The sequence below is a fragment of the Glycine max genome, chromosome 17, assembly GCF_000004515.6.
Source record: "Glycine max cultivar Williams 82 chromosome 17, Glycine_max_v4.0, whole genome shotgun sequence".
Taxonomy (NCBI): Eukaryota; Viridiplantae; Streptophyta; class Magnoliopsida; order Fabales; family Fabaceae; genus Glycine; species Glycine max.
Window position 1 is genome coordinate 13,827,985 of NC_038253.2, and position 61,282 is coordinate 13,889,266.

At 32.1% G+C, this 61,282-nt stretch overlaps 4 protein-coding genes and 1 non-coding gene across 5 annotated transcripts; 3 read left to right on the forward strand and 2 right to left on the reverse strand.

Moving 5' to 3' along the window:
- Positions 1-20,673: 20,673 nt before the first annotated feature.
- Positions 20,674-22,201, forward strand: LOC100306143 (uncharacterized). Its single transcript, NM_001364473.1, has 3 exons — positions 20,674-20,952; positions 21,213-21,354; positions 21,837-22,201. The coding sequence occupies exons 1-3, from the start codon at positions 20,898-20,900 to the stop codon at positions 21,880-21,882; spliced, it is 243 nt and encodes an 80-aa protein (NP_001351402.1). The 5' UTR covers positions 20,674-20,897; the 3' UTR covers positions 21,883-22,201.
- Positions 22,202-28,532: 6,331 nt separating this feature from the next.
- On the forward strand, positions 28,533-36,062 carry LOC100800925 (probable amino-acid acetyltransferase NAGS1, chloroplastic). The gene is made up of 10 exons (XM_003550925.5): positions 28,533-28,987; positions 29,590-29,677; positions 29,860-30,068; positions 30,236-30,387; positions 31,621-32,035; positions 32,408-32,505; positions 33,178-33,289; positions 33,404-33,563; positions 35,250-35,322; positions 35,505-36,062. The coding sequence occupies exons 1-10, from the start codon at positions 28,646-28,648 to the stop codon at positions 35,659-35,661; spliced, it is 1,806 nt and encodes a 601-aa protein (XP_003550973.2). The 5' UTR covers positions 28,533-28,645; the 3' UTR covers positions 35,662-36,062.
- Positions 36,063-37,941: 1,879 nt separating this feature from the next.
- Positions 37,942-42,550, reverse strand: LOC100306371 (uncharacterized). The gene is given in 5 exon segments (NM_001250847.2): positions 37,942-38,146; positions 38,300-38,329; positions 41,240-41,369; positions 41,791-41,879; positions 42,362-42,550. Coding segments are annotated over 5 exon segments (441 nt in total). The 5' UTR covers positions 42,494-42,550; the 3' UTR covers positions 37,942-38,086.
- On the reverse strand, positions 42,002-42,121 carry MIR9749 (microRNA MIR9749). The gene has a single exon (NR_126793.1). It is a non-coding gene; the product is annotated as a microRNA MIR9749 (primary transcript).
- A 7,179-nt stretch (positions 42,551-49,729) lies between the features above and the next one.
- LOC121173863 (uncharacterized) lies at positions 49,730-50,820 on the forward strand. Its single transcript, XM_041011392.1, has 2 exons — positions 49,730-50,684; positions 50,816-50,820. The coding sequence occupies exons 1-2, from the start codon at positions 49,730-49,732 to the stop codon at positions 50,818-50,820; spliced, it is 960 nt and encodes a 319-aa protein (XP_040867326.1).
- Positions 50,821-61,282: the final 10,462 nt, after the last annotated feature.

A 61,282-nucleotide genomic window follows, 5' to 3' on the forward strand; every position in this document is an offset into this window, starting at 1 on the left:
TCCCCAAAACCATCAAACATGGAGAAACCACCTTTGACTTTCCTAGTAAAAATAAATGATAGTTATATACATATAGACTGTATTAGACTCTTAGGCGAAAATAAAATCATTTTCACTCTAGATTTTTCGTACCAAAAAATAAAATAATTTTCATCTCTTTGTCCTTCCAATTTCTTAATTATCAAACATTTAAGTGTTACCTAACAATCTTAATTAATATATTATATGAAATGCATTATTCATGATAGATATATTTCATTCATTCTCAAGTATGGACAAGCGAAAGTTAGTTGCTTCTCAAATCTTTAATTTCTTGGTATTAAATTCAAATATTTAATTTGTTGGTATTAATAAAAAACACTAGACATTGCTTAGCATTCAAATCTTTAATTTGTAGGAACTTTTCATTTTCTTGTTTGTATCGTGATCACGACATTCCATGTTGGACATTATAGTGACCATCGTACAGGTATAAATGTTTTTCATAAATTTTTTATGCCTTTTTTTGTTAGCAATGCTTTTATAACTTATTGAATGTGATTAATGACTATTGTTTTATATACAAGTTATGTTCATCATGAGTAAATCTTAGATTTCCGTTTGAGATTCAATATAATGATTGTTGCGGACAGTTTGCATTAATCGTTGTTTTGAATCTTGAATTGTTCGTTTGGACAATTTGGGAAGAGTCATTTATTTATAGTAGATTTATATGTAAATGTTAACTTTCTTTTCTTAAATTTGATGAAATTTTGGTTAGTGAATTTCACTTTGTTCTCTGGGTGCATACTTGATTGTGGTGAAATTCATGTCACCACTTTCATGTCGTGTACTTGAAAATCAATGTGTAATATTGTCAAAATTTCATCAAATCTAAGAAAAAAAAGTTAACCTTTACGCATGAATCTATTATAAATAAATGTCTTCCTGAATGGGATAGGCTCACACCTTCAATGAAAAAAGTGAGATTTTCATGCATGGAATCACTAGCTTTGTGAGTATCATAGAGTTATTAATTTGATAGATCAAAGCTAGATGAATGCAAGTCGCATCAGCCTTGCATATGAGATAGGCGTTGAATAGTTCTTGCGATTTTCTTCCAAAAGAAGTCGACCGGATGAGGATAGAAAATATTTTTGTCCTTGTCTAAACTGTTTGAATAAGAGACAACAAGTACTAGATGACATATGGAAACATCTGTTGTGTGATGGGATTAAGAAGAATTATACGACATGGATATGGCATAGTGAATTGGCAGACATGCAGAAGGGGTCTCAAACTGAACTGGTTGATGTAGAAATGGGAGATCGCCTAGAGGAAATGATTTGTGATTTTGGATAAAAGTCTTTTAAGCAAGCACATGCCCCTATGTATGATACACTGGAGAGTAATTCTAAGAAGCCTTTGTATCCAGGGTGCAAGAAATCTTTGACCCTGTTGCTAGTGGTGTAAAGTCTGATTAATGCCAAGGTCAGATATGGGTGGAGTGACAAAAGCTTTATTTCACTCCTTCAAGTAGTGCAGGAAATGCTTCCATAGGAAAACATGTTGCCAAAAAGTTATTATCAGGCGAAGAAGATACTGTGTCCGATGGATATGAAATATCAAAAAATACATCCATGCCTTAATGATTATATATTGTATAGACATGAGTAAGAAGAAATGTCTAAATGCCCTAGGTGTGGGGTATCATGGTACAAAGCGAAGGATGATGATGAGTGTAGCAGTGATGAAAGCACAACAAAAGGCTCCCTAGCGAAGGTGTTATGGTATCTTCTGATCATTCCAAGGTTCAAGCGTTTGTTTACCAATGCAAATGACGCGAAAGACCTTACATGACATTCAGATGGGAGAAATTGCAATTGAATGTTTCCCCATTCGGCTGATTAATCGTCTTCCTCCCAGTGGAAGAAGATTAATCGTTTGTATCCAGATTTCGGGAAAGAAGCAAGAAATCTGAGGCTTGGACTTGCCACTAATGGAATTAATCTCTATGGCAGTTTAATCACTTAGCATAGTTCATGGTCTATTTTGCTAGTAATTTACAACTTGCCTCATTGGTTGTGCATGAAGCAAAAATACATGATGTTGTCTATGATGATATCAGGCCCAAGACAACCAAGAAATGACATTGATGTTTATCTTAGTCCTTTGATTGAAGACTTGACAAAGTTGTGGGACGAAGGGGTTGTCGTGGTTGATGGGTATCGAAATGAGACATTCAAGTTACTTGTAATGCTATTTTGTACCATTAATGACTTTCCAACATACGAGAATTTGAGTGGATATAATGTTAAGGGCTATCATGCATGCCCTTATCTATGAAGAAGACACAAGCTACGTACAACTGAAACATGGAAGAAAAACATAATATTCTCGGCATTGACGTTTTCTAAAAGCTTATCACCTTTACCAGCGATTGAAAAAAACTTTTAGCGAAAGTCAAGAACATGAAAGTGCACCGATACTATTAATTGGTCAGCAGATTCTTAAGCGGGTTGAGGACATTAATACGATATTTCGAAAGACCCAAAAGAAAAAAGTAAAACTTGCATATGGAATAAGAGGTCGATATTCTTTGATCTTCCATATTGGTCTAATCTAGATGTCACACATTGTATTGATGTTATGCATGTGGAGAAAAATGTGTGTGATAGTGTCATCGACACATTTCTTAACATTCAAGGCAAGACAAAGGATGATTTGAATACTCATCAAGATCTAGTTGAGATGGGTATATGAGACCAGTTACATCCTAGGTTTGATGGTAAGAAAATATACTAGCCTCCAACTTGTCATACTTTGTCCAAAAAAGAAAAGATAAGTTTTTGTTAGTGTCTACACCGTGTCAAAGTGCCACAAAGATATTCTTCAAATATTAAAAGCCTTGTGCAATTCAAAGATCTAAAGTTAGTTGGCTTAAAGTCTCATAATTTCCGCGTTTTGATGCAACAACTATTAGTCGTGGCGATACGAGACATTTTGCCTAACAAAGTAGGGCATGTCATAACTCGCCTGTGCTTTTCTTTAATGCCATATGTAGCAAAGTCATTGATCCTCTTAAGTTAGATAAGCTAGAAAAGGAGGTTGTTATTATCTTGTGTCAGTTGGAGATGTATTTTCCGCCTTCATTTTTTGACATCATGGTTCACTTAATTGTTCATCTAGTGAAGGAAATTAAATGTTGTGGTCTGTTTATTTGCGGTGGATGTACCTGATTGAGCGATACGTGAAGATCTTAAAAGGATATACAAAGAATCTACATCATCTTGTAGCATTTATTATTGAAAGGTACATTGTAGAAGAAGTTATTAAGTTTTGTTCAAAGTACATTGAAAAGGCATAACCCGTTGGGCTTCCCGAGTCTCGGCATGACAAAAGAGTGGGAGGTAAGGGTTCAAGAGGACTGCAATGTTATCACTCCATGTTTAGAAGAATTGCAACAAGCTCATTTGTATATATTAAATAACAGTAATGAAGTTCTGTCATACATAGTTCATCACGAAGCTTTAGTCAAGGAAAGTAACCAAAAAATGACTAAGAATAGGGTGTTGAAAGAGCATAACAAGACTTTCCTAAATTGGTTTAAGGATATAATCTTTGGTGGCGATAATACTTCTAAAACACTAAGGAAGTTAGCAGATGGGCCTAAAAGAAATGTTATAACTTGGCAAGGATACAATATCAACAAGTTTTCATTCTACATGAAATCACAAGACAAGAAGAGTACAATGCAAAACAATGTGGTTAGTCTAAGGGCTGAATCTCAACACTTTACTGTTATCCATGATAACAATCCTCGTGTAGCTTCCATGCTTTACTTTGGAGTCATTGAAGAAATTTAGAAGCTTAATTATGTAAAATTCATTGTCTGTGTTTTTAAGTGTAGGTGGGTTGATAGCAATATCAGTGTGAGAATCGATGATTTTCGATTTACGTTGGTAGATCTAAAGAAGCTCGCTTATCAGAATGAGCCTTTCATCATGGCAGAACAAGCTAAACAGTTGTTTTATGTTCAAGATCCTTGTGATGAAAGGTTGTCAGTGGTTTTACACAAAAAAACAATTGGTGTTAATGTTGAAGATAATGATTCAATTGTTGATACATGGTCTTAGTTCTTTCTCCCCACAAATGCTGCCTAACGTCAACGGAGAAGAAGAAGTTGATGACGTCCATGCAAATCATAATGATAATGACGAAGGAGAATTAATTAACATCGTATAATGTAATTTTTTTAAAATTTACTTGCTTTCATAAGTTCAATTACACAACCTACTATAGTTTTCAGACATTGTTTAATTAATGTTGTTTTTTAACAGGCACATGGCTACACCACCATCTCCCATCCTCCTCCTTATGAGTCAGCAGTACCTTCGCCATCTACATCGAAGAAGACAAGAAAAGCAACATGGCTTAGATCATTAGCTACTAGATCAGTTAGGGCAGAGATACCAGTGGTTCATGTGGATCTTGCCATTGGGAAAACAGATGGTTCCTAGAGAAAGAAATTAAGAACGTATTTAAGGATTGTCGCTCGTGATAAGGTGGATGTTACATATGATAATTGGAAACAAGTCCCTGCAACTCAAAAGGATTTGATCTAGTAGGATATTTAGGTATTTCAATTAAATGTTGAATGATGTTGTAATTGGTTGTACTAAAAATCTTAAATTGTAATTGACTAAATATAAAATGTATTTATTGTATCATAGGCTAAATTTGATATTCCTAAAGCATCCAATTTGAGAATGAAGAAAAAATACTTCAGACCGTAGGAGAGCGGTGGAGGAAGTTTAAGTCAGATTTGACCTTCAAATAAGCTCTGGCAGATAGCAAGGAGGGCGAGGATGATAAAGTATGTCAAAAGTACGACATAAGCAAGGAGAAGTGGAACCAGTTTTGTCATAACTGTAAAACCCTTCATGGGAGGTTAGTTTATTTTCATTGTTTTAAACTTTATATTTACATATTATTGTCAAGCGTATTAAGTTAGGCTAATGTGCAATTGTTACAGGATGTTCGAAAAAAGGCGCAGGCCATTCAGAAGCAAAACATTGCCCCTTATGTGTTGCCTCGTAGGGATTATGATTATTTAGAAGAAAAGTCGATGGAGGACAAGAAAAAGAAACGATTGGAGGAAGCAGCCCAATCCGAGAGCACTAACACAATCGTTGATCCTCTATCTCTCATTAGACGACACATGAAGTGGAAGATGACCCACACAAAAAAATCTGGTCAAATGATGTCTGAGGCAACAAAGGAAATTACAGATAGGATTGTAAGTGACTCTCATTTGTCAGTGGTCATTTTTTATAATAATTGTTGGATAAGTAAACCAAATTTGTTTCATCTGTTGACTATGGGATTCCCTGGAAGAACAGGCCTCACAAGAAAGCTTTGTCACCCATGGATGTCAGGATGTATTGACTGTTGTCATTAGGCGACCAGAATACCCTGGTCGTGTCTGTGCTACTGAAGCCAGTGTCACGATCAAACAATACTTTAGACCGACTTCAAGGAACTCCCTTATGTTTACATCCATGGCTCCCGAAGACCTGGAGTAGCTAACACAAAAGATCAGGGACTAGCTGGAGGATTTAATCGCACAAAAAGTGACTCGACAACTAATGTTGTCCTTCAGCCAGATGAAGTCTTAGTTGCAATCACAAATGCAATCGCATATACAATCACAGGGACTTGCATTGCCTCTTGAGCCTGAAGTTGGTCATTTTGTTGCTCGTGTCAGCACAAACGAAAGTTGTGTCGATCTCTAGGGATAAGACCTAGACATGGGTGACTTCGAGAAATGTGGGTTGCATGTCAATGAAAATCCTCCCCGCTTAGTTGCCCTTGGAAGAGTTTATGAAGGGTCGAACCCCGTCCATAACATCCCTTTGGGAAATGATCAAGTCAAGGTCAGTATTGAGGAAGTTCGAGATGCCAATGCTCGCGTTTCTATACCCACTCAAAAGGTTCAATTTGTGGGATAAGCACATAACACCTTCCTTGCTTGGTCGACACATCTTGTGAAGCGTTTTTCAGAACAAATATTTCATATTGTTGTTTTTAAGAATTATTAAAAGAAAATTTGTTACAAATAAAGTGTTGACTATCATTCAATTATGTTTATTAACTGTGTAGGATAAACAGAGAACTGAGGGATCGATGAAACCTGCAGATAGACTGTATCCTAATGTTGATCCCCTATACCTGATGACATTGACCATCATGTAACTTTTCCTCAAGCCTTTGCAGGTGTCGTGGGATGTTATCGTGTTTGGGGTGTATAATGATAATTTTTCCTTGTACATAAAGCATGAAGATCTTTCTAAAATAGCACACGATGATCAATATCTCAACATTTCTGTTATACAATTGTGGATTTTGTAAGTCACTTTACATTAATGTATATTAGCTAATTGATTGTTTTAAATTCATATAATATATTCTATTTTAACAACAATAAGCATATGACTGAGACAAGTATGCGAGTTGGGAATGCCTTTGTGTATGGATTCCTGAAGCCACAGTCCATACAAAGATTTGAGCGATCGCAATTTGAATCAGAAGATTATATTAAGAAATGGATGTAGAATTCATAGAGAGATGTCTACCTAGGAACCTACTTAAATGGGTAAGTTAAACTGAACAAATCAATTTAAATAATGTATGCACTATAATAACTTAATATTCTCCAATGGAGTGCACATTGACAAATGGTCATTATATGTCATAAGGACAATGTTGTCATCTAATTTTGTTCCTTGCACAATAGGCCCGACAATTACTTGAAAAGAATTCTTAACAGATTAGTTGTATTTCGTTATACATTTACTTTATGATTAATATTTAACATCAATATTTTAATTATACAATACGCATGCATGTTTCTCTTAATCAATGCTATGAAGGGATTCAACGAAAATCAAGGAAGTAAATCCAAGGCTAAAGGAAGTGATTCAAACAATGTTTGTTACCTTAAAAATTAAATTTTATTACTCTATACACTAATTTTCGATTAACTTTGAATATATAAATATCCTATTCAATTTAGTGTAATAAGCAAAAAAGAAGCACTAAGTGTGGGTACTACGTAATGCATTGGATGTCAACGATAGTCCTAGTAGGTTTCGAGGATAATTGGAAAACGATAATGGTTTACTTCAAAACTAATTCAATTTGTCATAATTATTATTATTTATACTTATTAACTTATGTTTTATTACATCATGCAGTATTTTACTGATCCAAGACCATTCGAACCAAAGACCATGAAGGTAATTTGCATTTAGTGGGCAAGATATAATCTAAAAGTTAAGAATGAAACACTAGGTGTTTAAGTCATTTGAGAATTGTAGAGTTATGTTAATTTAGATTAGGTTACAATTGATTTTATGTATTGACTTTCATTACTTTAAATATTTCTTTTAATGGATAGTAAATATTCAATTATTATGAACAAAATTTGAACTTCTTGGATTGGTTCTGTTTTGCAATTTGCAGGTTAATGTGTGATAATTAAAAAAAAACATACAAGATATTAAAAAATTCCAAAAAAACAACATTGGTTTTTAGAAAAAATCAATGTTGTATACCAAAAAACAACATTAATTTTTAGAAAAAATGGATGTTGTGATTAATTGGTAATATCAGTTTTCCTAAAAATGAATGTTGGTGAGTAGAACACAACATTAGTTTTTGAAAAAATCAATGTTGTTTTATACATATTTTATATTTTTTGTTACTTTTTACCAATGTTAAAACTATCAATATTAAAAGTATTAACGTTAACATCAATTTTAAAAAATTGATGTTAAATTAAACTATATGACATTAATTTTATAAAAAAATCAATGTTGTGGAGATTAATTTAATATTAATTTTCTAAAATCGATGTTAACATTAATACATTTATAATTTTAATATTAATTAATAACTTATGTTAAAAGTTCTTCATGATGAATATTAAAAATTTATTTTTTAGTGAAGTTAAATTAAACCATATATGACTATTCCTTTTGAAAACTCACGTCAGATATAACAGCACTGCATTTGATGCACGCAGATCAATTAACACCCGTTGGGAATCCAATTCCCCGTGATTATGAAGTTTTGATATAAAAAAGAAATGATACTTTGAAAGAGAATTATAATAATAGCTATATAACATGTACTTGTCGTCGTTTAATAACGCGTCAAGAAGTAACGAGATAGAGACTGAGAAAGAAGAAGTTTAAAAAATTGAAATTATTAATCGGAATGTTGTTCTTAAAGCAAAACACCTTGAAAATATTATATTTATCCGAATCGTATAATTGCTGGTTTTGGAAGCAAAGCATCCCTTTAAAACGTGTATCATGTTAATCAAAGGAAATAGTCATCTAATCTCCCTCGTAGTCGTCGTAGGCTATCACCTCTTTCTCTCAAACTCTCACACTACTACGATTTTATGAACCTCTCTCTATATATACAATACAACCCTATTCCTCTCGGCAAAAACACCAAAAAGGGTCATTTTTACATTTTATTTATCAAATAGGGGCTGTTTTGCAATTATTTACCTGGGGGGTCTGTTTTTTTATTACAAAGCGCCCCCAGACAGGCGCTTCCATGGAGCAGGGTAGCGCCCCTGACGCGGGCGCGTCTGGTAGCACCCTGCCGCTGGGCGTGATTGGTAGTGCCCAGTGCGTGGGCGCGACTGGTGGCGCCCCAGACGCGGACACGACCAGGCGCCTATGTATTTTTTAAATATATTTTAATAAATTAAGCTGATTAACGATTAAATAATTTAAAAAAATATTTAACATGTACATAATAAATAAATAGTTATCACTTAAGGTTTATAGAATACTTATGTCAACATTTAAAACTGATCACAAAAATTAAAATTGTTGATTTTTTAAAAGTAAAAAATAAAATATCTCCATTAAAAAATAATGGGACTAAAAGTACAAATATAAGAGAATAGAGGAACAAAAATTGTATTTTAACAAAATTAAACATTTAAATTAAAAAAAAAATACACGCCCCCTTCCCAGTTCCGTTGAGTCTGGGAGAAAATGTATTTTTTTAGTGGGTCTAAATCTAATTTTTTTTTTTAATGTTAAGAGACGTTTAAACTCAATCAACGTACTGAATCAATGTTTTACTTATCAATTCAATGAGTCATCTGTTATATGCTATAAAGTTTCAAAAGATCATAACTTTTTTTTTTTTTTTGAAGAAACAAAAGATCATAACCTGGAAATTTCATATTTTATAAAGTTATAAAATTCATATTATACCACAGAAAACTTAATTAAATGACAATTTAATTGAGTTTCGTCGTAAATTAGAAAACTTAATTAAATGACAAATAATTTTTTAAATTATTTAATCGTTAATCAGCTTAATTTATTAAAATATATTTAAAAAATACATAGGTGTCTGGGTCGTGCCCGCGTCAGGGCGCCCCAGTCGCGCCCACGCGCTGGGCACTACCAGTCGCGCCCAGCGGCAGGGCGCTACCAGACGCGCCCGCGTCAGGGGCGCTACCATGCTGCCTCGTGCGCCGCGCTGTGCCACGTGTCGCGTGTTCCATGGAAGCGCCTGTCTGGGGGATGCTTTGTAATAAAAAAACAGACCCCCAGATAAATAATTGCAAAACAGCCCCTATTTGATAAATAAAATGTAAAAGTGACCCTTTTTGGTGTTTTTATCATTCCTCTCATCATCACAAATTAATTCCATAAAAGGTTGTTGTCAAATCAAAACACCATCCCAATTTAATGTCCTTCAATCCCTGCTCCTGCCCTGCTAGGTATAGTACTAAAATTTAATGGTCATATCTCACTATAAAATATTTTTATTCAGTTATCTAATTATAATTTATTATTATATTATGATTTTTAAAATAATTATTATACATAATTGTTGGTTGTAATTAAATGATTACACTTTCAACATATTATCTCTTTCTCATACTATCTATGTAATACTTTTTATATTAAAGGATTTGTATTATTTTTACATATTTTCTAGATTATTTAATTTGGGTATTAAATTATGCTAAGGGCTAATCAATGTACTCAATACCTCGATTAAAAAATTAAAATATTTTTTATTGAAATATATAAAATTAAATAATTTTATTTTTTTTCTCCTATTTTCCTTTAAAGACACTAGTCAACCATATCTTTGAATTATTAACGAATGGTTGTTTGTTATGTCGTGAACACTAAACGTAACTCAATAGAGTCTCCAGCAAAGGACAAGGACTGCACAGTACGTTCAACAACCTCTTGCTCCCAACGCAGAAATCGATTGTTTTGAACAATGCCATGCCATTCTTCTTTTTTTTATTAACTCCAAGTATCTAAAAAAATTTATATGTTTTCCAATGGCATAAATTTATTAATAATTTTAAATAATATTTAAAAATATTATAGAATATTTTATTAGAATCAACTAAAAAATAAATTTCTTAATGATATTATTAATAAATATACTAGTATTTCACTTTTATAATGCTCACGATAAATTTTATTTTTATATCATTAAAATTTGTAATGAATAATTATTTTTAATATATAAATTATATAATAATTAAAATTCATAATATATTAATATTTTAATATAAGTTATATTTTGGATTTATAATATATATTATAATTAGAAAAATTCTTTTTTTAACTATTAACATTTTATTTTAAAATATAAAATTTAATTTAAAAATAGGTGCCTTCTACGGTAAAGAAGTTGTCAAATGGCCTATGCTGAGGGAGTTTAAAAATGTGAAATAATCTGATACTGTAGGTTAAAATACTTATAACAGGTTGTTTATATCTTAGAATGTAAAAAACAAAATGATTACTTTGACCCCTCTTTGCAAAAAAAAAAAAAAGTAAATGACAACTATGTCCCTTTTAAAAAAATATGTTATCCTATTGTCCATATTATTATAAAAATTGGTTAACTTCATCATCATATAATATTTTTTTTGCTTTCGTTCTGTTTTTTTTTTCGAAAACAACACCTTTACTGTTTTTTATTTATTTGTCCTATTAGGTTTATTCCTTTTTATTTTTGTACCTTTTTCTTCGGTTTTTTCTTTCTTTTATTTTTTTAATTTCTTTTCTTTTCTTTTTTTCTTTTTTGTACGTAATTACAATTCATGTTAATACAATTTATATTATTATTATTATACTATGATTATAAATTTAACATCAATATATCTATATGCAATAATTATATAGTTTTTTATTTTCAAAATTATATTTATAAATTATTTAATAAATGCATTTTATTATTCATAAATAAATTTATATAGAATCAGTTTTTATTATACAACCAAAAGAGACATTTTAAAATATGTATTTTAATACCAATAAATATTTTTTTTCTTATACAACCAAAAGTATTACACGACTTCATTTCTATATTCCCATGTCCTTTTTGCAAGTCGTTTCGAAATGAAATTTTACATTATGGAAAAGCCTTTCCAAAATATAATTTACTAGAAATGCTTTTTTTAAATATAAATTTTTACATTTCAAAGAGACATTTTAGGAATATCATTTTGCATTCCAAATTAGGTATTCCTAAAGCTTAAAATAATAATAATAATAATAATAATAATAATAATAATAATAATAATAATAATAATAATAATAATAATAATAATAATAATAATAATAATAATAATAATAATAATAATAATAATAAATAATAATAATAATAATAATAATAATAATAATAATAATAATAATAATAATAATAATAATAATAATAATAATAATAATAAAATAATAATAATAATAATAATAATAATAATAATAATAATAATAATAATAATAATAATAATAATAATAATAATAATAATAATAATAATAATAATAATAATAATAATAATGAACTTAAAAGTTCATATGTATATCATGTCTCATATTAATACGAAATCCATTGGTGATCGTTTTAACTAATATTTTTAATTATATTTCTCATTAGTAATAATTTTAATATTTTATAAAATTAAGATCTTTAAATCAATAAATGAATAATATTTTGAACTTGAGAATATATATTAGAGAATTTAATAATTAGTGAATTATTCAAAATATTTCTTATGAATTATAATGTTATAAATTTAATAATTTTTTTAGAATATAATTGTAAAATAATTGAGTAAGAGGTGAAGAAAGAAATATTGGAGGTGCAATTAGCATTTGACATTTCAGGGGTCAATGACAACTTTGACCACTTTTAAAAACGTTAAATACAACTTTTAAGCACAAGGTTATTCCGATAAATTATATCTTTTAATTCGATCCATAAATTATGTTTAAAAAACACATTTTTAACCGTTTGAATTATTTATTATATATTCAAAGGCTATTAAACATCATAATCACACTTAAATCACTTGCTACAAAGTTTAAAACACTACTTTTTGTTTTTTCCACAAATGAACCATGGTTCACCCTAAAATATACCTTGAAAATAAAGAATAAAATGATAGTTTGAAAGAGACAAGTGATTAAGAAAATTAAATGTCCAAATATAGACGAAAAGATAATAGTTTGAAACAAACAAGAAAAATACTTTTTGAGTTAATTATTAAATTAATTAATTTTAAGTTAAAATTAAGAAGTACGTTTGTGAGGAATAAGAAATAAAAATAAATAATAAATGATCAATATATGAGAACAGGATAAGACAATTGGCTTAACGAAAGTGTTCATATAAGAAAAATCCTAAAAATGTTCTAATTAAAGAATAGCTTCTAAAATCATTCTCATTTAAAATAAAGATTCAAATTATATATATATATATATATATATATATATATATATATATATATATATATATATATATATATATATATATATATCTCGCAAATTAACAATATTGTGATCATAATAGAGTTAAATAATTTTTTAATTTGGTCCATTTAAAATAGAGAACTTTTATTTTAGTCATTTAAATATTTTTTGTTTTATTTTAGCTCTTTAAAATTTGTATTTTTTTGTTTTAATCTTCGATAACAACATTACATTATGACATAATGATGATGACAATTCATTAAGATACATTTATATAAATTACAATGATACATGTAACATTTGTAAATATACATCTGCCCACACACACATTCAAATACATATATCTAACATATAATTTTGCATAATATTAAAAAAACAATCCCACTATCGAAGTCCAGATTAAACTTCAGGCTTTTCAATATTACTCTTTTTTTTACTTTAAAATCCAATAAAAACTAGTGAAATCATGCTATTTTTTCATTTAAATCATTCAAAACATGAATCACAAGAAAATATATGCATATATTCGGTTGTTTAGACAAAACATATTGACTTCAAATTCGAGTCCAATTTTATCAATCAAGGCTCTATAAATTTTCTTACCCTTGATTTTTTTTTTATTTACAAAATTTTGAATGCGATGTTTTTCTTTTTCTTTTCTAAGTATATGACCACGATATGTGATCACTTTGTATCAATTTGTTAAATTAGGATATAAAAGTTAACAGATTTGCTAGATCAATTATTATAAGTTTATTTGTTTTGATAATTCATTAATTTTTTTTTTTTGTTGAATATTGATACTCGTGACTAGAGGGAAAATGACACAAGTTGATATTGTCTTATTTTGCAGTTTAATTTTATCTTTGTTGCTGTTGCAAGTTGACTTTTGCTGTTAAGTTTCGAAGAGACGTATTTGGTTGCTGAATCAAAACATTCTAGTTGGCATCAACAGAGTCCTTGTCTATATGTTTTGTCAATTCAAAACTAGAAAATTAACATTTGTTTACATTTTTATTCAAATGTGCGCTCTTTGAGGATTTGAAAATTTTTCCCAGTAAAAATTATGACAATAGTTGTGAATTATGTATCTTAAATGGTTAATTCACATACTGGCCTTTTTAACTTTGAATTTGAAGTAATTGGAGTTCAAGCTTCTTTATGTTTGATCTTTAATCACGTGGTATTAACTAACAACTAGCATTTTAGTACAAAGTTATATATATACATATAAAGGATGTATAGTAGAGAATGATATTTTATAAGAGAATAAATAATGATCATTAGATTAAAATAAAAGATCTAAATTAAAAGTATTTTAAATTAAATTAAAATATCATTTAACCATAAAATTTTCAAAATATTTATCATATTGAAAATCAAATATCCCAAAAATTTAATTAATTTATCACGTCTTAAAACATTTGAAATTTATCACCATCATTATCAAAATCATCACTATTACTATTTTCATGACCACTATTACAATCATCATCATGATCATCTATCATCATCATCATTGTTGCCACTATCAAGCTCCAAATACCTGCAAAAGTAATAATATTGACCTAGAGATGTGGGAATACTAAGTACAGACCTGTAAAGGTAAGAATACTAATTTAAGAAGCAGCTTGAAAATGTTAGGAAATAATACTTTGAAAGCCTGAAGTGTCTTAAGAGAAAAACATACCAGGTGTAAATTGTGTTTGTCTTAGACTCTTAGTGAAAAAATCGATCTAGAAGTATAGGATTCAGATGTAATCCAAGGTTTGTGGGTGAACTCGTAAATTTTGTGTTGTGTATCCATTCATTTTTTTTCATATTTATTTGCTAGATGATTGGTTTATAATTGTTAAAAAAAAATTCCTTAATTATTGATATAATTTATATCTAATTCTTAAAAGAAGTTTCCAAATTATATTAGACTTAAGCAAAAAATTTAAATCTGAGGATAAAACTAAATTTTGTAACAAAATAGGATCTGAGAATTTACATATGTACCATATTTGACAAGTAACTTCTCATAGAAAAACGTGGTTTACATCTTATTACTATTTTCATTTCCAAGTTTAAGAAATAATTTCCTTGCCTCTAACATACTTTTGATATCCAAGCTAGTTTGAGGGAAAAGTATCAGCAGCTTTATTTTTACGTAGAAAAAGACATAGTGTTAAATGTCATTGTTCAATCTTCTTCTAGTGATCTTTTGACCCACTTCATTTTCAGGCTTCAACTGATTTGTAATTACAATAATGTCAATAAAAGCATTATGGTTTTATTTTTTTATTTGATATCACCATAATTTGAGTCCTAGGCTCCTCATAGTGGTATCCTAAGGTATTTTTACAATTTTTGATTTTTTGGATCGGCTATGAGATCAATCCTCAATTATAACTTAATCATACTTGAAAATCATCATCCTTCCTCAAAAGTTTATTACCTAGGAATCGAATTTAATTCGTCTGGTATTTTTACGTGTGTTGTCAACCGAATCACACCTATTGGGTTTAGTTCCCTCGCTTTTAGTGATTTCAATTTGCAGTTACAATAATGTCAATAGATTAGTTTGTTGGTCTCTTTTTGGTGAAGACTTCATCAAACTTAATTGCAACGTAGCTTTTTTCAAGTCATCTAGATGTGCGTTATGCGATGGTGTGATTCATGATATCTTAGGTGCTTTCATTAATGTTTTTTCTTGCTCGACTGGAACCTGTACAATAGTTCAAGTTGAGCATTCAGGGCCTAATTCATGGTTTACGAACAAAATTAATGTGAAGATCGAAACTAGCATTGTCGTGTCTCTTTTGAATTTGAGTGTTGCTCTTCTCGCCACCCGAGCTTCCCTCTTGTTCATACCATTAAGCGCCTTTGCATTGATGGAGTACCTGTTATAATCAATCATGTCTACTAGGAGATGGTGAATAGTGCGATATTGATAGACTATCTCACCAAGCATGCTTTAGGCATAGATCTTCAGATGATATTTCTTTGAGTTTCCACCAATTTTGTTTCATTAAGCTTGTTAGGTAGTTCTCTTGATTGACCTATTTGATATTTCATAAACTTGTTATTTCACATTTTGTTAGTTTTAGATATTAATAATGTGACAGTGTGTCCGTCAAATTTAGGAATGAAATTGTTTATTCAATATAGAAAAAAAAAGCATGTGATAATGAGGTAAATGTGACATGAAATTTTTCATAACTCATTTCATTTTATCCATTTTCATACAAGATTAAATTTGAACTATTAAATTAAGTTAGCAATATAAACTTATCTTATTAAGTCATAAAATATATATATCAAAATAAGAAAAAAGATAAGACTTTACTTACTTTTCAGTTAAATTAAAATTTGAATTAATAAGAATTTTTTTCTTCTAATGAATTGAAGGATTAAAATAAATAAAAATAATAATTATCTATATTGTTATCTTGAACACGCGTACCCTTATATAATGTGTCTATTTATTTAAATTTATTTGCTAAAAAAATTAATAAATAAATCATTTTTTTTGTTTTTTTTTTGTGTTTTAGTGTTTATTTAAATTATTTTGCTTAAAAAAGTATTTTAAAAGACACATTTTATCTACTTTTTAAAAAAATATTTTTTAAAAAACATTTTTCAGAAGTACTTTTTCTTTAAAAAAATTGATGTGGAAAGAAAATAAAGGCAAGCAACTACAATCTAATTAAACAACCCCAACAACATCTGCTAATAGTAAGGAGTGAAGTTGTTGAGGAGGAGTATCCCATTGAACAAAGTTGTCTTCATGAGATGATCTTATCCTAGCTAATGCATTGGCCCACTTGTTACCTTCCCGCAAGATGTGGCAAAAGTGAAGTATCCATGGTTTAGACTTGTAGTCCTTGATCTTGTTAATAATAGCAGCATGAGGAAGATACCCGGTATTTGCATCATAAATCAGATGATGGGTGGCCTTGGAATTTGATTCGCAAACAACATCACGGTGTCCCAATCTCCTTATCAACTATAATCCTTGATGAATGGTCATGAGCTCAGTGAAGAGGTTCGTAGCATATCCACAGTGACCAACAAAACCTGTGATCCAATCTCCAACGTTGTTCCTAATAATCCCTCCAAAGCTAAAAGGTCCTGAGTTCCCTATTGAGCTGCCACCCACAGTCCGCTTCAAAGTTGCATTAGTGGGTGGCTTCCAAACAACTTCTCTAGGTGGCCCAAGGGTTGTTAAGGTAGTTGTTGTAGAGATAATCTTCTTGAGCACTTGAATCTGGTTGGTCGTGTACCACGTTGTCCAAACATCTCCTTGAATAGCTTGCGCATTCCTAGCCCGCTAGACGTACCAGCATATGCACATGGACAACACGACATGGTTGCTTCTTAGCAGATAAAGAATCTAGCTCTTGACATCATTGCACCAAAAGTTGACATCGAAGTCTAGGTGGAAATGTTTCCAGATAACCAAAGCCCGAGGGCAATCTCGGATTAAGTGAAGGAAGTCTTCTTCTGCGTAGCCACGCTTGCAACAAGAACAAACAACAGATAAATTCCCCTTAAAGCGGAAAAGGTTAGTAGGAAGGTTGCCATGCATGGCAAGCCAAAGGAAAAATTTTATGTTTTATGGTTTGTTGGACTTCCAGATGCACCACCACTCTCCTAGAGAGGCACTATGAACGTTAGGCTCATGGATTAACCACTGAAAGGAAGATTTGGCGGAATATTCTTTAGAATTTGATGTTAAACAAGTAGCCTCAATAACTTAAGAGGGGTAAATTAAGTTTCAAAATTTTTCCCTAACAAATTTTAATTCTCTCTTTAAATGATATATGTAGACTTAATATGCAGAAGAAAAAGCAATGAACAATTTAATCGATGCTCTTCAAATGCGTAAGACAAAATTAAATTACAATAATGTAAATGAGATAAAGGAAGAGAGAATTACAAATTCAGTTTATACTGGTTCGGTCACTTCTTGTGCCTACGTCCAGTCCTCAAGCAACCCACTTGAGATTTCCACTATCCTTGTAAATTCCTTTACAACTTCTAAACCACCTAGGGATACATTTCCCTTGTGTTCAAAAAAACTCATAAATCAAGAGACTCGTTGCCTCTTGATCACAACAACAATTTTCTTTTTGAAGTATAAAAGTTTTTCTCTCTTTTAGAGAAGTATAATACAAATTGAAGAACTTAGAAGAATCCTTAATTAATTTGCAAGTGTTTGACCAAAGGTTTTTTTTTCAGAGAATAAGACAATGAGGTTATGAAAAACTCTGAAAATTTTCGTAGACAAGTCACATATTTATAGGTCTTTGGTGACTTTTCAAAAACTCATGAAAGGATGTGACTTTTTAGAGTTATTTTTGAAATTTTCTCACTGGTAATCGATTACAGATCTTTGGTAATCGATTACAGATCTTTGGTAATCGATTACAAAGTTATTTAATGAGAAGTCATGTCTTTTCAATTTGAATTTCAAAAATTCCTTTACTGGTAATCGATTACACAAAGGTAGTAATCGATTACAACTTTTAAAATTTAAATTCAAACTTTCTGAAACAGCTTGTAAAATCAATTTTGGATTCTGGTATTCGATTACAGCCTCTGGTAATTGATTACCAGAGAAATATATTATTTTCAAAAGTGTAAAACACTTAAAAACTTTTTATAAAAGATTTTGAGAATTAAGCTTTTAAGGCCATACCTTTTCAACCATTAAGAGATTCTTTTAACAAATAATGGACTAACGTGAATCTTTTCTCTTGATCTCTTAATCTTGACTTGAACTTGTAGTAAACTTTGAATTGCTTCAATCTTTGACATCATCAAAACCTTTATACAGCATATGCAATCACATTTGAGTGACCCCAGATCATTTTATCCTCCGTATGGTTGTCTAGAATGATGCTTGAAAGTTTCTATTTTATAGCAGCGGGCAACGATGTTCGAAGAAGCTCTCAATGCCATGTGTTATCCCACTGCACATCATTGATGCTAAGATGGATGTCCATTTCATTCACCTCCTCTAGATGTTGACAAAGTAGGTCCCCATTAAACCACTTCTCATAGAACAAAGACGCATTTCCTCGTCGTAGTCTAAACTTGAATCCATCTTTTAACCTGCATAAGCTTTCATCAGTGAACGCCATATGTAAGAAGAACTTGGCGTAACATGGCCATTCATAATCATCAACCCATTCATATATTTATCCGTAAGCATTTTGACCTATAACTTCTCTGGATGGTGCATCAAAGACTAAACATGTTTCCCAAGTAAAGAGATATTGGCCTCTCAAGATTTGCATATGCCAAGTCCTTATTAGATTTCGGGTCAAGTGATTTGTCCCACCCTAACTAATGCGTAGAAGGTTTATCACAAATAAAGTTCCTAACAGCTGCATCAATGCGATTACATATGCCCTCAAGACTCCACAAGTTCTGCATGGTATAGGTAGGAATAGTAGATAAGACAAATTTGGCTAAAGTCACCTTGCTCGCCCTATTTAGTAATTTACTCTTCCACCCAGCTAGCTTGTTATTCACTCTGTCTATAATATGAGAAAAATTCTTATTTCGAACTCTTCCTTTCAATGGAGTAAACCCCAGGTATTTACCCAAATTGGTAATGTGACGGAGCTAAAGAATAGAGACAAACCTAGTAATCTTTTATCTCTTAACATTGAAAGAGGCATAGAAGATGGATTTTTGGGCATTAACCTTTAAGCATGAGGCCTTGCAAAACAATCCCAAAACCTCCTTGACAAGTCTCACTTGAGCACAGGTTGTTTTGACAAAAAGTAGGCAATCATTTGCAAGGAACAAGTGGGAAACCTCTGCCCCCCTCATTGATGTTTTTCACTGGCTGCCAAGTACCCTTGCTAACCTTTGCCTGGATAAGCAATGCTAATTTCTCCAGACATAACAGAAACATGTATGGTGAAAGTGGGTCGCCCTAACGCAATCCTCTATTAGGCTTGAAGTTGTCAAGCGTTTCATTGTTCCACTTCAAGGCCAAAGAAGTTAAGCAAGTACAATTCATAATGAGACTGATCATCTGGGAGGGAAATCCAAAATCCATCAAAGTAGCCCTCAAGAAATCCCAATTTTGAAAAGAAGATAATCTGACTTCCCTTTCTTTTTGTGCAAGTGATGAGCTATCTCCTGAGCTATAATTGCATTGTCAATTGTGTCTCTGCTAGGTATAAAACTACTCTATAATGGTCCAATTAATAATAGAATACATGTGGGGACAAAGTCTTTGAACCAACACCTTAGATATAAATTTAAAACAAGACATTGCAAAGACTTATAGGCCTCAGCTCCTTCATGGTAGCCACTTTAGGGATTGGAACAATCAAGGTCTTAGCCAGTTGAGGGAAAGTGGCAATGGAGAAAGCTTGAGTAATCAAGTTAGGAACCTCTTGAACAAAGTAATTTTATATATTTAATAAATATATAGAACAATAAAATTAGATTATCTATCAAACCAAAGGATTGATCCAAAGGATTAACATAATTGTTAAATTTTACATTCAGAAAAACGATATATTTAACAATAAATCTATATTTGATTTTTTCTATTTTTAATGACACACTTATGACAAGTGAGATTAATATATGATCTGATGAATTGAATATCATGTTCTCGAAAAAATTAAAAGCAACAGCCATAATAGTTGCGCTTGATTTGAATCTTTTTGCCGTTAAACAACACGTCAAGTGTTGACATGAGAGAGAAGAAAAAAGGAAAAAAAAAAAAGTGAAGGAAAATATAGAAAGGCCCTTTGAAAAGGTGGCAGGGCGTAGTGGAAAAACAGGTATAACGGGAATGTCGTTATTATTATCTTAATAATATAAAGCAATAAGCATCTTTGAAATATTTATCGGAATCGTTGCAGATTGTGAACGCGTTTTTGTTTCCTTAGTCGGCTCATTCAGCTAACCGAAGGAAACAGGAAACTTCCTCTTTCTCACCGCCACTGAATCCTCTTTATATACAAACCCTTGCCCCTGCTCTTCCCCGCATCACACACACACAACATAAACTATTCAATTCAGTCTCTTTCGTTATCAAATTATTTCTTCGATCAAGGTCGTTTTCGAAACTTCACCAACATGAGCTACTACGATCATCAGCAACAGCCTCCAATTGGTGTTCCTCCCCCTCAAGGTATATTTCTATCTACTTTAAGTTTTTAACACTTCTTTCTTTAAAGGGTTTTGCTTTTTTCATATTCTTTTTATTTTTCTTGGTTGTTTCTGATTGAACTATTTTTTTATCACCAGATGTTACTTATTAATATTGTTAATTTTTATTAATGTGAAGATTCAAAATGTGACTTTTTTTTCTTTCTTTCTTCCTTCATCACCAATCTTATATCTTCTTTCTTTCTGATTGAATTATTGAATGATTGTTTTGTAACTCAACAGGGTATCCAGGAAAGGACGCTTACCCTCCACCAGGGTACCCTGCACAAGGTTACCCTCCACCAGGGTACCCTCCCCAAAGCTATGCCCCACAGTATGCTCAACAACCTCCTCCCAGGCAAGAAGTTGGTTTTCTTGAAGGATGGTATGTCTCTCTTTCTCTTTCTAGCTCCTATTATGTGTTGATTCTGTTTCCTTTTTCTCTTGTTTTATTAGAGTTTTTTGGACTAAATTTTTTTATGACCAAATGGTAATTGTTAGTTTTTGTCGACAGACGAGAACCTTTTTTCCCTTTCCTAGTTTTTGGACTGAAATTAATTTAAACTTTTTGGGTTTCTTTTTTTTTTTCAATGTTAATGATCTGTTAGATGGATAAAGAAAAAGAAATTAAAAAAAAAAAGACCAAATTTTTGAAGGCGGCACTGTCTTTCTTATACGTTTCCAACATGATCATAATATATGTGATCGCTTTGACGCAGTTTGTTAAATTAGGAGATAGGAGCCATCAGATCTAATCAATTATGTGTCGTTCGTTTCCATTTTTTGTTGCTAATGTTTAGTTTTTTTTTTTAATGTTGAAACTGGAAGAAAAATGACACAGGCTGATATTATTGTCTTGTTCTGCAGTTTGGCTGCACTCTGCTGCTGTTGCATGCTTGATGCTTGCTTTTAAGTTCTGAAAGAGACGTGGAAGGTGGTGACTGAATCAGAGACATTCTGTGAAGCGGCATTCTCATCAATATTGTGTTCTGTTAATTCAATAGTAGAACTGAATATTAACATTTGTTTAGGTTTAAATTCTTGCAGTGTCTATGAGTCTATGAATTCTGTATTTAAACTGGTTAGTTCATGGGTTGGTTTCTAACTTTGAATTTAAGGGACTGGATTTATGCTTCTCTGTGCTTGATCCCGAATCATGCAGCGATTACTAATTACTGAAGTTAAATTTTTATAAATTGTGATAAAGCTCTTATTCAAGAGTTTTCTGTTAAGGGCATGTTTGATTTGGTTTGCAGTATATGATTAGAAAAAAAAAATATGGTAAGATAAGAAAGCAGAATAAGAACATACGATAAGAGTAGAATCCTATCTTTTGGTGTGCAATATTAGATGACAAATGAGATAGTAATATTAAGATCATATGTTCAATTAATGACAAATTACACACTACAGAAAAATGCTTAAATTGTTATTATAAACAATCCATTGTTTCGATAACTTAAATTTCAATAAACAAATTAATTTTAACTTTAATTTGAACACGTCTATGTTTCTGTGCAAAATCAATAAAAAAATTATTTTAATCGATATATATATGGTTAATATTCACCTTAGTTGGAAGTGGATTAGAATTCAACATAAAATAAGTTACACCAAAAAATCATTGAAGCTTTTGCTTTCAAAAATTTTTAGCTAATAAAAAAATTTAAAAACAAACTTAAATGATTTGTAGAATATAACCTTAGTTTAATATAAGGATATTATAGTAAAATCATTTCTCTCTTCTCTCATGTCCTTGCTAAGCGTTAAGTTTTCAAACATTATCTTCTCCCTCCTCTTTTACCGGCAATAAATTTTTAATCCCTTTCCTCGCTCATCTCACCATATTATAAATTTATTATAAAAAAATTATATATTATGAAAATTAATGCATATTTAAATTTTTTTAGTGAATCTATAAATATATATATATATATATATAGCTTCTTTTTTCTTTTTTAATTTCAGGTACATACTAAAGGAAAGTAAATCAAATTAATATGAAAATATATTTCTAATCATTTTTCCTCAATTTCTTAAAAGCAATCAGGAAATTTGGTTGAAATTTGTTTGTTAAATTATATGATTGATTCAGTTTATTAATAATAGTTCACTTTGATATAGGTAATTTGGCCTCGCGTAATTTATGATTTATCAACTTAAGCCCCCACTAATTTATCAACTTTTTATTCAACCAAATTGATAAATTTGACCCCATGTAAATGTATCTAGTTTTTTAGGAAAAAAAAAACTATAAATTTGATCCCACGAAAATGTACCTGAAATTTTTTTTAAAAAAATTGACTCCCACGTAAATGCACCTGATTATGACAATATGTATTCACTAAAATAAATTAGAATATACATTCATTTTCATAATGTACGGATTTTCACAATATACATATTCGCGTCATTTATCAATTTACAAAATAAATTGCAATATACATATTCACTAAAAATAAATAAATTAAAATATACATTAATTTTCACAATATACAGATTTTCATAATAAATTCATATTGTGGTGAGATGAGAGAGGAAAGAGATTAAAAGTTGATTGTTATCGAGAGAGAAGACATGAGATAGTGTTTGAAAATTCAATGTTAATTAGGGATGAAGAATGAGAGAAAAATGTGTTAAATATAATTTCCTAACATTAAACTCACTAAAACAAAAGGGTTCAATAGTTTTTTTTCCCAAAACTTAATGCTAATGTAGTTATACTAAAAAAAATACGTGAGTGCACTAACATTCCCCTTATTAAAATATAATTTTCAAACATAATCATAATTGTTAATATCATTACAAACATTATGATTATATTTAACCAGTTATTTAAGTTAATTTTTAGTTATTTTTATAAACTAAAAAACTTCTTTAACTATTTAATAAACAAATTTTTTAAAGTAATTTTTAATATTTTTTTTATCTTCTATCTAACATTTTGCAATGAGATGTTTAATTTAAAATAATAAAAAAATAATTTGTGTATGATTATTTATTTATTTGAGAAGCACGGTGCAAACAAACAAAAAGCCAAGGCTGAACCTGAGCCTGAGAAAGAAAAAAAAAAAAAAAAACATTGCATCTATCATTATGATCCTCTTGACCAAATAATTCACTCTCTTTCTGTCCCTCCTTCTTCTTCCATTCACCAAACGCATTTCATTTAGGAAATATACACTCTTTGCTGAAACAGAAAAATCTCGAGGACATGGCTGCGTGTGGTTGTTGTTGGAAGCCACCCTAGTCACTGAATAGCCATGGAGAAGAAAATTGGGTTTCACGTGGCCTCACACATTCTAATTATTATGTCTTCAACTATGGTGAAAGTGTGGCATACCACCAACAGATGAGAAAAAAGAGAGTTAAGGTTTGTGGCGAAATGCTGGGGGTGTGAACAGCAAAGTGGTGGTGTGGAGGGTGAATCAGATGAAGAAAACTTAGAAAAGTTTGTGAAGGTTTTCCAGCAAGTCCACTCTCACATGTCTGTGCATACCAAAGAGTATTTGATGCTGTCCTGTCTTCAGAAATTGTTGCTAGTCCTTGTTTGGATGCTACTCTCAAGGTAACACTTCTCTCTCCCCTCTCTCTCTCTCATACATAGATAAAATTTAGGGAAATTGTGATAAGAACTGAAAAAATAAGTGAAAAATAAAATAGATTAAGACTGTGCTGTGTTTGTTTTGAAGGATAAAATAAATATATAAGAGTTTTTTTTATTTTATCCGTCTTAAATAACTGTCATGTTTTATAAATACAAAAAAAAAGAATAATAATTTTATAAAATTAATTTTATAATATCATTAATTCATATATAGATTTTATTTTTCATTATTAATATTATAAGAAATATAAGTAAAATAATAATAATATTATATTAAAAATTAGAATTCTTTTTTTTCTTATACAATAATTATAATGAGAAAAAAATATTTTTTATGTAGAATCTATATTTCTTACACTCCTTCTTAATTAAAAAAAGTATTTTTTATTTTTTTTTATTTTTATCCTCCAAACCAAACATACCAAAGTGGTTAGTCTTTGAAGCATTTTACTAACATTTATCACCATTTTATTTTTAGTATAGAAAGTCTTAACTGAGGCTCGTCACTTTTTAATTTATCTCTTTTACTAGTTGATCTCAATCAAATCATTCTACATTCCACCTCTTAATCTTTTCTCTATTTTTATTCATTTTCTTAATTTTTCACTTACTGATTTCAGGGAGTAAATTGATGCTCAGCTTCATACTTTTCGTTCAGTAAATTTGATTCAACATGTTGAGTTCAGAATCACATTATTGCACGTGAAGGAACCTTTTGCTTCGTCACATGCCTTGTATTCCGGAGAGATTGTTTTTACGGCGTTGGGATCAAGGACTTTACGCCATTCACTTTTTCTTTTTTTCATGCTACAAGTCAATCTCTTGTCTCGAGGCATAATTACTTATTAAGAACATTTTGATAAGAGTTGTTTACCGGATTTTTAAATATAAAATCCAATTTTTATATAGTTTCACTGTCAAAACAATTGAAGTGACAATTCTTATATAAAAGTAAGAATAAATTTTCAATAATAAATTACACTAACTATTCTTCAGATTTGGTAAAACTATACAAACATATTTTTTCAGGATTCATTAAATTTTCAATCTTTCAAACTTTTTAGATTTTAATTTTTAATTCCTCAAAATTATTTAACAATTTTTAGTCTTTTCATTAAATTTTTGTCAGCATTTTCAATCCTTTAAAAAATTTGCTCATTTTAGTCTCATTTATTTTTATTGCTAAAAAATGATCAATGTTTTGTCCATTTTGAGTGTTTTGTTTATTTTATATTCCAAACTAATTTTAAGAAATAGAAAATGAAGAACAAAAAGTTTTAGAGGGATTAAAAACATTAACAAACAAATTAATGAAGGACTAAAGGTTTACAAAAATTGGAAGATTGAAATTGGAATCTAAAAGAAGTTGAGGGATCAAACACTTAATTAATTTTTTTTAACCATTACAATAACTTTCTTTGTAAGGTGTGTTAGTGATCGACTCATAATTTAATCATTTACACAGAAGACTCATTTCAAACCATTCAACTAGGTATTAAACCAATGAAAAGTGACGTTAACTTGACTTGTTGGTCTTCGTATTATTTTATTTTTGAACAAATTATAATGACACCCCTATACTTTACTCAAATTACACAAACATTCCTTCTTTTTTTCAACCTATAAAAAATTTCTAACTTTTATGTTCATGTTACAGTGGCACCCTCTATGCCCTAAACATAGTTAACTTTGTCTAGTCACGTGACTTATGTTTTATACATATTACATACACACCCTTTAACTTATAAGTATTTTTCCCAAAACACCCCTATTTTCACAATTACATACACACCCCCTTATGTTTTGTACATATTACATACATGCACTTCTTATGTTTTTTAAACATTACTCACAATACTCTCTATTGTTTTACATATAGATTGTCAATATGCATTACCATTGTTTTTTAGAATATAGATTTGGCACCACAATTTTTCACAAATCATCAACAAATTTGAGCTTAAACCATGAAATTTTCCAAAGTTTTATTCTTGGTCAAAGAGATTCGTTTCCTTCCCTATCAAATGGTTCTCTTCCTCTAATTTCTCTTTCCTTTTGTAACCTTCACCAAGACTCATCTTCCCTCTCTATTTTTCTTCACTTCTTAACTCCCTAACTAATTGACATTCCTAAAAGTCAAAGCCCCAACCAATTGAGGTTTATAAAACACATTTAAACACCAAAAGAAAAACTCAAATCGGTGTACATTGATTCTCTATAACTAAAATCAAGAACTTTCAATGCACGACAATTCTTTATGGCGACCTTCTAGGATGACCCTTTTGTTTGAGACAAGAATAGAATTCAAATCCTTGGGCTCCTTAATAAGTTATAAACCACTACACCAACATGGCAATATCTCAAGTTATATTTAGTATGACAAAAATAAAATTATACTATATGTTTAATATAAAATCATATATTTAATAATATACTAATTCACTGGTTTGATCAACAATTCATTAACTCATTATCTTGATTGAGTCTATCCCCAATCTAGTTCTTATAACTAGTATTTCCACATTGAAGTGAGAGGAAAACATGAAAATATGATATTGATAGAAAACGTTATCTAATTTGACCTTACTCTATTGCTATCCATTTTATTTTTTGTGCTTCAGTAATAATTTGATCCCTATAAAATAAAAGGTTTTATTTTATTTTAATCCCTTGAATATTCATTTTTTTATTTAATAGATGTTGTTGAGTAACAACTTTAAATGATGTTGTAACAATGATTAATAGCTCATTGACTTGTCACGTCATTAATAAGTCTAAGTCTAATAATCATATGTAATATTTTTCAATAAACTTTATTTTTGTATTATTAGTTATTTAAAATAATTAATCACATTAAACTAGTTGATAATAGAATTAAAAAATACAATTTATCAAAAAAATTACATTTGATCATTCTATCAAACTCTTTAATATTATTACAACATCTATTAACAACAAGTTATCAACGTCATTGCTACAACATCAATTAAAAAAAGTTATCAATGTCATTACTACAACACAATGTTGTTACTTGATATCAAAGACTAAAAAAAATTAAATAAAAAAATGATTATGTATGCATGGATAATGGTTATGTACACATGCATAATCGGTTGCATTAAAAAATATTTTCGCGACAAAAATCTGAAAATTATGAGTAAGAATAAAGTGCTATTTTTATTAATGACTTATTTATTTTTCTTTCAAAACAAACAACCTTCCCAATATTATTTCCACTTTTTTCTTCTTCTTAAACTAAACAACTCATATTTTAACTTTATTTCATCAATTTTTCTTTTCTCTTTTCATCTACCTATTTTCATTCATACTGTTTATCTCCTCTACCAAATACATCATACCTTTCTAAATGTAATTTAGATAGTTTTTAATTATTTTTTAAATAAACATTTCAAAAGTTATTTTTACAACTTTTTATTATATTATAAATTTTAAGGAACGTTTATTTCACGGATTAAATTATACTCCTAAAAATTATATTATCGAGAATACTATTATTAAGAATATCATTCTCATTAACATATTTGATAACTACTTGTTATTCCTTAAAATATTTTAAAATCTATTTCAATTAAAAAATATTAAAAAGAAAAAAAATAAAGTGAAAGTAAAAAGTTATTTTAGAAAATTAACACACAAACACTTAATTAATCTCTAAATCAAGTATTGTCATCTCCAGATCAACATTCCCAATTAGGTTATTCAACCACTATTTTTCTGCAGAAAAAATAAACTACTATTTTCACCATGGTATGTCCACTTAAGTCAGAATCAATTAAAAACAAATACTACAAGTTTTGAAGTTCGGGAACTTAATAAAAAAAACTAATTCAAAAACTTAATTAAAAATTATCAAAAATAATTGCAGTCGCTGCATAATAATCCTAAAAACTTAAAATTCACTGCTATACCATTTTATCCTATTTTCATGAAATCTAGTGTGTTACTGTGAACAAAATCGCATCCAACAAAATCCAAATAAATAAAGAGGAAAAAAATATCGACATTGGCGGCTTCTTGAGTTGAGTTGCATCTGAACAGAACACTTCCCATGGCGGCTTTGTCTTCGAGCTGTAGCACATCCCTTCCCAAAATTTCCTCCCATCGATTCAATTTCTATCCACACCACCTAAATTTACCTCCTTGGCCCCCAAAATCAATGCCAAACAATCCCTTATCACTCTCAACAACTTGCAAACGCCGCAACGTGTTCAGCGAAGAATTCAACGGAAGCGTGGCAGAAGAGGAGAGTTTCAGCTCCATGGACGACAAGCAATTCGTGCGTTGGTTCCGCGAGACGTGGCCTTACTTGTGGGCCCACCGTGGCGCTACCTTCGTTGTCATTATTTCCGGTGAAATTGTCACTAGTCCCTTATTGGATCCCATTCTCAAGGCATCTCCAAATTTTTCAACTTATTTTTTTATTGGGTCATTCAGTTCATACATAAATAAATGTAGGGTATTGCTAACGAGTACTTTAGGACATTGGTGAAGGAAGTATTTATTGTGTAAATCAAACGAGAGAATAAAAAAAACCATGAGTAACACAATTTTGCGTATTCCAATAAAAACCTTTCTCCTTTTAAGTTTTTTAAACAATGTATTAAGAACACTGATTAACATTGACCATAAATGTATAACCTTTTTTTTTAGAATATCACAGGTATTCTCTACTGGAAAATAAATTTATTAGATACTCGTGTGTCTATGATCCCGACTAATATCTATGTCACACATTATTCAGTTTTTCAATTTGCGAACAAGAATTAATGAAGCTCGATGACGTGTTATGCAGGGATTAGTTGGAACCAAGTTCTAGACCATGTAATAATTTCTCCTAGCAATGTTTGAGCCTAGTAGGATTACTATGGTCAATAACTATGTATAAAATTGGTAAAAATGTATTTTTCAAAAAAAAAAATGAAGAAATGCTTTCTACTCACTGCACCGTTCAATTGATCTTATATATTTAGCTATGTAATGTGGTGCGTGCAGGATATAGCCTTCCTTCATCACCTGGGAATCCGGTTTGTTCTTGTTCCGGGGACCCATGTGCAAATTGACAATCTTTTGCGTGAGAGAGGTTAGTCATACTTGCATCACAATGAAATGAAATCATCATGGTTTGAATGTGACTGGGTGCTAGTGGCTAATTTTCTGACAGATTATTATCACCTTGTGCTGTTACTTGCCAAACCCACAAGAGAGAAGTGAAACTTTAGCTAGTGTGCATGAGCATTGACTAGTGATATTGCTATTTTGTAGGGAGACAGCCTAAGTATGTTGGTCCATATAGGATAACTGATGATGAGTCTCTAGCAGCTGCAATGGAAGCAGCTGGGAGAATAAGATTGATGATTGAAGCAAAGCTTTCTCCTGGACCCTCCATTTACAATATTCGTCGACATGGTGACAATAGCCGTTTGCATGAAGTTGGTGTCAGTGTTGCAAGTGGGAACTTTCTTGCAGCCAAGGTTTGAATTCCGTGATTCAATTTTTTTCATACCATATGGAGATTTTGGTTTCTTTCAATTCCCTTGTGCTGTTGTTGCGATAACGATGGCATTCTGATGTTTTCCCACTGTTTTCTGCTTCTGTCACTGTGTTAAGAGCAAGTCTTCTAAAACTTTTTGTTTGGCAGAGAAGAGGGGTTGTCAAAGGAATTGATTTTGGGTCAACTGGGGAGGTTAAAAAAGTAGATATTTCTCGCATGCGTGAGAGGCTTGATGGCAACTGTATTGTTATTTTAAGCAACTTGGGCTACTCCAGCTCTGGAGAAGTATTAAATTGCAAGTATGCTTTAGAGTCTCTGATGATTACCTTTTACAACTTGGTTCTTCTTGATTGCTTCCTGACATATATCCTGTTGTTATAACATGTTTGTAATTTCTGATTTTTAATCTGCTATATTTCTGATTCATGCTCTATTATTATTTGGTTGTTATAGAAAGCCTCAACCTCTTTCGGGGATGGCTGAAGTGCAACTTTGAGGGTGGTGGTTTAGTGGTTTAGTCCCACATTGACTAGAGATATGCCCAAATTAAAGTGCATAAGTGGGGGACAACCCTTATCTTACAAGCCAGTTTTGTAGGGTTGAGTTAAGCCCAAACCAACATTTTAAGATGGTTCAGAGCTTATCCTAAATCCATTGTTGGACTACCTGCATTTGGCATGCTCCAGGCTGGAAGTCGTCTTGGGTGTGAGGAGGAGTGTTGGAAAAGCCTCCTTAATTGCAGACACCCCTTAGCTTGCCTTAGTTGCGGCCTCTTTGGGGTTGCTTGAAGTACAACCTTGAGGGTGGTGGTTTAGTCCCACATCGACTAGAGATATGGCCAAATTAAAGTATATATAAGTGGAGGGCAACCCCCACCTTACAAGTCAGTTTTTTTGGGTTAAGTTAGGCCTAAATCCACATTCTAAGACATTCATATTTTCAATTTGGGGGGTCAGCCATGGGCCATTGGTGAGATTGTTGCCATGCGACTAGATCAAAGGTTCTAGTTGTGGTTCAGGCTCTCTCTCAAGGGAGTAAGGCTGTGTAGATGTGACCATCCCCAAACCCCATTACTGTAGAAGCTTCCTCCTATCTATCATCAATTATGTTTCTTATATGAATATCTTGGTGAATATTAATATTTTTCTTGTGAGGCTAGCTTTTAAGGATTGGAGTTAGGTATAGTTTGGAAGAAACAACTTCATGGAGAATGTGTTAAAATAAAAGCATAGGAAGTTGGTTTCTTAGGGAAACAATTAGTAAAGAGATTTTATAAGGTTTTATGCAGTTATTTAGTGCATAAAATAGTTGATTCTAGAACTTGACATCTTGTGGAATGTGAAAAACTAAATACTGAGAAAATAGTGACACAAGTTTTTAAATAACCATTTTTTTATGTGAATCAGATTTACACCTGTGTCAATCTGTTCAATTTATTTTTCTCTTGAATGTTGCTATATAGTACTTGGATGTGATCCAACAGAGGCAAAAATGCTTAAATACTGGATTTTGATGAGTTTTGTTTTCCACAGTGCCTATGAAGTTGCGACAGCTTGTGCCTTGGCTGTACGAGCTGACAAGCTTATATGCATTACAGATGGTCCAATACTGGATGAAAGTGGACACCTTATTCGTTTCTTGCCTCTTCAAGAGGCAGACATGCTAATTCGTAAACAGGTTGAGGAAAGTGAAACAGCTGCTAACTATGTGAAAGCTGTTGCTGAAGAAAGTTTCAAGTCTCTTAAAAATTTTAATGGGGCAGTCCATTCTCCACGGAACGGAAAACCATTTTCAGAATATCATAATTCAACCTTTCATAATGGTGTTGGTTTTGACAATGGGAATGGCCTATCTGGGAAGCATGGTTTTGCTATTGGAGGTCAAGAGTCACTAAGTCGAACGAATGGTTACCTGTCAGAACTGGCTGCTGCAGCCTTCGTTTGTAGAGTGAGTTGATGGTTCAACCTTTCCTTAATGTCATTGGTTATTTAGGTCAATATTGCCTTAGCATCTTGAGTCACTGAAAGTCTGAAATTTTTATTTCTATTGTCTCTTGTTCTGTTTAATCATGACAGCCAGGTCCATCTCATTACTTTTAAAAAAAAAACCCTATAGTTCTTAAAGATTTTTCAAGAGACTGATTTTTATAGATATAATGACCCCAATGTAACATTTTTATGAGAAATTACCTGTTTTTGGTAGTCAGTTGTCCTATCACTGATTAGTTATTCCATGAGAAGTTGCTTTTTGATATATGATGACATTGCTTGAAATCCCAGTTATATGATACTAATAATATAAACTTTTTCTGTTTGTCAGGGTGGTGTTCAAAGAGTTCATTTGTTGGATGGCACTATTAGTGGAGTTCTGTTGTTGGAACTGTTCAAGAGAGATGGGATGGGAACAATGGTGGCTAGGTAGGCAAATTTTGCCCTCTATCTCTGAAAAAAAAATTCTTATTATGAAATATTTTGTCTGAGTTGGTAACTAGGAGGTGAGAGTAAGAGCAATATGTGGTAAGTTGTATCCTTCATTCATTCATCAACTGTTCCGTTTCTTGATTTTGTTTCAGTTATTAATATTAATAAACCATAATTTTAGTTGGTATCCCTGTATTGGTTATATCACAGTGAGATTCAAACTTGTCTGTAGTTGTCTATGATGAGCCAATGGTTACATGGATGTTTGTTAAGATTGAAGGATCCAAATATTTGATTTGGGTCTCTAGACCATTCTTCTTTTTTCCTTTTTAATGAAACCATTGATCAGTTAGTTGAAATAATTGGCTATGTTAGTGTTAAAAATTAAAGAGAACAAACTGGTTAAATTCTACTATTCCATGACAATATATTATACCTTTGAAGAAATTTTTGCTTGCTATTATTTTCAAAACCCAAAAATAAATTAGCACCAAAATGATGTTCATGGGGTTTCCGATGCTGCTGCCTACTAGTAATAAACTATATGTGGCAGATTGTTGATGGTGTTATACATGACTGATATGATGATATCTTTTTCTTTTCTTTTTTATCTAATTCTATTTCTCAGAGTCTTAATCTTTATTTGCTTGCCTTAAATTAATTTTGCAGTGACCTTTATGAAGGCACCCGGATGGCTCAAGTAACAGATTTTTCTGGAATAAAACAACTTATCCAGCCTTTGGAGGAATCTGGTATATTAGTTAAGCGGACTGATGAAGAGGTTTGCGTAACTTTTCTTGATATATTCTTCATAGCTACTGTAAAGCCCATATTATAACCATTACTGGTGATTTTCTCAAGTAGTCTCATACATTTGACTATTCTCTTTTTATAGCTGCTTCAATCATTAGGCTCCTTCATTGTTGTTGAGAGAGAAGGACAGATAATTGCTTGCGCTGCACTTTTTCCTTTCTTTGAGGAGAAGTGTGGAGAGGTTGCTGCAATTGCAGTATCTCCTGATTGTAGAGGCCAAGGACAGGGAGACAAATTACTTGGTATGTTAATGCTATTTATTGCCGCTGTGGATTGATAATTCTTGTTCTTAATTGATAACAAACCAGTGATTAATAATTTGTGGAATATATTGAAATTCCATGGTGACTATTGTTGTTTATTCTGACTCATTGAGTATTAAATGACTTGAAATGATGTTAATCGCAAAGAGCTTTTCAGAGAGTAGCATTAATAAAGGGGTTTGAAACTTTAAATTATGACTTCAGTTCCCTCAAGTCTACCGGCCATTCAAATTCATTAATATGGGTTCTACAGAAGTTCCAAAGATGGCATAAATGATTGGGGATTAAAGGACTCTTCCAAAGTTTTCATAGTCTTTTCATTTCTGATACTCAAAAAGGATCATATTGTTGCACTAGACTGGGACTGGTTTTGTACTTATACTATTTCAACTACTTCTGCTCTCATATTTCAGCACCATAGTTAAACCCAGACTGCCCAATTAGACTAAGTTAAATGTGAGCTGCTCCGATTAAACCTCTAAAACTGGCATTCTAAAAATGCCTATAGACCAAATGAGCCTGTACTGCACTGTCAAGACCATGCAACTGCACATGGTTTAACAGGTTCAACTAGTCCAAGGTTAATATTATTGTCCTGAAACCAAAAGACAGGAAATGAAGATTCAAACTTCAGACCTGTGGTTGGTTAGTGTCCTGAAACCATCTTTCTGATACCAAGCTACTGACCACGTGAATTGGTACTGAACTGTCCAAACTGTGCAGGGTTAAACAGGTTCAACCTGTCCCAGGTTATATTATTGTGCTGAAAGCCTGAAACTATTAGAGAGGAATGAGGACTACTTCAAACCAACTCATTTTAAGCACATCTCGAACTACTATGCTAAGTTTGGCTTTTACTTTTGATGCACATATAATATTGCATATAGTTTTTGAGTTAAACAGTTAAAACAAATTGAAAATGGATTCATACTTACCATTGAATCATTTAATCAAATTAAAGTATTATAAATATACATGAAGTTATTAATATTTTCCTTTTATAACCTATATTATATAATGCATGGTTAATTTATTTATACACTAACATGCATTATATTTTTCTAACGTATTGCTACATATGTACGTTTATGTATATATGTACCCATGAAATCCTGGTTTATCCTTAAATTTCTCACAATGTCAGTTCAATCACTAATTTGACTTTGAAAACATTGTTCAGAATCCGAAAGTTTTGGGAATTTCATTTGTCAAAGTAGAAAATGTTAGCACATATTCAATTACTCATAATACATTCACCTTCTTGATATTATTACCTTACTAGGGTATTCAATCTAAAGGCATCATTGACTTCTCTTCCTTTCTTATATTTTTGCTATGTTGGCTTTGGAAAGTTTTGAATCTTACAAAGCAGGTAGGTTTCTTAAGAGTATACCTACAGTTGTTGACTAGTTCTTTGTGCAATTTTTGTATCCAAAATTGTTTGCAAATATTCTATATCAGACCATGACAAAAAAATTTAAGGGTACAATGTTTCCAATTTCTTCCAGAAACTACTTCTATGGTGTCGTGTTAGGTTCATGCAGTGCATGGTAAAACACATTTTTTAGCAGCTGTTTGATTATAATCTTTGGGTACTGTTGCTCTATAGTAGTGTTTATCTTATGTTTTGACTGTATCTATTTAATTTATGATCAAATGTAACAGATTATATAGAGAAGAAGGCATCATCTATAGGATTTGAAATGCTTTTCTTGCTCACAACTCGGACAGCAGATTGGTACATACCCTCCTCAATGCACGTCAAGCATATGTCAATACATTTTTCTAGAGTCAATGTCATTTTGTGCTTTCAGTGCTTGTTACTTACTGCATACTCTATATCTATTCTTTAATGCTGCATATGGTTTGTTAACTCCATAAATGCTTTTCTAAAGACATGAATTCCCAATGTATTGACAGGTTTGTAAGGCGTGGATTTTCAGAATGTTCAATTGATTATATACCTGAGAAGAAAAGGAAAACGATTAATCTATCCCGCAAGTCCAAGTATTACATGAAGAAGCTTCTACCTAATAAGAGTGGAATAACTGTTAGTAGCAGATTTACATCCTCTTAGCGCATCTTTTTTCCACCGGGGAAAGGTTGGTTGGATCAAGTTGTTTGGCACTTTCTTAGAGTGTAGGTAATAATCTCCTAATTATATGGTTGCTAGAAAATCAATAGCTATTATTTCATTTCCAGATTTTGAGTTTTTTTTTTCTCTCTCACCCCAAATCAATCAATGTATGTTGGTTTGATAGTTGTTACACATACATGGACTCATAGTTCTTTTGTAGCTTCTTTACATTAAGATAAAGAAATTAACACAAGTGACTAGTGAGGAGAGTGAATTACATAAAGCAGGATGCACAATCTTCAATACTTAGGGATTTTTTTACTTAAAGGGCTCTTGGAACTTTATAAATTACAGAGACTTAAGCTTCCATGGCACTTAAATAGGAAATCTGATTTTCTTTATTGAAAGGGTTTTAGTGAGCATATTTGTTGTATATCAGCCTATCAGGATTTAGTATTATAGCAGTCTGGTGGTATCAACCACAAGCAAGCACACAAGTTATGGTTGTATAAACTATATTATTGACATTTGATAGTCAGCAGAGCACAATCATCATCACCACCATCATTTTGAAACAAAGGAGAGTTTACAATGATTTAAATGAGATTCGTGTTCTATTTCCATTAGTTTAATTCAAGTGTCTTTTTATGTTTACATGTATCACTAGATAATGATGAGAAGAGTATTCAAGTGTGTGTAATTCCCACTTATATGACCGCTGGACCAATAATAGTTTTGGCAAACATTGCTTGATGAAGTTCAAAAAACTGTGATTTGATTATTTATCAGGATTTAGGCTAACTGAATGTAAACATGTGTACGTGTGAAAAAATTCAAAATGACAAGAGTGAACAAAGATTACTCCGGTATTGCTTACAAATGCTTATATATAAATGCATAAATTTCTGATAAAATTTACGTGTGGAGAAAGATGCATGAAAGAGAAAACATTTGATACTAACAAGTAATTTCCATCGGTAATAATTAGTTATAAAAGGTTATTCTTCACAATTCTAATGATTTTAACATTGGATTCCAATTAGTTATTTACGATGCAGTTTTTGGCTGACAGCCTGACAACTAGTGCTTAAATTATGCCAAGTAATTTTGTTGTCGAATGACAATTTTGCTCTCACAAAACTGATGTTTCATATCAAACGAAGCAATTTGATTGTTTATAGGTCCAGTCGTCAATTCACACTATCTGAGTTGCAGAGTGACAAATAAAAAACCCTAATCTCAAATGTGTCACCATAATAAGGGAAATTTGGCCTTCCCTTCACTATACAGAAGGTGGCTCGGCTTGACGGTGCATATCTCATTATTATTTTTTTCGGAAAAAGTTATGAAGTGCAACAAACTGATGAGTAAGGAAAGTTAGAAAGAGGGGGAAAAAGGTCCAGGAAACTGTAAGTTTTGAATAAAATTATTTGATAGGTGTTGTATTTATATTTTCTACTAGAAACACACGAAATCCATCCTAAAAAATATATTGAAATATGTATGTATTATTTTGAATATGGAAAAAAATTTTTAAAGTTGTAAAAAATCTTAATTTAATACAATCAGATTTTGGTGACATTAAAAAAATCATAACAATCTTAATTAAATATCATAAGATTTTTTTTTATCTAATTTAAAAGTTTTGATTAAATATCACCAGAGTTTTTTATATAAAAAAATCTGTTAAAATCATTTAAAATCTCAATTGAATACAACTTCATTAATCATAAAAGTCTAAAATGCCATAACATTCTTACTAATCTTTTAAAATCCACAAAATTTTTACATCAAAATATTTTTTTAAAATTTTAATCCAACACACTGCTAAGACAACTGAAATTTCTTACGATAATTTCCCATTTAGAACATGTTACTATAAATTAGAAAACAAATACAGCAATTCATTCTTTTAAAATTAGAAAATCTTTTCTTAAGAAGAAAATTTTAACCTTGTTTCCCTTTCCTCTAAAACCTTCATCCCAAAATTACTGGAGAACATGACAACCATACCTTGGGGCAGACACATTTATTTCTCAGGTGACATCTTGTGCACATTGAAAGTAACATGTCCATTCAATCGAAACGTAATAACACCGAAATTAAATACCCTTCGTTAGATTAGTTAGATAATACTTTATAATAAAGTTCAGGGCATTGTGATTAGTACTCGAGTTTATAAAAACTGTTGCTCAATTGTTCATTCAGCGTTCAGTTAAAGACGGTAGGCCGAATCAATCTTAAACAGATGCAGTATCTATCTACATCATAGAAGAAAACTAAACCAATGGCAGATCAGTCCCTTTTATTTTCAATCAGTAATTCACATTAAACTTTCTTTTTCCAAGAAAATATGCAGAGAAAAACTGCTGCACGTTGAAACTCCGGAAGACGGAATACATTAACATGAATACAAACCAACAAATCACTCTTCACCAGATTTGGGGGGGCCCTTCCATTTAAAATTGTCCGCGTATGATTTAACCTGCAAAGACAAGTAAGCATTAACACACGTATAGAGCTATTATTATTGAAGGCACAGCACAATGCTGTCACAAACAAGGTTGTAAAAGAAACTAATGCCACTGTCATTCAAAAATAGTAAATTTAAAGTACAAATAGTAAAAGATGTTCAAACCTTCAGCAATGGTGTGTGGGGCTTCTTGACCTGCAACAAGTTCAGAGCTTTTGTTAATAATAAAAAAAATAAAACCCTAAAGGCCTAAACATGAGGAATACCAATGCACAATCAAGTGGATGTTTCTATTCAGCGGCCTGATTCTTGAAAACAGAATTAATGACTAACAAGCAAACTCTAATTATAAACGTCTAGCAATCATTTGAAAAGCAAGATATGCTGATTCTCCATTGGTAGATAGTTCAGTCACTTCAGTACCATACTAATACAATTTTAAGTAATATCGTGATTGAAGTTGAACCATGAGCAAGAAAAAAGATTAATCAACTCACCTAATAAGTTAGAAAATACATGTAATTAGCAAGGGAGATGGGGAGAGGAAGGGGGGTAGTCAAGGGAGTTATGAATTGGATGAGACTTGAGAGAGCAAGTTAGGGGAGAGTCCAGGTCTCTCAAATAATTGGAATAGGAGGGTTAGGGATCTATTATTCTGCACTATATTTGTATCTTCATTTTCTCATCTTTGATCTTGTGAGTTGTGTGTGACCCATTGATACAGAGATAGAGGTTTCTGTCAATAAACATTCTATTTTATTTCCACATTCTGATCCAGTTCTATTAAATGGCATTATAGCTCCTCATCTAGGAGTTTACAGAGGGCATACTAGGATGGAGTCCTTGATGAAATGTGTGGAAGAGGACTAGGCTCAAGCAAAAAGGGGCTGAAGTTTCAAGAAACTCAATTAAAGAAGCTTGAAGAGATGTCAGAACTTGGAAATGCAATCTTAAAACATTTCAATGAAGATAGCAATATTTCTGAAGGCAGCAGTGCGATGGGTGGGCTATTGAGAGGAAGATCACCACTGATCTAAAGGAGCTTTTTGCAGCCATTTGACTAAGAGATGAAGTAATAACCTGAGGGTTGATTCAGGATTGAAAATGGGAGTGGACCACTAGAGGAAGCTTGAAAACCCCGTTTCCAGAAGACGCTTAGGGAGAAATTGTTTGAATCCTGAATAGTAGCGCAAAGTGCCGGGCTCCAAAACACTCTAGCAGGATAGCCACCATTTTGATTTTTTTTTATATAGTCTATACTCTATAATGTAAACTATATACATATGAATTCTCAAAAATGATAAAATATACTCAAAAGTCAAAATTAATGACTTTCATAATTAACAATAAAAAACCATAGGTGTCTTAAACAAAACATACAATAAATACCAACAAAAATCAAATACAAGTTTCTTATATTAGAATCATCACTCATCATCTACTAAATCCAAGTCTTTATCATTTTCACTACTATTACAGCTGCAGATTTCATTTTTGGAAATTGAAACCCCATAAATAGCTCCCAAAAAGCCCTAATGTCCCTGCTCAGAGGTCTTTTTTGGAATCAACACATTAGCACCATTATTATCACTATTCAGGCTGCTGCTATTTGGTCCACTATGACTGCTACAATAAACCACTCCACAACAGAGGCCCCCATAGTGGGCAGGGGCCGCTCCGTACCACTATGCCACTATAGTGGCACTGTAGCACACTATTTAAAACCTGGTTATGGATAGCCAACAGTTGAGCATTACTAAGAGCTCCAAGGGATACCAGATGGGGAAAATTACAAGCAGTGACGGTGGGCAAAGAAGGGCGAGCACTTTCTAGCTTCCAATGGTGGGAAATGGGAATTATGTTCACAGAGAAGTGTCACTCTTGGGAAGAGTTTCAAACAGTTGTGATTAGGACATTTCAACCCTCAATGAAGCAGAAGCCATACAAGTTGTGTTTGAAACAAGTGTCATCCATGAAAGATTATGGAGAGTAATTTGAATTCTGTACATCCTTTGCATGAATAGGTTAAAGGAAGAAGGGACAAAATGAAGTAGCACATACTAGAACTTTTACCAGAAATGATGGATTATGCTCGGCAAATCACTGAGAAGAACTCAATATTAAACAAAGGGGAATCTTCAGACAAGGAGGAGCCACATTCAAAAGTTATCGATCATCCCAAACAGCAACATGTGAAGTTGGTTCTAGGTTATCTGCACAGACTAACTCACAAACAGAAAGCTCAGTGGTAGATTTTGCAGCCATCAGACCCAATGGTACTTGGAGAAGTCAAGGAGGGAGTTCAAGTGACTTTATGATTTCAAAATTACAAGCAAATAACAAGAAGGGCTATGTTTTAAGTGTGAGAAGAAATATTGCCTGGATTATGTGTACCAAACAAGCAATTTGCAGTAATTTTACTATAGGATGATTTAGAATGAGGGAGATGGTATGGCTGCCAGAGGATAGGCTGCTGAATTTCACCTTGAGGACATTATCTTAGGAATTGGACGAGGTGAAACAAATATTTTTTTGGAGGGGGAGATGTGGATTTAATTAAGGGAGTTATTGTTTGATTGAGAGGAAGTTAGGGGAGAGTAAAAGTTTCTCAAAATAGGAGGGTTAGGGACCTGTTATTCTGCACTAGCTTTTTTTCTTCATTTCCTCATCTCTAATATTGTATAATGATACATCACAGAGGCAAAGATAAAGGTTTCTGTTAATGAACACTGTTTACTTCCCATATTCTGATCCAGCTCCATTATAATTTATAGTTTATTTCAAGTAATCTTCGATCAGGGTTAGTGTGTTAGATGAAGATTGTACAGTGCATAGTTGCAGAGCACCGGACACTTGTATCTAGGCTTTTGGTTTCTATCAAGACTACATATGTTTCATAATGGAACTAGTGGTCTGTGATCTTAATATGTAAACTTTGTAAGCTTGTACCTCTGGTACTCAATTAATATATTATCTATTTTTGCTGAGCAAAAAAAAAGTTTATTTCAATAAGAACAGACATGAACCATATCAAGAGACACCTTGAAGACTCAAAAAACACAAAAGATATTCTCATTGACCCAATATTTGAACAACAAGACATACCGAATACTCCCAACCATGTTTCTCTGCAAATGCTTTTGCTGCTTGTTCGCTATCAAAAGTCAAGGCAGAATCACCAACATGAGAGTAGGGGTCCCCAGTGGATGTCCAGCCCATCAGTGGATTTTCCCACCTATAAACACATTAGTTGAAAATTACTATTTGTTGAGCCATCATTAATGATTACAAAATAATTGTTTGAATTTAGAATATTATACTGAAATTTCTAGCGAGTCCTTAAACTATCCAGGGATGCCTGGAATCATAAGTGTAATAAGTTTGAAACTAAAACCTGTGAAAATTGCCATAGTACAAGAAATGCCAATGATAGCATAAGTTCCACCGTTATGAATAAATTTAAATCATAAATAAGTCAGTATATTGAGACAACTCACATCCAAAGCATCCCACCAACCAGTTATCAAACCCATTACTTTAGAAAGAAACAAAAGGACCCAAATTCTATAACTCAGACAATAATGTTTTAAAAAAGCAGTGAAAGAACAATGAGGAAAAGAAAGACAGAGAGCAAGAGAGAGAAAGACAGAATCTACTTTTGGGTTGATAAGAAGTTGATCTTCCATCTTCCAACCTTTCCAGATCCTTGTTGAGATGCAGTTCTAGCAGGAGAGTAAATTAGAACCTGCATTGCAGTGTAAGCACAATACAAAAGGGCTAATTGAGTTACAATGGTTAGCAATAAGCGATCTAGTGATGCCTCAATTATTATATGTAAACTTTAAAGACAGTAAATAGAATCTGGGAGAGCCTATTAGGTGAAAGTGGGAAAGGTGAAAGAAGCTAATCACGAACACCGAATCCCTATTAAGATTGAATGGTCAAGATTAGCTTCCTTCACCTCTCACACTCTCAGTTAATACGCCCAATTGAACATTGATATCCTCTAATAGACATGAATATGACTGCAAATGCAATTGAATCTACCAAAGTCATAACCATTATGCTAAGATTGATCGATTAGAATCATAAAAACATGAAAATAGACGATACTAGACTAAGATAAGAAAATTGGTGAACCAATGCTAGGGTTTTTTAAACGAGTGAGTGTGCAGTGAATTAAAAATAAAGAATAAATAAAAAGAGAATTGAGAAGGAGTATAATACCCTCCTACGAAGGTGTTCTTCAGGAATTCCAGAAACCATTCCGATCTCGCCTCGCTTAATTTCGGCCAATGCGCCGGTGGAGAACGGCCGGGCCATGGTGGCGCGAAGGGCGCGTTGTAAGGTATTCGCCATCGTCGATGAGAAATTTTATTCTGCGCACACACAACAGGACCGAGTGAAAATGGAATCGCGAAACCTCTCTCGTCTTCCGTTTATTACTTCAAAAAAAAAAATTTAAAAAAACTGAAAACTTTACAATTAAAAGTAGAGTTAAAAAAAATCCTATGTAATTATAATTATAATATTGGATAAATAGTTAAATTCGGCTATGAAGATGGGAGGATTAATAAATTGATTCCTGAAAAATAAAAAATTTAAATTTAGTTCTAAATGTGTAAAAAGTGTGATAAATTAATCTTATATAATTTAATGACAAATTAATTTATAAATTTTATAACTTAATATCAAATTGGTCTTAAAAAATAAATTTATCGTCAAATTGATCCTTAAATATATCAATTTCTCACAAATTTAATAGCAGAACTAATTTATCGTATATTTTATACATTTTCATGAACTAATTTATCACTATAACATACTTTTGGAATGAATTTACCTATTTATCCTATAATATTGTTAAAACTTATTATAATATTGATATTTAGTGATTTCAACTCAATTAATAATACACACTAAATGAATTTTTTAAAAAAAAAAAATTTTTTTGGTAATTTTTAATCCACCAAAAAAATTTATCCTATTTTTGTTTTTAATCCGTGTAACAAAATTTTGAACTTCTTAGTCCCTCAAATATTTTTTTGTGTTTCTAGTTCTTCGTGTTAATTTAAATTGGTAAACTTAATGATTAATTAATGATTATTTTACAATAATGTAAGATTAGGCTTATATAAGATGTCTTTAATATGTCATTGTGTAAAATCATATGTTATAACATAATGCATTACCATGGATAATTTCAACGGAAATGTTTGAATTTGAAATGTGGCACAATCCTTAGAAACCTAGGTTAGGCTTAAATATTATTATGTAAAAACAATGATTTATTAATTATTAAGTTTAGTGGTATAAGTTAACAGGAGAGACTAAAAACATTAAAAGAATTTAAAGACTATGACCGATAAAAAAAGGTTAGGAACTAAAAACAATTAAACTTTTTTTGAGGGATTAAAAATGCAAATTGAGATAATAAAAAATTGGCAATTTAAAAGCGAACACGTTTTTTTATAATAAAAAAATCCACATGGTTGTCACATCAGCAACAATATTACACGTGATAAGTCACACCACATGCTTATATAGATGTCATGCCAACAACAATAAACATATCAAAAATAAAACTTCATAAAACACATTTTAAATTTTAATTTACCAATAATTCAAAAATCAATTAAAAAGTTAAGGCACTCATGGGATCTGGGGTTTCACAATCTATTATCTTTCAACGGGGTATTCCTTCTGAAGATGGGGTGGGAACTCATTTCTAACCAATCGACAATATAGGTTCTATTTTTGGGAAGGAAGTATAAATGTGATCACAATATTATACCAATTAGTTTGTGTAGGGGCTATGATTCTCAAGTTTGGAAAGGTTTTTCCTCTATCTAGAAGTATGTGTTGCAATGATTCTGATAGGTTGTTGGAAATGGTCGAGATGTTTGTTTTTGGATGGATGTTTGATTACCATTGCACGAGCTCGTTTGTCTAGTAGTACTCTTATGCAAATTCCTTTGCAAGATTTGTCCATTAAGGTGGTTGATATGGTTGATCACAATGGCAATTAGAAGGTTCAATTTTTCTTTAATCTTCTAATAACTAGTGCGTTTGATGAGATATCTACTTATCCCCCACCAGATTCTCAAGCTGAAAAAGATAGATCATTTTGGGATTGACTCCCGATAAGGTCTTTACTGTGAAGTTAGCCTACAACCTTTTAACTACTCCTAACCACCAGGCCCCTACTTTAAGGTGGAATGTTGTGTGGGACTAGAAGGGTCCTTATAGGGTGAAGGTGTTTCTCTGGATGGTCTTGCACAATGGGCTCAAAACAAATGTCAAGACAATGGAGTGTGGCCTGACAAGTGACAATGGGTGTCTTATATGTGGTGCTTGCTCTAAATCAATCATCCATATACTCAGGGATTGTCATTTGGTATGTTCTATTTAGGATAGCCTTGACAACTCTTTTATTGGTTTTAATGTTGATTTTCATATCATAGACATTAAAAGATGGATTTTGCGCAATATTCAAAATGGAGGTAGATAGTGGCACAATTTGAATGGGATTGCTTTGTGGGCTATTTCACAAAAACGAAATGAAGTGGTCTTCCAAGACAAGGTTTGGAACACTTTTAAGTGGTTAATAAGGCTAGTTTTGTTAGTATGCAATTTAATCACGGGTTGGTGTAGGATGCCCATAGATTAAGGTAGGTGGAAGATGAGTATGTGTGTTGGAAACTTCCATTTTCTGGCTAGCTAAAGTATAATGTTGATGGCTTTGTTAGGAACAGTGGACATACATCATCTTATGGGAGGTCTACATGACGAGGTTGGGTTTTGGGTTGTAGGTTCGTCCAAGAGATTGGGTACTTCATTTATTATGACAACTGAGATTTAGGACTTAATCACAATCATAGAGCATGCATGGACATTGGGGTACCGCAAGATGGTTTATTTCTTTTCTCCGCTTATCTTACTGCTTATCAAGTCTCTCTTTTTAGATCAAAGCATCAAGTTTTTTTTCTCTCTTTGTTTTCTTTTTGTTTTTTGAAGCTAGAAAATAATCAACCTTTTTGCCTATATTGTTGTTTTTCCATTGTCTCTTTCCCAATTCAAATTTCAAAGATAAGGGTGATCACTTAATTTCAGAGATAAAGAAGGTAACTCAATTATGTTCACTGATTAAGAAATAAGTATGTTTTTATGAGATAAATATATGTGAATTTAGATAAAGAAAATTAATTGAGAGAAAAGAGAAAAAAAGACTATGAAATTACCCACCTAAGGAATCTTCTTTCCCTACTCAAATATGTACTTGCACAGAGTAAAAATTTAATAAATATGCTTTTGTGAGATAAAAAATATATGTAGTTTCAAATGAAGAAAAATCAAAGACAAATGAGACAAAAGATGATGAAATTTACAGAGATAAGAAGATGGATGGGAGAAACTAACTTGAAGTGAGTGATGGCCTAGCAAGGGAGTTTTGTATGATGGTATAGATAATAAAAAATTTGTAATGCATAAACTATTCTAATCAAGAGGTAACAATATGGATTAAGTGAGATATGCAATTGGCAAAGGTAAAACAGTCTTAAGCAAAAGTGGAGACCTAAAACAACTACCACAAATCTTATCTCTTTTATATAATGATATAGATAAATGTCTAAGTTGATCGGCTTCCTTATGCTGGCACTCTTCCTCATATTCACTCTCATTTGCATACTCTTCTCTCACAAAGTGACAACCTCACTCTTCTAGCATGCATCTCACCATTTGATTATGCTTTTAAATTTTAATATGGTTTAACAATATTTTGTAACTGAATTTAAAAACTAATTATATATATATATATATATATATATATATATATATATATATATATATATATGTTCTTTAAAATTTGAATATGATCCTAACATATATATGATATATCATCTTATACTTTTAATATGAACTGAACAATTTTAATTAACTTCTTATCTGTTTCAATTTATCATTATTAATATCTTCATTTGAATATTTTTTAAAAAAATTATCAATAATAAAAAATAACAATACTTCACAATAATTACTTATCATAATTCTAAAATATAATTTATATGTTAAAAAATTATTTACTACAATTTTTATTTATAATATAATTTATGTATTTAAAACATTTTTTATTATAGAATAAAAAAGTTATTCGTATAAAATAAACATGTATTATGTGCAACCCACAAGCTAAAATACTAGTAAAATTTAAAAGCATACCAGGTGCATGTTAGGAAAGTGAAGTTCATCATTTCATGAGAAGAAAGTGTTCAAATAAAAGTGAATATGGGGGAGAATGGATGCCTCATGGAGTAGAGAAACTTACATGTCTCATAGAGTAAATAGACTTACAAGTTTATATGTATAATGGAATGTAAAAAAAATGTTGTCATCTAACCATAGATTATTTAATAATGATTACTTTAAAAAATTATATTTATGGTTGATTTATGGTGACTTTGACAACTACACTTTAATGCTTAGTTGGTACTCATGTGTGACACTTTTGAACACAAATGTAATGGAATGTGATGGAGGGTCATACATGGTGTAAGAGCATCTACCACACATAGTTGTCCAGATGAGTTATTTATCTTAATTTTGTTGGCTTTATGATTCCACAAATATTTAACCACTTTATACAAAAAATCACTCTAATACTAAGGTTGTTAAAATGAGTATTTAAATTAATTTTGCAGGTCTTATAATACTTGAAAAATATGTTATGTATGGTATAACTAATAATTGTTCTTAAAGCAAGTCATTTGGTTCGACTAGTCAAGGGATTGATAGTTTGGTCAAGGGACATAAAGTATTTACATTCAAGAGATCGATGTTTGAGTATTTTTGTGAGTTGATGATATTAATTAGACTTTGAAATAGATTAGTGACTTTTGTTTGCATGAGGAGATGTTTTAGTGAAATCAATCTCAACTCTTTTATCCTTTGTTATTTTACTTCTTTTTGTAACAGCCGTAACTTTAATAAGTAAATAAGAAAATAATAAATTAATACATAAATAAATAAGAAAAAATAAAATAAAAATTATTAGGTCATAAATTCCCAATATATAAGCCAAATGTTAACCTAGAGCAGCTTTTTGGAAAACACATTTTGTTCCTTTCTTCTTTTCTGACGCACAAGAACCCTAACAGAGCAATCAGAGGAGGAGCTCTAGAGAGCACCAAAGACGCCACCATTGCTAACAGAGAACATTTAAGCGACTACCTCGAGGTAAGGGATGAGTTACTCACGCTTGGGGATTAGAATGAACATGTGTAGGGATCCCTAGAGGATCAATTTTTGGGTTATTTTGGGGTGTTTATGAATTTAATTATGTTTTCATGTTTAATCGCGGATTGAGTGTGTTTGATGAACCAATTGGTGTTCTGTTGCGAGTTTGTTGTAGAATTGATGTGTTCTGTTGCGAGTTTGTTGTAGGATTGATGTGTTTCTCTGTTAGGTGTGTACCTTAGGAATTAGAATTCTTTATAATTAACATAAAAATTGTGTGGTGGTGATTTTGTTTATACCAGATATGTTGGCCTTTCAATCTTGTTCCTGTGCTAATGTATATTGTGTCCAGATAATTATTTTTACACCGCAATGTATACGTGTACATATATATTGATACTGTTTTTTTACAAACTGTATATTTTATTTCACGTGGGTAATTTCTTGTCATGAAATTCATAGGTGTAGGGATTGTTGGATAATTGAATTGGCTAATATCATTTAAAGAAATTAACTAAAATTGTATTCACATTGTAATTAGGCATTTTCTTGATGTTGACAACTTAGTTGAAATATATTTAAAATATAGGTATACATGTTGTTCAAAGAAATCAATATGAGTATATATTTTATTGTTATATATAATTTGTATTTACTTAATAATATATTTGATATTATTGTGATTACTTTATATTAATATATATTTAATACTTTTTATATGTTATATGTGATATGTACGTTTACGTTTACGTTAATATATATATTTTGTTATATATTTTGAATATAATATACTTATATATATATTTTATGTGTATTTTATAGTTACTTGTTTATAAGCCTTGAAGTTAAATATTGTATGTTATTATTATTATGATACATTGTTATCTAATTGTTGAGTATATTTTGTAATTAGTTAGAGTGTTATCTAATTGTTGAGTATATTTTGTAATTAGTTAGAGTGTGAAATGTTAAACTGTAGACATGAAACATGGTTGTGAATGAGTGTGTGATTGATATTTGTAGAGATATTACTTGTCATGTGAGTTATGAGTTATACAGTAACCCGACCAGTGTGTACCTTGAGAGAACTTTTATGCGCAGTGTTAAAGAAAATTGTAGGATTCCTAGTTAGGATCCTGAAGGGTTAAACTATAGCGCAATTTGTTAAATATGTTTGAAATATAAGAGTAAGGTCGTGGGTATTATATAACTCATAAACAGTGTCTGCGTGCAAATAAAAAAATAATATTTTAGGGGTTGGACCTGAATCAGGAAGGTGAGGCCCAAACGGATTCTTCGGAGTCTAGGCCTTGGGGGTAAAGATACTCGGTTTGAGTGCTCCTTTAAGCCCATGTTGATCCCATGTGGTTGGGGCATTCTCGCAAAACAGAGTAACCCTGACTGGTCACCTTATGATGTTACTTAGTGAGAGTGACCGAGTATACCCATTGTGTGGTGTGCTTTGTCATGTACTCCTAAGCGCCTCAGTGTTGTTTTTCACTGACATGGTACCACATTGCATATAGGCTTGAGTCTTAGTGTAATTGTTGCATAACGCTTGTGTTTGAATTTCACTGAGTTAACAATTGTGGTTGATGTTATTTTATGGAGTGTGTAAACTTGAATGGGTGTGAATAATGTGTGCGATTTTGTGCAGTAATGCTATTTATATAAATTCAGCTTTAAGTATTATATGTTTCACATGCTCTAATGTTTTATTATATACGAATGTGATAACTCACTCCCGGTGTGTGTTTGTGTTTGGGCTGATTGCCACTTTGTTTCAGGTGAGCCTTCATATGATGAGTCACATGCTAGAGATGGAGAGACTTAGTCTGTGATAGGGATTATGATTTACTGAATGATATAATTGTGTTATACTTTTCTACTTTAGATTTTTTTTATTATTTATTTAGAGTGGACGGCCTTGTTTTGAGCCGGGATAATCTTATCTTTTATTAAAAAAAGTAATATTCTATTATGTTTTCACTAAGTGGATGTGAACCTTTATCCTTTTGAATTGATTAAATTAAATGTGTTTAAAAAGAAAAATTATTAATTAATTTTGCATGTTTTTTTTTCCTTCTTTTATTATTATGTGTTTATAATCTTTTAATTAAATTTTGTATGATTTATTTAATTAGTTAGTTATAATTGTAAGGGTAGAGGGTGTCACATTTAGTGGTATCAGAGCAGGTCGAACCTTTCGGCCATGTGTGTTATGAGCTTTCTGTGTTTCCTTGTGTACTCTGATGTGTTGTGTTTGTTTTGTTTGATTAGAGGTGTACTCTATTGTGTAGTATATTTTTATTTTATTTTTTTTTTCTTCAAAGTTTTGTTTCTTGCGTGACATAGGAAGTAATGGCTGCGAGAAATGAGCGAGAACGACTTCTTACCGAGGCCTTGAACAACTTGGCGCAAGTTATGGCCAATCAGGGAGGCGGTGGAGGAGCAACTATGTACCATGGGTTAGATCGCTTTCAGAGGAACAACCCACCTACTTTCAAAGGGGGTTATGATCCTGAGGGTGCTGAGGCTTGGCTGAGGGAGATTGAGAAGATCTTCCGGGTGATGGAGTGTCAGGACCATCAGAAGGTGTTGTTTGCTACTCACATGCTAGCAGATGAGGCGGAGTACTGGTGGGAGAACACTCGCCCACGTTTAGAGGGAGCAGGTGGTGTTGTTGTCCAATGGGAGACTTTCAGACAAACTTTTCTGGAGAAGTATTTTCCAGAAGATGTGAAGAATAGGAAGGAGATGGAGTTTCTCGAGCTGAAACAGGAAAGTATGACGGTGGCAGAGTATGCGGCGAGGTTTGAGAACCTTGTAAGGTATTTTCCTCATTATCAGGGGGAAGCTGGGGAGAGGTCCAAATGTGTGAAATTTGTCAATGGCCTTCGACCAGAAGTAAAAATGATGGTAAATTATCACGGTATTCATGACTTTGCACAGTTGACCAACATGTGTAGAATCTTTGATGAAGATCAGCGGGAGAAGACTGCTTTTTACATGAATGCCAATGCTAGTCATGGGAAAGATAAGAAGCCTGTGACTCACAATCGTGCTAAGCCATATTCTGCCCCTCCCGGGAAATATGGAAACCATTCTGGAGGACAGAGGACTAGTGGAGGACTTCAACCAGTTGGTGGGAGTTCTCAGGCAATTAACAGGGTGTCTCAATCTGCGGGTAGAAGTAGTGGTGGTAGTGGTGCTCCTGCTATTGTTACTACACCACTCAGGTGTGGGAAGTGTGGTCGGCTTGGGCATATTGCACGTGAGTGCACAGATAGAGAGGTGACTTGTTTTAACTGCCAAGGTAAGGGCCACCTCAGTACCAGTTGCCCATATCCGAGGAGGGAGAAGAGGAGTGGAAGTCTGAATAATCAGAGTGGACGACCAAGGACCACAGGGAGAGTGTTTGCTCTTAGTGATGCTGATGTCGCACAGTCTGATGAACTCATCCAAGGTATGTGTTTCATAAGTCAAGTTCCCTTGGTTGTATTGTATGATTCAGGTGCGACCCATTCATTTATTTCTCGTGTCTGTGTTGAAAAACTTGCCTTGCCTGTGTCTTCCTTGAAATTTGACTTGATTGTGAATACACCTATTAGTGGGTCTGTTTTAACTTCTGATGTGTGTTTGCAATGTCCTGTCTTAATTTCTGATAGACAATTTCTTATTGACTTAGTTGTTCTACCTTTGAGTCAGATTGATGTTATTCTTGGTATGGACTGGTTATCTTCCAATCATGTCTTATTAAATTGTTTTCAGAAATCTGTTGTCTTTCCTGAGTCTGGTGTGAGTGAAGGTGATATGTTTTTGTCTGCTAACCAAGTTGAGGCATCTTTAAGGGAGGATGCACAGGTATACATGATCTTAGCTAGTATGAGTGTTGAGACCAAAACCCCTGTGAGTGATATACCATTGGTGAGAGAGTTTCCAAAGGTGTTTGAGGAGGTGTCAGGATTACCACCTGAGAGAGAGGTCGAGTTCTCGATAGACCTAGTGCCCGATACTGGACCCATATCCATAGCACCTTATAGGATGTCCCCTGTGGAGTTGGGCGAGCTTAAGAAATAGTTAGAGGAACTTTTAGAGAAACAATTTGTGAGGCCTAGTGTGTCACCCTGGGGAGCACCGGTGTTGTTAGTTAAGAAGAAGGATGGGACCATGAGGCTATGTGTAGATTATCGTCAGTTGAATAAGGTAACCATTAAGAATAGGTACCCTTTGCCTAGGATAGATGACTTGATGGACCAATTAGTAGGGGCTTGTGTGTTCAGTAAGATAGATCTTAGGTCAGGTTACCACCAGATTAGAGTGAAACCTGAAGATGTTCCGAAGACTGCCTTTAGGACCCGTTACGGTCATTATGAGTACTTGGTTATGCCTTTTGGTGTGACCAACGCCCCTGGTGTGTTCATGGACTATATGAATAGGATCTTTCACCCCTACCTAGATAGTTTTGTAGTGGTCTTCATAGATGATATCTTAGTGTATTCTAAGACGAGAGAGGAACATGAGGAGCATTTGAGAGTTGTGTTGCAAACCCTTAAAGACAATAGACTGTATGCTAAGTTGTCCAAGTGTGATTTTTGGCTAGAGGAGGTGAGCTTCTTAGGGCACGTTATATCTAAGGGAGGGATAGCAGTAGATCCTTCCAAGGTAGAGGCAGTGATGAGTTGGGAGAGTCCTAAGTCAGTGTTTGAGATTAGGAGCTTTCTTGGCTTAGCAGGATACTACCGTAGATTCATAGAGGGTTTTTCTAAGCTAGCCTTACCTTTGACTAAGCTTACTCGTAAAGGTCAAGTTTTTGTGTGGGATGCCCAATGTGAGAGTAGTTTCCGTACCCTTAAGGAAAGGTTGACCACTGCACCAGTCTTAGTGTTACCTAATCCGAGTGAATCTTTTGTGGTGTATTGTGATGCGTCCAAGATGGGTTTGGGTGGATTGCTTATGCAACGGGGACAGGTAGTGGCCTATGCTTCTCGACAACTTAAGATACATGAAATGAATTATCCCACACACGATCTTGAGTTAGCGGCCGTAGTTTTTGCTCTTAAGCTTTGGAGGCATTACCTTTATGGATCTAAATTTGAGGTGTTTAGTGACCATAAGAGCCTTAGATATTTGTTTGATCAAAAAGAGCTTAACATGAGGCAGAGGAGATGGTTAGAGTTCCTTAAGGATTACGATTTTGAGCTTAGCTATCATCCAGGTAAAGCCAATGTAGTAGCTGACGCCTTAAGTAGAAAATCCCTTCAAATGTCTGCTTTGATGGTTAGAGAGTTGGACCTCTTAGAGCAGTTTAGAGACATGAGTTTGGCATGTGAGATCACCTCTAGTAGCATTAAGTTGGGTATGTTGAGAGTCACCAGCGAACTTTTGAGCGAGATCTGTGAGGGTCAGAAGTTTGACCCATTCTTGTCAGCCCTGTTAGAGTCCATAGTCGCAGGGAGAGAGAGTAGTTTTAGAGTGGGAACTGATGGAGTCTTGAGGTTTCAGGATAGGGTGTGCGTTCCTAGTGTACCCAAGCTTAGAAGAACGATTTTGGAAAAGGGCCATAGAAGTAGTCTGAGTATCCACCCGGGAGCGACTAAGATGTACCAGGACCTTAGGCAGATGTTTTGGTGGCCGGGTCTGAAGAAAGAAGTTAATGAGTTTGTCCTTGCATGCCTAGTGTGTCAGAAAGCTAAGATAGAACACCAGAAGCCTTCAGGGAAGTTGCAACCTTTAGAGATACCTGAGTGGAAGTGGGATAGCATCTCCATGGATTTCGTAGTGGGGTTACCTAGGACCCCCAAAGGTTTAGATTCCATTTGGGTTATTGTAGACAGGTTGACCAAATCTGCTCACTTCATCCCAATAAACATCAGATATTCTTTAGAGAGGTTGACTAGCTTGTACATCAGTGAGATAGTTAGACTACACGGTGTTCCTTCTAGCATAGTTTCTGATAGAGATCCCAGATTTACCTCTAGATTTTGGGAGAGTCTTCATAAAGCCTTGGGGACCAAGCTTAGGTTGAGTTCTGCTTACCACCCACAGACTGACGGTCAAACCGAGCGCACTATCAAATCCTTAGAGGACCTCTTGAGAGCCTGTGTGTTAGAGCAGAGGGGTAGTTGGGATAGTTTCTTACCCTTGATAGAGTTTACCTACAACAATAGTTTTCACTCCAGTATAGGTATGGCGCCTTACGAGGCATTGTATGGTAGAAGATGTAGGACACCTCTATGTTGGGTAGATTCCAGTGAGAGCATTGTCTTAGGACCTGAGGTAGTTCAGCAGACCACAGAAAAGGTCAAGTTAATCCAAGAAAGGATGAGAGTAGCCCAAAGTAGGCAGAAGAGCTACTATGATAAGAGAAGAAAGGATCTTGAATTTGCTGTAGGTGATCATGTATTTCTGAGAGTCACTCCGTGGACTGGGGTTGGTAGGGCGTTGAAGTCCCGTAAGCTCACACCTAGATTCATTGGTCCTTTTGAAATCCTTAAGCGTGTCGGCCCAGTTGCGTATTAGGTGGCTTTGCCACCATCTCTCTCAAATCTCCACAGTGTCTTCCATATCTCTCAGCTCAGAAAATATGTCCATGATCCGTCGCACGTGATCGAATTAGACAATGTCCAAGTGAAAGAGAACTTGACATATGAAACACAACCACTGAGGATCGACGATCGTATGGTTAAGCAGCTAAGGGGGAAAGAGATTCCCTTGGTCAAAGTAGTATGGGGAAGTGCTTCGGGCGAGGATGCCACCTGGGAACTAGAGGGTCAGATGCGTGATGCATATCCTACCTTATTCGATACCGGTAAGTTTCGGGGGCGAAACTTTTTTTTTAGGGGGGTGGAATTGTAACAGCCGTAACTTTAATAAGTAAATAAGAAAATAATAAATTAATACATAAATAAATAAGAAAAAATAAAATAAAAATTATTAGGTCATAAATTCCCAATATATAAGCCAAATGTTAACCTAGAGCAGCTTTTTGGAAAACACATTTTGTTCCTTTCTTCTTTTCTAACGCACAAGAACCCTAACAGAGCAATCAGAGGAGGAGCTCTAGAGAGCACCAAAGACGCCACCATTGCTAACAGAGAACATTTAAGCGACTACCTCGAGGTAAGGGATGAGTTACTCACGCTTGGGGATTAGAATGAACATGTGTAGGGATCCCTAGAGGATCAATTTTTGGGTTATTTTGGGGTGTTTATGAATTTAATTATGTTTTCATGTTTAATCGCGGATTGAGTGTGTTTGATGAACCAATTGGTGTTCTGTTGCGAGTTTGTTGTAGAATTGATGTGTTCTGTTGCGAGTTTGTTGTAGGATTGATGTGTTTCTCTGTTAGGTGTGTACCTTAGGAATTAGAATTCTTTATAATTAACATAAAAATTGTGTGGTGGTGATTTTGTTTATACCAGATATGTTGGCCTTTCAATCTTGTTCCTGTGCTAATGTATATTGTGTCCAGATAATTATTTTTACACCGCAATGTATACGTGTACATATATATTGATACTGTTTTTTTACAAACTGTATATTTTATTTCACGTGGGTAATTTCTTGTCATGAAATTCATAGGTGTAGGGATTGTTGGATAATTGAATTGACTAAAATCATTTAAAGAAATTAACTAAAATTGTATTCACATTGTAATTAGGCATTTTCTTGATGTTGACAACTTAGTTGAAATATATTTAAAATATAGGTATACATGTTGTTCATAGAAATCAATATGAGTATATATTTTATTGTTATATATAATTTGTATTTACTTAATAATATATTTGATATTATTGTGATTACTTTATATTAATATATATTTAATACTTTTTATATGTTATATGTGATATGTACGTTTACGTTTACGTTAATATATATATTTTGTTATATATTTTGAATATAATATACTTATATATATATTTTATGTGTATTTTATAGTTACTTGTTTATAAGCCTTGAAGTTAAATATTGTATGTTATTATTATTATGATACATTGTTATCTAATTGTTGAGTATATTTTGTAATTAGTTAGAGTGTGAAATGTTAAACTGTAGACATGAAACATGGTTGTGAATGAGTGTGTGATTGATATTTGTAGAGATATTACTTGTCATGTGAGTTATGAGTTATACAGTAACCCGACCAGTGTGTACCTTGAGAGAACTTTTATGCGCAGTGTTAAAGAAAATTGTAGGATTCCTAGTTAGGATCCTGAAGGGTTAAACTATAGCGCAATTTGTTAAATATGTTTGAAATATAAGAGTAAGGTCGTGGGTATTATATAACTCATAAACAGTGTCTGCGTGCAAATAAAAAAATAATATTTTAGGGGTTGGACCTGAATCAGGAAGGTGAGGCCCAAACGGATTCTTCGGAGTCTAGGCCTTGGGGGTAAAGATACTCGGTTTGAGTGCTCCTTTAAGCCCATGTTGATCCCATGTGGTTGGGGCATTCTCGCAAAACAGAGTAACCCTGACTGGTCACCTTATGATGTTACTTAGTGAGAGTGACCGAGTATACCCATTGTGTGGTGTGCTTTGTCATGTACTCCTAAGCGCCTCAGTGTTGTTTTTCACTGACATGGTACCACATTGCATATAGGCTTGAGTCTTAGTGTAATTGTTGCATAACGCTTGTGTTTGAATTTCACTGAGTTAACAATTGTGGTTGATGTTATTTTATGGAGTGTGTAAACTTGAATGGGTGTGAATAATGTGTGCGATTTTGTGCAGTAATGCTATTTATATAAATTCAGCTTTAAGTATTATATGTTTCACATGCTCTAATGTTTTATTATATACGAATGTGATAACTCACTCCCGGTGTGTGTTTGTGTTTGGGCTGATTGCCACTTTGTTTCAGGTGAGCCTTCATATGATGAGTCACATGCTAGAGATGGAGAGACTTAGTCTGTGATAGGGATTATGATTTACTGAATGATATAATTGTGTTATACTTTTCTACTTTAGATTTTTTTTTTATTTATTTAGAGTGGACAGCCTTGTTTTGAGCCGGGATAATCTTATCTTTTATTAAAAAAAGTAATATTCTATTATGTTTTCACTAAGTGGATGTGAACCTTTATCCTTTTGAATTGATTAAATTAAATGTGTTTAAAAAGGAAAATTATTAATTAATTTTGCATGTTTTTTTTCCTTCTTTTATTATTATGTGTTTATAATCTTTTAATTAAATTTTGTATGATTTATTTAATTAGTTAGTTATAATTGTAAGGGTAGAGGGTGTCACACTTTTTATCACACTTCATGTATTCGTAAAAATGTCAAAAATAGTTTTTGTTTATTTATACTCTTGTTATTTACATTTCCGCAATCCAATCATTATAATTGTTGTTTCCAAAAGTGATAGTTAGTGAACATTATTATTTTGTCAAATATTACGCAAATTCCTAGAGATACGATACTCAAACTTCCCGTTTTATACTATTTTACGTGACTTGGTATGCTTGTCAAGAATTAATGAGAAATAACATTGTTAAACAACAGTTGTTTGTATAAGCAACAATTGTTTGTATAAGCAACAGAGCAACTCCAAGTCATCTACTCTAGTGGAAGAAAAAAAGTTAAGCTATGTTGCTTAAAATTAAGTAACTCATGTGAGCACTCTCCACTTGAGATGCTCCAAGACGGGTTAAAATCTAAATTTATTTTAAGATATATTTGTACTTTTTGGAAGAACTACTTTTGGACACACCTTGAAACTTTGTTAATAATATTTTTTGCCTTTTAAAAAATGGTTGATTGATAATATTTACATTGATAATGTATCAAAACTATTATTTTTATATAATAACATGTAATACACACATTTAATTGTCATTTTTATTCCCCCGTTTATTATATTAAATGAAATATCATATTTAATTTCAAATTCAGGTACTTCAAAATAAGAAATCTACTTTAGATGGTAAATTAGAGTAACAAATCTAAACCATTGATGAGGAAATCAATAGTTAATATCAGGTGAACATAGATAAAAAATGATGAAATATCAATCATTGATTTTCTTGTCAACGACCAGAGTTACTTGCTAATATTTATTTTTAAAAAGTCAAATATTTTTTTTATCTTCAATTTTATTTATTTCCAAATACATTCTACAATATATTGATAAGAATTTTTGCTAAATTATCCTTATAATATCTTACCCTAAATTCAATTAGATTTGTATATAAAAAGATAAAGATATCACTTTCTCTTCACTCTCGATGAAGATTTGTTTCTGATTTGATGGATGTTATGAACCCTAATTCTAACCTATGATAGTCATTTTTCTCTTCAATTTCAAATACAATTTGAGTTGTTTCAATATTTGATTTTAAACTTTTGTGATGCATATTATTATTAAAAATAATAGCATGTATAAAATTATGGTATTTGCAAAGAGAAGATAAACATACAAATCTTTACTTTTTATGAAGTTTTACAAATTTTTCATTCAATGAAATCAAATTATCCATTGTCATCAATGAGTTTTATGTATTTTTGTACTTGAAAATATACATTTAAATTTGATGAATTTAATCATCCTATTCAACATAAAATTGGATATTATTTATAACCAAGGAAACAATTACAATATAAATTTATATGATAAAAATGTATTTTGGTCTCCATATATTTGGCAAACTTGGTTTCGGTGCTTGAATTTTCAAAACGATAAAATTAGTCCCCCATCTATAAAAAAAAAGTTGACTCGGGTTCCTCATCTCTAACTCAATTAGGGATCATGTTTATGTGGTAAAAAAATAGATTTGTGATGATATAAAATCTTCATAACAATTTTTACCATCACAAAATAAAAGGGTTGTGTGCAAAGAGGGAGAAATTAGGTGCCTCGTAAGGGGCAAAGATACAAAAGGAAGGGGGATTCCCATGCATGTGTGAAACCTAGATCTATACTATTCTTTTGTGAAACATGTACATCAATTTTTTTTTTTTTTGATATTTTATCCTCAAATTTCCTTTAGCTTGGGTTATGAGTTATATTGAAGCACAATACTACAAAGATTAGTAATTGAAAATGTCATTATGGGTTCATAATCAAAGTGTTGGAGCAAATAAAACTTCAAATGGAGAGCGAAAACCATGTCATGCTCAATGACATGGAGGCTAAGCTCAAAGCCTTCAACCTCATATACTTCTTATTTACTCATTATAAAAAATACCACCTGCTTTATCTCCATGACAACAAAGACACCCATAAAACCAAATGGTAACCTTCAACAAATCCACCTCTTACTCTTTCATTCAAATCATGTTAACATAAACGATAGTGACAAAGAAGATGAGCAATCTTTTTTAGGTCCTAAAAGTCAATTTCAAAATTCAACCTTAGTTAGGTTGAGATGAAGCTGAAACTCTCCAAGGACATTTGATATGAGAAATTTTTTTTCATATGTATATTTGAAAATGATAGATTGAAATAGATAAGAAGTTACATCTTGTTAGGAGCATTTTTGAATTCTTAAGATAAAACATATATTTGAAAATGATTTTTGATATTTAGTTATAGATTGTTAAACTATTCAATTTATTTGAAAAATGGATAACTTGGTTTTTCTTATATATTTAAAACTTTCCCCTTAGTCAAAAAAGTTAGATTTTTTACCCCTCTTTGTGGGAATGTTTTTATGGGGCAGTGGGACAAAAATGATTTATATGAAACATAATTTTATATAAATATTTTTCTTATAATACATACCAAACATAGGAAACTAAGTTTTTCAAATCATGATTCTTGGGAAAGTAAAAACTTCTCCCATGCCAAACACTCCCTTCATGGCATGTGGGCAATGAAATTCTTAATTGAGCTAGACCATAATGCTTTTGTGGCTAAGTTCCAAAATGTTTGTTCATTAACGCACAATATGTGGGAGAAAAAGTGAAATATAGAGAAATAGGGAAATTGTAAAAAGAAACATATGGAAAGAAAGGGGAAAAAAGAGAAGAAAAGGAAAATGGAAGCAAAAAGAAAATAATAGAATGAAGGACAAAGAAAAAAAATGGTGTGACTGCCAAGAGTTCAAGAACACACGTGCGATGACAATAATGGTTGTTCTCTTTTTTTATACTTCCTTTTTTTTATTATGTTTTTTATTTATTTTTTAAATTAAATATTATTTTCTTTTGGTAATCTCTTGTCTCTTGTTGACTTTATCTTCTTTATTTTATTTGTTTTGGCTTAGTCATGACATGTGATGACATTATGGTGGTAAAAAAATACTGGTAAATGTTAAGTTTAAAAATATATGAATGCAAGTTATAAGGGTTCTAAATCGTCCAAAATTGTACTATAAATTATCACAAATTGCACTTTGTTTGCCATATCAGCATGGTTAGTAGTCGGGTTAGATGGGGCGATTCATTGTCACTAATTTCTAATAGATAAATGACTAATTTCCTCGATTTGAAACTATAGAAACGAAAAACATTTTTTTCCAATTTAGATTTATTCTACAAATCTTTTTTTCTTACTCAAAATTTAAACATTTGGGTAAAATATGTTTTAAATTCCTAATTTTTTTTTGTCAAAATTGGTTTTAGTCCATATACTTTAAAATCATGATTTTGGTCCTTTGAATTCCATTTGTCCTGTCTCTAAACCAAATTCGTATTTTATTTTGAAATTCTTTTCAAAAACTTGTTGTATTTTTCAATGTTTCGAACTCAAGTCCACTACATAGTTAGGAGCACTACATCTAAGGTATTGTTCACTTTAGTGTTGGTTTGAGTTCACAATTTTGTCCTTAATAGGAACCTCAATGGGTTAAAGGAGGAAGATGTTTATAAACTATTCTTAGCCTTAATTCATAACCAATGAGAGACTATTTTGGTATAGTGGAACAATAGCCTCTAGTCGAGGTTAAGGGACTAGGAAGCCTGCCAACCCTCATGTGTAGTTTAGGCCCTTCCTTTTAGTGTCAATGTTTTGACCCTCAAGTTAGTTAGCATCATTAAGGTCAGCTTATCCAAGGTATTGTTCGCTTTGGTGCTTAGTGGCTTTGTCATGATTTTGTTCTTGGTAAAATGCATCTTGTTGGGTTAAGGAGAAGGGTTTTTATAAACTACCTTTGGCCTTGATTTTTAAGCAAAATAAGACTATTTTGATATATCAAAACAAATCCTTTGGGTCATTTGCTAATTGAGTGCCCTCTAAGTTGTAGACTCGATGGTTAACAAACTCTTATCATGTGCATGTGAGGCACCAATATAGTATCACTTGTGGTGGAAACACATGTTGTTGTTGTTGTAAGTTGTAATGACTTAGCTTGCTACCATAAAGATTACAAAAGATAACTATATCATGATATAGGATCGTCCAACAATATAAGGAACAAACTTATTACGAAGGTAGGCATAATCTAATATGAAGAGGATATCACACACTTAAATGCTTTGGGTTGTCAGCCTTTATCCTAAGACCATGAAGCTTATACCAAAACATTCACATCAACACTAAAAAGGAGCTTAGGTCACTCTTACCCCTTAAACGATGAAGCTTATACCAAAGTCCAAAACATTCACATATTTTTCCCCTTTTTCAAAATATGAAACTACTTATTAAATTATTATAATTATTTTTTGGTTTTTTATCGTAAGAATTAAAGATAATATTAAGATATTTATAACACTTATGCACCATGTTGAACCAACTAAATTATACCTCATTTCTAATTATTTTTGTTTGATATCAATTTTTTAATCTTAAACTATATTTTAATTCTTAAATTGATTATTAAATATATCATATTTATAAAACAAATCTCCATACATTGAGTCAAATTCTTAAATAATAAATTTTTATCTTTCAATATATTAGTTTCTCAACCTCAACTAAGATAACATGGTCACCTATTTTTTCTTATATAATATAAAAATTAATTA

Bases quoted from the DNA above. Each gene is read 5' to 3' on its own strand.
- LOC100800925 (XM_003550925.5), top strand. From the start codon at position 28,646: ATGGCGGCTTTGTCTTCGAGCTGTAGCACATCCCTTCCCAAAATTTCC. The intron at 30,388-31,620 runs GTATGCTTTAGA...TGTTTTCCACAG, and splicing joins GGAGAAGTATTAAATTGCAA to TGCCTATGAAGTTGCGACAG. The intron at 32,036-32,407 runs GTGAGTTGATGG...TCTGTTTGTCAG, and splicing joins CTGCAGCCTTCGTTTGTAGA to GGTGGTGTTCAAAGAGTTCA.
- LOC121173863 (XM_041011392.1), top strand. From the start codon at position 49,730: ATGGCTGCGAGAAATGAGCGAGAACGACTTCTTACCGAGGCCTTGAAC.
- LOC100306143 (NM_001364473.1), top strand. From the start codon at position 20,898: ATGAGCTACTACGATCATCAGCAACAGCCTCCAATTGGTGTTCCTCCC. The intron at 20,953-21,212 runs GTATATTTCTAT...GTAACTCAACAG, and splicing joins TGGTGTTCCTCCCCCTCAAG to GGTATCCAGGAAAGGACGCT. The intron at 21,355-21,836 runs GTATGTCTCTCT...CTTGTTCTGCAG, and splicing joins GTTGGTTTTCTTGAAGGATG to TTTGGCTGCACTCTGCTGCT.